This window comes from Rana temporaria, chromosome 5, assembly GCF_905171775.1.
Source record: "Rana temporaria chromosome 5, aRanTem1.1, whole genome shotgun sequence".
Taxonomy (NCBI): domain Eukaryota; kingdom Metazoa; phylum Chordata; class Amphibia; order Anura; family Ranidae; genus Rana; species Rana temporaria.
The window spans coordinates 330,052,328-330,124,416 of NC_053493.1; positions in this window are offsets into that span (position 1 = coordinate 330,052,328).

Here is a 72,089-nt window from a genome sequence, read left to right on the forward strand (position 1 = left end):
TTCTTGCTGATCAAAATCACATAAAGAGAATATCGAAACAACATGCAGCGGCACTTTCGTTCCTAGTATATATTTGCATTCCCTGGAAATTATTTGAAGGCAAGAACGTGACTAATAATAAAGATAATAGCACTCATTTGATGTTTCTATATTAATTATATATATATATATATATATATATATATATATAAAAACAATATATTTTAAATATATATATATATATATATATATATATATATATATATATATATATATATATATATATACAGTGAGGAAAATAAGTATTTGAACACCCTGCTATTTTGCAAGTTCTCCCACTTGGAAATCATGGAGGGGTCTGAAATTGTTATCGTAGGTGCATGTCCACTGTGAGAGACATAATCAAAAAAAAAAAATCCAGAAATCACAATGTATGATTTTTTTAACTATTTATTTGTATGATACAGCTGCAAATAAGTATTTGAACACCTGAGAAAATCAATGTTAATATTTGGTACAGTAGCCTTTGTTTGCAATTACAGAGGTCAAACGTTTCTTGTAGTTTTTCACCAGGTTTGCACACACTGGAGGAGGGATTTTGGCCCACTCCTCCACACAGATCTTCTCTAGATCAGTCAGGTTTCTGGGCTGTCGCTGAGAAACACGGAGTTTGAGCTCCCTCCAAAGATTCTCTATTGGGTTTAGGTCTGGAGACTGGCTAGGCCACGCCAGAACCTTGATATGCTTCTTACAGAGCCACTCCTTGGTTATCCTGGCTGTGTGCTTCGGGTCATTGTCATGTTGGAAGACCCAGCCTCGACCCATCTTCAAAGCTCTAACTGAGGGAAGGAGGTTGTTGCCCAAAATCTCGCAATACATGGCCCCGGTCATCCTCTCCTTAATACAGTGCAGTCGCCCTGTCCCATGTGCAGAAAAACACCCCCAAAGCATGATGCTACCACCCCCATGCTTCACAGTAGGGATGGTGTTCTTGGGATGGTACTCATCATTCTTCTTCCTCCAAACACGGTTAGTGGAATTATGACCAAAATGTTCTATTTTGGTCTCATCTGACCACATGACTTTCTCCCATGACTCCTCTGGATCATCCAAATGGTCATTGGCAAACTTAAGACGGGCCTTGACATGTGCTGGTTTAAGCAGGGGAACCTTCCGTGCCATGCATGATTTCAAACCATGACGTCTTAGTGTATTACCAACAGTAACCTTGGAAACGGTGGTCCCAGCTCTTTTCAGGTCATTGACCAGCTCCTCCCGTGTAGTCCTGGGCTGATTTCTCACCTTTCTTAGGATCATTGAGACCCCACCAGGTGAGATTTTGCATGGAGCCCCAGTCCGAGGGAGATTGACAGTCATGTTTAGCTTCTTCCATTTTCTAATGATTGCTCCAACAGTGGACCTTTTTTCACCAAGCTGCTTGGCAATTTCCCCGTAGCCCTTTCCAGCCTTGTGGAGGTGTACAATTTTGTCTCTAGTGTCTTTGGACAGCTCTTTGGTCTTGGCCATGTTAGTAGTTGGATTCTTACTGATTGTATGGGGTGGACAGGTGTCTTTATGCAGCTAATGACCTCAAACAGGTGCATCTAATTTAGGATAATAAATGGAGTGGAGGTGGACATTTTAAAGGCAGACTAACAGGTCTTTGAGGGTCAGAATTCTAGCTGATAGACAGGTGTTCAAATACTTATTTGCAGCTGTATCATACAAATAAATAGTTAAAAAATCATAAATTGTGATTTCTGGAATTTTTTTTTTTTGATTATGTCTCTCACAGTGGACATGCACCTACGATGACAATTTCAGACCCCTCCATGATTTCCAAGTGGGAGAACTTGCAAAATAGCAGGGTGTTCAAATACTTATTTTCCTCACTGTATACCGTATTTATCAGCATATAACACGCACAGGCGTATAACACGCACCCTAACTTTAAAGCCCTGTACACACTATCGGATATCTGATGGAATCTAATCCGTTGGATTTTTTTTTCGTCGGATATCCGATGAAGCTGACTTTCATCATTCTTGCCTGCACACCATTAGTCAAAAATCCGATCGTGCCAAAACGCGGTGACGTACAACACTACGACGTGCTGAGAAAAATTAAGTTCAATGCTTCCGAGCATGTGTCCACTTGATTCTGAGCATGCATGAATTTTTGACCGATGGACTTCCACGCAGACGATCGTTTTTTTCCATCGGTTTTTTATCCACTTTTAAATTGTAATTACATTTTTTTGTTCTAGTTTTTTTCACCGATGGAAAAAAAAAACGACGGGGCCCACACACGATCGGTTCACCCGTTCTGTGTCCATCGGTCTGTTTTCATCGGACAAACCGATCGTGTGTACAGGGCTTAAGGGAAGTTTCAGGAAACAAACTTTCCACAGCCCCCTGCGTATAACACGCAGGCACAGTTTACCCTCTATTTTCAGGGGAAAAAAGTGAGTGTTATACGCCAATAAATACAGTATATATATATATATAAAAAAAATGATATACCGTATTTATCGGCGTATAACACGCACCCTAACTTTAAGAGGGAAGTTTCAGGAAAAAAACATTCCATAGCCCCCTGCGTATAACACGCAGGCACAGTTTACCCTCTATTTTCAGGGGAAAAAAGTGAGTGTTATACGCCAATAAATACAGTATATATATATATATATATTAAAAAAAATGATATACCGTATTTATCGGCGTATAACTCGCACCCTAACTTTAATGCCCCGTACACACCATCACTTTATGTGATGAAAAAAATGACGTTTTTAAAAACGTCACTTTAATTGACCGTGTGTGGGGGAAAACGTTGTTTTATGCCTTCTAAAAAACGACCAAAAAAAATTGAAGCATGCTTCAATTTTATGTGTCGTTTTTCAAAACGTCGGTTTTTACTTCACAGAAATTGACCGTGTGTAGCAAAAAACGTCGTTTAAAAAGACGTTTTTACACCCGCGCATGCCCAGAAGCTACTTATGAAGCGAGCTTCAATGGAAAAACGTGGTGGAACGTAACCTCGCTTTGCTAGAACATTGTGAGAAAAACGATGGTGTGTAGGCAACTTCGTCTTTAAAAATTGAAGTTTCAAAAACGTCATTTTTTACTTCACAGAAAATGTCGTTTTTTTTCATCACATAAAGTGATGGTGTGTACGGGGCAATAAGAGGGAAGTTTCAGGAAAAAAACATTCCATTGCCCCCTGCGTATAACACGCAGGCACAGTTTACCCTTTATTTTCAGGGGGAAAAAGTGAGTGTTATACGCCAATAAATACAGTATATAATATACATATATATATAAAAGCAGTAAACCTCCCCTAAAAAAACTACTACTCTGTATTTAGTGTGATCCTAGTTTGGACACCATGCAATGTATGGCTTTTTTTTAATATATATGTTTTTAGATAATTTCCATGGCAGACACTGACTTTCATTATGAATCAGGATAAAAAAGAAACCCGAATAATCACTGCCCCTTGCCATTAAGTTATCGGTTTCTGCCATCTGCTCTTCTCTGCAGCCACAAATGATAGGTAATTAACGTAGTGCTTTTGTCTGTGCCTCGGCTGAATGTCTGACATATATAGCATTCACAATGTGCAGTATATGCCCTTATACATGTGCAAACGCATGAACAAGAGAGGAAGGCATCGCTGTTATTATTTTACTGACCTTGCAATCCTCCGTTTATAATTTCGCACGGACAGAATATGTTTACCAAAAATAACGTTCCTTTGAAAGGGAAAACATGATATGGCTTCTGGCTCAAAGTTGGCGAAAAAAAAAAAAAAAGCCAATGATCGCTTTGAAGAATTGCAGATGTACACCTACAAGAAACATTTTCTGTATCAAAGAGGTCAAGGTTAACATGCTATAATCCGAGCAGCCCCCACAAGCTCCCCTTGTAGAGGAAGGAAGGTGAAAATAAGACCACATATTATGTATAAATAACAGTTAAACATATTCAGTGAGGCTTTTGAAGTAGAGACATCATTTTCTACAAGACTGCTTGAAGGATTTGGAGATGGATGTGAAACCCAGAGGTACAAAGAACAGTGACACATTACAAGAAAGCAATTCCACATGGGAAAATGAGTGTACTCAGTGGACGCAATCATTAGATTATTCTCTTTCATTATTAGGAATATTACTGTGACATTTTAGATTGCGCTTTTATTTTTTTGTGCCTATTTCACGTGCAGCAAAATAAAACGCTGATCGCGTTTTTTTTTTCTTCCTAATACCATTTTGTCGAACAAGAAAAGAAAGAAAAAAAAAATGACAAAAGAAAAATCTTTGTCAATTAAAATAAAAAAGACTATTTGCAGCGATCTGTTGTTGGAATACATTTTGTTTTGTACTGTATCAGCATCTTACACTGTGTAAAGGCTATGTCCTAACAGCAAATTAATAGCAGCTTGGGTCAAGCTGAACATTGTGTCCATGGCTCTGTCAATGGCTGCTCCACAATCATGCGTTCCCTTGTGAGCTGATGCATTTCCCAGAAGGCCGATCTGGAGCAGGGCTGATATGAAAGACAGTTTGATATGCCAGAACTGCTGATGATAGTGTCAGTAATGAAGGCGCTTCAACTGAGCATAATGGATACCTACCAAACCTAAAATGAGGCTTTTTATTTTTGAAGAAGAAGAACTAACCACTGTAATGTTTCTCTCTTTTGGCGATATATTTATCTGTGATATAAAGAAGTACGTTAACCACTTAAGCCCCGGACCAATATGCTGCCTAAAGACCCAAGGGGTTTTTACAGTTCGGGACTGCGTCGCTTTAACAGACAATTGCGCGGTCGTACGACGTGGCTCCCAAACAAAATTGGCGTCCTTTTTTCCCCCACAAATAGAGCTTTCTTTTGGTGGTATTTGATCTGCGGTTTTTATTTTTTGCGCTATAAACAAAAATAGAGCGACAATTTTGAAAAAAATTCAATATTTTTTACTTTTTGCTATAATAAATATCCCCCAAAAACATATATTCATTTTTTTTCCCCCTCAGTTTAGGCCGATACGTATTCTTCTACCTATTTTTGGTAAAAAAAATCGCAATAATCGTTTATCGGTTGGTTTGCGCAAAATTTATAGCGTTTACAAAATAGGGGATAGTTTTATTGCATTTTTATTTTTTTTATTTTTTTTACTACTAATGGCGGCGATCAGCGTTTTTCGTGACTGCGACATTATGGCGGACACTTCGGACAATTTTGACACATTTTTGGGACCATTGTCATTTTCACAGCAAAAAAAGGATTTAACCACTTAAAGACCTCAGGTGTTTTTCAGATTTGGTGTTTGCAAGACTAAAACATTTTTTTCTGCTAGAAAATTACTTAAAACCCCCAAACATTCTATATTTTTTTTTTCTAACACCCTAGAGAATAAAATGGCGGTCATTGCAATACTTTTTGTCACACCGTATTTGCGCAGCAGTCTTACAAGCGCACTTTTTTTGGAAAAAATTCACTTTTTTGAATTAAAAAATAAGACAACAATAAATTTGGCCCAATTTTTTTATATATTGTGAAAGATAATGTTATGCCGAGTAAAATGATACCCAACATGTCACGCTTTAAAATTGCGCCCGCTCGTGGCATGGCGTCAAACTTTTACCCTTAAAAATCTAGATAGGCGACGTTTAAAAAATTCTATAAGTTGCATTTTTTGAGCTACAGAGTAGCTCTAGGGCTATAATTATTGCTCTCGCTCTAACGATCGCGGCGATACCTCACTTGTGTGATTTGAACACCGTTTTCATATGCGGGCGCTACTCACGTATGCGTTCGCTTCTGCGCGCGAGCTCGACGGGGCGCTTTAAAAAATTTTTTTTTTTGTTTTCTTATTTAATTTTATTGATTTTATTATTTTTTACACTAAAATATAAAAAAAAAAAAATGATCACTTTTATTCCTATTACAAGGAATGTAAACATCCCTTGTAATAGAAAAAAGCATGACAGGTCCTCTTAAATATGAGATCTGGGGTCAAAAAGACCTCAGATCTCATATTTAGGCTTAAATGCAAAAAAAAAATAAAAAAAGGAAAATTTGTCATTTAAAAAAATGACAGAAAAAAAATTGTCTCTTTAAGAGGCTGGGCGGGACTGACGTTTTGACGTCACTTCCGCCCAGCAGAGCTATGAGGACGGGTGGGGGCCATCTTGCCCTCACTCAAGTCCTCACTCTCCTGGCGGCAGCATCGGATCTCCTCAGCCGCTACCGACGGCTCCGGTAAGCGGCGGAGGGCGCGGAAAAGCGGCGGGAGGGGCCCTCTCCCGCCACCGATAACGGCGATCTCGCGGCGAATCCGCCGCGGAGACCGCCGTTATCGTTTACACGGCCGCCAGCTGAAAACATGGATATCTCAGTTGTGGCAGCAGCTGCTGCCGTTACTGAGATATCCATGTTTAAAAAGAGGACGTATATATACAGTGGGGGGTCCGTAAGTGGTTAAATTGCATTCTTTATTGTGAAAATGACAGTTGCAGTTTGGGAGTTAAACACAGGGGGCGCTGTAACATTTAGTGTTCACTTAGTGTGTGTTTACTACTGTAGGGGGGTGTGGCTGTAGGACTGACATCATCGATCGAGTCTCCCTAATAAAAGGGATCACTCGATCGATGCGCCGCCATAGTGAAGCACGGGGAAGCCGTGTTTACACACGGCTCTCCCCGTTCTTCAGCTCCGGGGAGCGATCGCGACGGGGCGGCTATAAACGAATAGCCGCGCCGTCGTCCCGGATCACTCCCCGAGGCTTACCGACCGCCGCATGTAGCGAGGGGGGGGGTCCCGATCGGACCCCCCACCCACGTCAAGCAGAGGACGTACGGGTACGTGCATGTGCCTGTCCGTGCCATTCTGCTGACGTATATCTACATGAGGAGGTCGGCAAGTGGTTAATAAATATTATTTGTGCTATTTGCATCTCGACCAGCTCGTGGCTGCATAACATAGCCATAGTCAGGCATATTATTTATGGAAATTGGAACTAAGGAAACTCCAGTACAATTATTCATGGCAAGGGGCAGTGATTATTCATTTTTTTTTATTCTAATTCATACTGAAACAGTAAAGCCCTGTACACACGATCGGATTGTCTGCTGATAACCGACCGATGGACTGTTTTCATCAGACAAACCGATCGTGTGTGGGCCCAATCGGTTTTATTTCCATCGGTGTAAATAAATAGAACATGTTTAAAATTTTTCCTATGGATAAAAAACGGATAGAAAAATCTGATCGTCTGTGTGGAAGTCCATCGGAGAAAATTCCACGCATGCTCAGAATCAAGTCGATGCATGCTCGGTAGCATGGAACTTCATTTTTTTCGGCTCGTTGTAGTGTTTTATGTCACTGCGTTTTGGCACGATCGGATTTTTGACTGATGGTGTATAGGCAAGAATGATTAAATCCAGCTTCATCGGATATCTGACGAAAAAAAATCCACCGGATTAGATTCCATCAGATATCCGATCGTGTGTATAGGGCTTAAAGGGTCATTAAAGGAATTTTTTTTTTTTTAGCTAAATAGCTTCCTTTACCTTACTGCAGTCCTGGTTTCATGTCATCATTGTTCGTTTTTGCTCTGATGTTGCTGTAATTGTTCTTTGTTCTGGACACTTCCTGGTTGTCTGTTTCCTGAGGACCACAGTACTGGGAGATTCTAGTTTCATTTTCCAAACCATCACTGCACTATGGCTCTGTACATGCACACAGGCAGGATAACATGCAAAAACGAAACTAAATGCAAAAACGAAAGTAGATGCAAAAACGAAACTGCAGGCACATTATATGATTGTTTTTTATCTATTTTTAATCAATTTTGAAAGGAATCAGTTAACTATTATGTCTCTATACCCTGTAAACAGTCATTTCAGCAAAACATTTTTTTTCCCTTTACAACTCCTTTAAGGTCTCATGCACACTTAACCACTTGACGACCGCCTAACCCACATACTGCAGAATGGCTTGTGTGGGCAAAGTAACGTACCTGTACGTTTCTTTGAAAATCCCGCCCGTGCGGGCGCGTGCATGCCCGCCCCAAGCTCTGTGACCTTGCCCGCGAGACCAGCGGACTTAATGTAAACAAGGCATTTCAATAATCTGCCTAGTGACAGGACAGTGATCTACTGCTTCCTGTCATCGGGAGCAGTGATCAGTGTAGTGTCACAGGTAGGACAGCACCCACACAGTTAGAATCACTCCCTACAACACACTTAACCCCCTTCCTCGTCCCCTAGTGGTTAACCCCCTTCCCTGAGAGTGTCATTTACACAGTAAACAGTGCATTTTTATAGCACTGATCGCTGTATAAATGACAATGGTCCAAAAATAGCATCAAAAGTGTCTGATGTGTCTGGCATAATGTCGCAGTCATGATAAAAATCGCAGATCGCCACCATTACTAATAATACAAATGCCATAAATCTATCCCCTATTTTGTAGACGATATAACTTTTTTTTATCAAAAATATGTAGAAGAATACATATCGGCCTAAACTGAGGAAAAAAATAGATATCTTTTGGTCATGACCGTGCAATTGTCAGTTAAAGCGACGCAGTGCTGAATCACAAAAAGTGCTATGGTCAGGAAGGGGCTAAATTCTTCTGGGGCTGAAGTGGTTAAAGTGGTTGTAAACCTCAGACATGAAATATGAACAAAGCGTATCCCTCTATAGTGTGTACTTGTCTCAATTTAAAGCACTAAGACCCAGATTCTGAAAGGGCTTACGACGGCGCAACGCAATGTACGCCGTCGTAAGTCCTAATCTCGGCCGTCGTATCTATGCGACTGATTCTTAGAATCAGTTACGCATAGATATCCATTAGATCCGACAGGCGTAAGGAACTTACGCTGTCGGATCTTAAATGGAATTTTTTTTTTTGCCGCTAGGTGTCGCCTCCGTCGTTTTCCCCGTCGTGTATGCAAATTATCAAAATACGCGAACGTACGCGCGGTCGACGCAGTGAAGTTACGACGTTTACGTTAGATTTGCGACGTGTAAAGTTGCCCCTGCTATATGGGGGCAACCAATGTTAAGTATGGCCGTCGTTCCCGCGTCGAAATGTAAAAATTTACGTTGTTTGCGTAAGTCGTCCGTGAATGGGGCTGGACGCCATTTACGTTCACGTCGAAACCAATGACGTCCTTGCGACGTCATTTAGCGCAATGCACGTCAGGAAATTTTAGGGACGGCGCATGCGCAGTATGTTCGGCGCGGGAACGCGCCTAATTTAAATGCTCTACACCCCCTACCCGGCTCATTTGAAATACGCAGGCTTGCGCCGGGGGATTTACGCACCGCCGTCGCAACTTTACAGGCAAGTTCTTTGTGAATAAAGCACTTGCCTGTAAAACTTGCGTAACGTAAATGACGTACGTTACGCCGCCGCAGTTTTATGCCCAGATACGAGAATCTGGGCCTAAGTGTCATTTTTGTCTGTCGGGTTGTTCCTCTGCTATCAGTATGAATCACTTCTGACAAGTTTTCCTAACACCAAGAGAAAAATGGTAACAGGGGAGGGACCTTCAGTAGATTGACAGCCTCAGCTCTGTTCCTGTTTGCTGTGTGAAGGGAGTGTGCAATTTCCCTCCAATAAGCTCTCAGGCCTCGTACACACGACAGAGATTCTCGGCAGAATTCGCAGAGAAACTCGGTCAAAACCCGGATTCTGCCGAGAATCTCTGTCGTCTGTACAGTTTTGGCTCGATGGAGCCGCCGAGGAGCTCGACGAGAAAATAGAGAACATGTTCTCTATTTTCTCGTTGGCCGCGTTGTTCTATAGGAGAAGGCGGCCCGCCGAGCTCCTCGGCGACTTCATCCCAAAACGAGACGAGGAACTCGACGTGCCAAGCACGTCGAGTTCCTCTGTCGTGTGTACGGGGCCTGAGAGTTCTCATCACTGAGCTCCGCAGAGTGTCGTTTCAGCTCTCCGCCCCCTTTTTCCCCCTGAACTTTCAGACAAGCTTTATAAATTAAGCACTTTGAATGGATATCGAGAATAGAAGGCTGCAGATAAACAGGTACTTAAATAGGAGGAGTTGTTTAATCTCTCTGTATCATCACCTGAGTATAGTCTCTTGCTGCTTTCACAGGAGTTATTTTTTTGCCTATAGGAGTTTAGAGACAGGAGTGTTTAGAGGCAGAAAAAAAACCATCACGTGTGCATTCAGGAGAGAAGCTTTATAGCATAAAAAATGCTCAAAAATGTGTAAAAAATGCATAAACGTACATCAAGGCTAGGCATCATTAGGCATTTCACAGCATTGCGCCCGCTGTTTACCATTTGGAAAGCCTATTAGAGCCTATGGATCTAATCAGGATGCCTATTAGAGCCCATGGCTCTAATCAGGCGCTTCCAAAAACACCTCCGCCACTGTTATTCAGATGCTCAGCGCCTGTCAAGGGGCCGGACACTTGAATAGGGGGCGTCATCGGTGACCATAGATAGATTCATGCAATGCATGAATCTATGTATGGTGAGAGAGGGGTGACAGGAGAGAGGGGGCTGCACTCCTGCGCCCTTTATGAACGCACCACCACTGCTTACCATAGCATGCTTGGTTATATTGTTTTAAATAAATTACCCCTATGGGGCTTATTCAGTGAGACATAGAACACGAAAGTGAAAAAGTGTAGTAACTTGAGCCCATCTTCAGCTGACCTGAATTCTGTACAGCAGCAGCCTGTCCATACGGGGTGTAGGGGCACTGCCCCACTTAGTAGTATATTTAGGTTTTGTGCTGCCCTAGGCTTGACTAAACTTGTGCGCCCCCTAATTTAAATATGACCCATCCCTTCCTGTCAAGGCCACACCCCTTGCTGTTTAAGACCCGCCCTGAAAATTTTGAGTGGGGACACTAGTTCTGAGGGCAGAAAATATATGGCACAGTGACAAAGGTTTGTGGTCCAGGATGATAGGACAGTCAAAATTGTCAAAGAGGCACCTCCCCTTCCCCACAGTTGCGGAATGCCAGCCGCCCGCATACCGGAAGCAGTGCAGCCGCTTTATTGGGGCGCTAGACTAATTTGCCTCTCTGCCCAGTCCATCCAATACGACTGGCGCTACACAAACAGTGACTCTTTCCGTGCTGCCCCCTGCATGGTGCTGCCCTAGGCCTGGGCCTTGTTGGCCTAGGCCAGGATACAGCGTTGGCCCCACTAATACATGCGCCCGGCCCCTAGCTTACATGCAGGGTGCCAGACGCATGGATTCCAATGCAAGTTTTTTTTTATAGAAGCATATGATCAGAGCCTGAGGCTCTAATTGGCTTAAAAAAAGAATAGGCGACCCCCAAAAATCTAAAATCTACCACCAGCTGCCACTGATTCTGTACGTTAAAAAAACAAAATAGTTGTTATGTGTCATAGCACTTTTTCATATTAATACTGACGAATCCTGTATATGTTTGGGGATATTTTATGAATATAATGGCTAATATGTGGAAATGATTAAATCTTGTAAGAAAACATTTTCACGTTGATTAATGATGAGAGATTTCCCTGCTATTATAATGATTGCTGGTAGCTTTGGGCACCAGGTTATCACCTTTTATCTGGTAACAATCCTGAATTTTTTTCCATGACATTACCTTGCTTGTGTGACTTGCAGGATCATTTAAGCACTCAAGACACTGTAATTTAATCTAAAAGTGGGAATTAATTTTCAGCTTCTATTATAAGTCCTTAATCAACTTTATTTGATCTAAAACCTGCAAAATATTAATTTTCTTCAAATTGTATCTTCATACAGTCGTGAAGTTTTAGGTAAAACATGACTATCAATAAGATAAATGAGAAAAAAAGGAAACAGTGGATGTCATCTGCAAAAATGACTTCTAAATGCACCTTTTCAAAGCTGAACTCCAGCCTTACCTTGAACCTTGCACAGTTGTACAGGCTCCTCTCTTTGAAATAGCTTACTCTGATTTCACTGCACACTGTGAGCTTCTTGCAGTATGCATTAGAAGCTGCTGCATGTCCTCATTTTCTGTCTGGAGGACATTCTGCCTCATCTAACCCTTTCTTTCATAGTATTACTGTCCCTGACCTATTCTTTTCATTTATTTGTTACAGGTACTTATATAGCACACTGTCAATTTATCCACTTCAACCCCGGAAGATTTGGCTGCCCAATGACCAGGCCATTTTTTTGGAGATTCGGGACTGCGTCGCTTTAACTGACAATTGCGCGGTCGTGCGACGTTGCACCCAAACAAAATTGACGTCCTTTTTTCCCACAAATAGAGCTTTCTTTTGGTGGTATTTGATCTCCTCTGTGGTTTTTATTTTGTGCGCTATAAACAAAAATAGAGCGACAGTTTTGAAAAAAAAGCAATATTTTTTACTTTTTGCTATAATACATTTCCCCAAAAAAATATATACATTTTTTTTTCCTCAGTTTAGGCCAATATGTACTCTTCTACATATTTTTGTTTAAAAAAATCGCAATAAGCGTATATTTATTGGTTTGCGCAAAAGTTATAGCGTCTACAAAATAGGGGAAAGTTTTATGGCATTTTTTTTCTAATTAATTTTTTACTAGTAATGGCGGCGATCTGCGATTTTTATCATGACTGCGATATTGTGGCAGACACATTGGACACTTTTGACACTATTTTGGGACCATTGTCATATATACAGCGATCAGTGCTAGGCCCCGTACACACGACCGGATCGATCCGCTGAAACTGGTCCGCCGGACCAGTTCCAGCGGACAGATCTGGTCGTGTGTAGGCCTGAGCGGACAATTGTCACGCGGATCGGACAGTTTCCAGCGGATACAAATTTCTTAGCATGCTAAGAAATCTGTCCGCTGGAAACCTGTCCGTCGGACGTATTCGGTCGTCTGTAAAGACTCACCGGACACGTCCGACCGACCGCCATCCCTTGCATGCGTCGTACTGATTCGACGCATGCGTGGAAGCTTTGAACTTCGAGGGCCGCCCACGTCGTCGTGTATTGTTTTACGCGCGGATTTCTGTCTGATGGTGTGTACAACCATCAGACAGAAATCCGGCAGCGGTCGCAGCGGATCTATCCGCTGAAAACGGTCCGGCGGACCGTTTTCAGCGGATTTTTTCCGGTCGTGTGTACGGGGCCCTAGAAAAATGCGCTGATTACTGTGTAAATGACACTGGCAGGGAAGGGGTTAACCACTAGGAAGCGAGGAAGGGGTTGTGTCCTAGGGAGTGATTCTAACTGTGAGGGGGCTGGGCTACAAGTGACACGTTGACAGTGCTCCCGATGACAGGGAGCAGTAAATCACTGTCCTGTCACTAGGCAGAACAGGGGAATGCCTTGTTTACATAGGCGTCTCCCCGTTCTGCCGCCCTGTGACATGATTGCGGGACACTGGCAGACGTCAAGTCCGCTGGTCACGTGTGCATTGTCACGGATCTCGCGGCGGGCTGGCGCACGCCCGCTAGGCGGCAGATTCAAAGCAACACACAGGTACATTGCTTTGCCTGCCCCTGCCATTCTTCCGACATCTATGTACCTGAGGCAGTCGGCAAGTGGTTATCCAATGCTTTACATATATATTGAAAATTCACATCAGTCCCTGGCCTCAAGGAGCTTACAATCTAAAGATCCTAACTCACATTCATGCATACACATACAATTTAGACAGGAGCCAATTAACCTGCCAGCGTCACTTTGGAGTGTGGGAGGAAACCCATGTAGGTGCAGGGAGAACATGGAAACTCCAGGTAGGCAGTGCCATGGTTTGGATTTGAATTGATGACCCTAGTGCTGCTAGGTGTAAGTGCTAACCACTTATCAATGGTGCTGCCCAGTTTATTTATTGGATTTCAGTTCTTTTATGAAGACTCAGCATCAAATATGGGCATTACCTAGGGCAGACTGCATGGCTCTCAAGAGGCAGCCTATAGCTTGCATCAAGGCTGGGGTCTCTTGAGAGTAGCACTGATGCAGGGGTAGGAAGGTTGTGATGTTTTTAAGAAGCACTCTGCTGGCCCCTTCCACCAGCCATGATCTGCTTTAATTGCATGAAGCCCAGAAACCCAGTGATAACCTCTCTGGGACTAAAATGGGATACGCCATGAAAATAAAAAGGTTTAATTTAAAGATGTTATTAGTATTCTGATGAGTGGGGAGGGAGGAACCAAGAAACTGACAATATAACCAAATTATATGGAACCTTTAACCATTTTCATTGTTTTGGTCAGCATTTGATATGTTTTCATTGTAACTAAAATGTTTTTTATTTTTTATATCATGAACACTGAGTTTTTACATTATAAAGTAATTACAAGATACATTTATAAAAAATAAAAAGATACCCAAAAGGTTAATAAAAATACAAAAGGCAAATTGCAGCATATGATTTTTTAGCACAGAACTATAATAAACGGAACAGTCAAAATGACGAGTATGTAATGCAAAGAAAGGGGTAAGAGGTGAGGAGCGAATGTAACTATTCTGGTGACATTCTATTTCATACATTTCAAAGCCGTTTGAACATAAGGAAAGCAATTATTTAATGGCTACAATGGAAATAAAAAGAAAAAAAAAGAGCAGATTACAGGCTACTATAGGAGAATGGACACATTACTCCATGGGGATACAAAGGTATTATATATATATATATATATATATATCGCTTTAATGCAGGTTTTAAAAATTAACAAAACAAGACAAAAGAAACAATGCAATATAGCCATTTTAAAATACATTTTCTCTTACGTCAGTTTTTCCCGTCGTAAAGTTACGCATGCTATTTCAATGGTGCCCTTTATGAACGCACCACCACTGCTTACCATAGCATGCTTGGTTATATTGTTTTAAATAAATTATCCCTATGGGGCTTATTCAGTGAGACATAGAACACGAAAGTGAAAAAGTGTAGTAACTTGAGCCCATCTTCAGCTGACCTGAATTCTGTACAGCAGCAGCCTGTCCATACGGGGTGTAGGGGCACTGCCCCACTTAGTAGTATATTTAGGTTTTGTGCTGCCCTAGGCTTGACTAAACTCGTACGCCCCCTAATTTAAATATGACCCATCCCTTCCTGTCAAGGCCACACCCCTTGCTGTTTAAGACCCGCCCTGAACATTTTGAGTGGGGACACTAGTTCTGAGGGCAGAAAATATATGGCACAGTGACGAAGGTTTGTGGTCCAGGATGATAGGACAGTCAAAATTGTCAAAGAGGCACCTCCCCCTCCCCACAGTTGCGGAATGCCAGTCGCCCACATACCGGAAGCAGTGCGGCTGCTTTATGGGGGCGCTAGACTAATTTGCCTCTCTGCCCAGTCCATCCAATAAGACTGGCGCTACACTAACAGTGACTCTTTCCGTGCTGCCCCCCTGCATGGTGCTGCCCTAGGCCTGGGCCTTGTTGGCCTAGGCCAGGATACAGCGTTGGCCCCACTAATACATGCGCCCGGCCCCTAGCTTACATGCAGGGTGCCAGACGCATGGATTCCAATGCAAGTTTTTTTTTATAGAAGCAAATGATCAGAGCCTGAGGCTCTTATTGGTTTTAAAAAAGGGTAGGCCACCCCCAAAAATCGAAAATCTACCACCAGCTGCCACTGATTCTGTACGTTAAAAAAACAAAATAGTTGTTATGTGTCATAGCACTTTTTCATATTAATACTGACGAATCCTGTATATGTTTGGGGATATTTTATGAATATAATGGCTAATATGTGGAAATGATTAAATCTTGTAAGAAAACATTTTCACGTTGATTAATGATGAGAGATTTCCCTGCTATTATAATGATTGCTGGTAGCTTTGGGCACCAGGTTATCACCTTTTATCTGGTAACAATCCTGAATTTTTTTCCATGACATTACCTTGCTTGTGTGACTTGCAGGATCATTTAAGCACTCAAGACACTGTAATTTAATCTAAAAGTGGGAATTAATTTTCAGCTTCTATTATAAGTCCTTAATCAACTTTATTTGATCTAAAACCTGCAAAATATTAATTTTCTTCAAATTGTATCTTCATACAGTCGTGAAGTTTTAGGTAAAACATGACTATCAATAAGATAAATGAGAAAAAAAGGAAACAGTGGATGTCATCTGCAAAAATGACTTCTAAATGCACCTTTTCAAAGCTGAACTCCAGCCTTACCTTGAACCTTGCACAGTTGTACAGGCTCCTCTCTTTGAAATAGCTTACTCTGATTTCACTGCACACTGTGAGCTTCTTGCAGTATGCATTAGAAGCTGCTGCATGTCCTCATTTTCTGTCTGGAGGACATTCTGCCTCATCTAACCCTTCCTTTCATAGTATTACTGTCCCTGACCTATTCTTTTCATTTATTTGTTACAGGTACTTATATAGCACACTGTCAATTTATCCACTTCAACCCCGGAAGATTTGGCTGCCCAATGACCAGGCCATTTTTTTGGAGATTCGGGACTTAGTCGCTTTAACTGACAATTGCGCGGTCGTGCGATGTTGCACCCAAACAAAATTGACGTCCTTTTTTCCCACAAATAGAGCTTTCTTTTGGTGGTATTTGATCTCCTCTGTGGTTTTTATTTTGTGCGCTATAAACAAAAATAGAGCGCCGATTTGGAAAAAAAAGCAATATTTTTTACTTTTTGCTATAATAAATTTCCCCAAAAAAATATATAAAAAATTATTTTCCTCAGTTTAGGCCAATATGTACTCTTCTACATACTTTTGTTAAAAAAAATCGCAATAAGCATATATTTATTGGTTTGCGCAAAAGTTATAGCGTCTACAAAAACAGGGGATAGTTTTATAGCATTTTTTTTTCTAATTTATTTTTTACTAGTAATGGTGGCGATCTGCGATTTTGGGACCATTGTCATATATACAGCGATCAGTGCTATAAAAATGCACTGATTACTGTGCGCTTACCAAAAGAGTGGGGGGAGGGGGAAAGATAAGGGGTACAGCAGCTGCACTGAATGGTGTATCAAACCAGGAACGAATGAAGAATAAAGAGGTAGTGCTGCGCTGTGACTGGGGAATAGGATAAACGTGCAGAGGAAGTGTGGCTAAAAACGTATATATGAAAAAAATATATAATCTGGCTACTAAACATAATAGCAATAATACTGGTATACCATAATAAATAGATATCATCAAAGTAAATGTGCTACAGAGCAGCTAAGGCTAGCTGACAAAATGTAGGATAATACAGAGTGACAGTGCTGGTGTCATATAGTGAGATACAGTAGTAACAAATGTACTAATAGACTATAGGGTGTATAACGTGCATAGCACAACACACAACGGTGACTAAAATAAATGTCCATGCAACAAATAACTAATAAGCATAACAACGGGAAAAATCCAAAATGGAAATGCTGGTGTAGATGCCAAAGTGATGAGAAAAAAAGGTGGGTTTCCGGTGTTCTCTTCAGAGTAAGTAAGGATATCCCCTTACCTTACTGCTGTAAGGTAACAGCATATAAACCCAGGTACACTTTTATGGTCGTATCCACATAGGGTGTGAACCGAATGGAATTGCTGTGGTAAAATCAAGCATATAAAAACAGGGCGTTCGCTGACGTCACCTCCGGTACCTCCGGTGGACTCATTGTTACACTCATACGCGCATTCGTCACTTCTTGTGACTTCTTCAGGAGACCTGTGTAAATGACACTGGCAGGGAAGGGGTTAACCAATAGGAAGCGAGGAAGGGGTTAATTGTGTCCTAGGGAGTGATTCTAACTGTGAGGGGGCTGGGCTACAAGTGACACGACGACAGTGCTCCCGATGACAGGGAGCAGTAAATCACTGTCCTGTCACTAGGCAGAACAGGGGAATGCCTTGTTTACATAGGCGTCTCCCCGTTCTGCCGCTCCGTGACACGATTGCGGGACACTGGCCAACGTAAAGTCGGCTGGTCCCGTGGGCATGGTCACGGATCTCGCGGCGGGCGCACACCCGCTAGGCGGCAGATTCAAAGCAACACACAGGTACATTGCTTTTCCTACCCCTGCCATTCTACCGACATCTATGTACCTGAGGCAGTCGGCAAGTGTTTATGCAATGCTTTACATATATATTGAAAATTCACATCAGTCCCTGGCCTCAAGGAGCTTACAATCTAAGGATCCTAACTCACATTCATGCATACACATACAATTTAGACAGGAGCCAATTAACCTGCCAGCGTCACTTTGGAGTGTGGGAGGAAACCCATGTCGGTGCAGGGAGAACATGGAAACTCCAGGTAGGCAGTGCCATGGTTTGGATTTGAATTGATGACCCTAGTGCTGCTAGGCGTGGTGCTGCCCAGTTTATTTATTGGATTTCAGTTCTTTTATGAAGACTCAGCATCAAATATGGGCATTACCTAGGGCAGACTGCATGGCTCTCAAGAGGCAGCCTATAGCTTGCATCAAGGCTGGGGTCTCTTGAGAGTAGCACTGATGCAGGGGTAGGAAGGTTGTGATGTTTTTTAGAAGCACTCTGCTGGCCCCTTCCACCAGCCATGATCTGCTTTAATTGCATGAAGCCCAGAAACCCAGTGATAACCTCTCTGGGACTAAAATGGGATAAGCCATGAAAACAAAAAGGTTTAATTTAAATATGTTATTAGTATTCTGATGAGTGGGGAGGGAGGAACCAAGAAACGGCCAATATTACCAAATTATATGGAACCTTTAACAATTTTCATTGTTTTGGTCAGCATTTGATATGTTTTCATTGTAACTAAAATGTTTTTTATTTTTTATATCATGAACACTGAGTTTTTACATTTTAAAGTAATTACAAGATACATTTATAAAAAATAAAAAGATACCCAAAAGGTTAATAAAAATACAAAATTCAAATTGCAGCATATGATTTTTTAGCACTGAACTATAATAAACGGAACAGTCAAAATGACGAGTATGTAATGCAAAGAAAGGGGTAAGAGGTGAGGAGCGAATGTAACTATTCTGGTGACATACTATTTCATACATTTCAAAGCCGCTTAAACATAAGGAAAGCAATTATTTAATGGCTACAATGGAAATAAAAAGGAAAAAAAAGAGCAGATTACAGGCTACTATAGGAGAATGGACACATTACTCCATGGGGATACAAAGGTATTATATATATATATATATATATCGCTTTAATGCAGGTTTTAAAAATTAACAAAACAAGACAAAAGAAACAATGCAATATAGCCATTTTAAAATACATTTTCATTGTCCATTTTAAAAATCACTCATCTTATATGGGGACCTTAGATGTCCTAGAAGTCATATTAATAGCATATTCATAAAGATGAAATAATTGTTGCTTAACATATTCCCCATGTTTTATAAAATGAAGGATGGACAATGGTGAGATCAAAATTTAATTGGTAAAAAAGAACAAAAAAACCCCCCAAAAAATGGAACAATGTAATCTAAGTGTGAAAAAGTTTTTCCCAAATTCTCCACCAATGCCGCATACACACGATCAGTCAATCCGATGAGAACGGTCTGATGGACCGTTTTCATCAGACCAAACTGATCGTGTGTGGGCCCCATCGGTTATTTATCCATCGGTTAAAAAATGTGAAACTTGTTTTAAAATTATCTGATGGATACCTAACCGATAGAAAAAAACGATCATTTGTAGGTACGCCCATCGGTTAAAAATCCACACATGTTCAGAATCAAGTCGACGCATGCTTGGAAGCATTGAACTTCGTTTTTTTCAGCACGTCGTTGTGTTTTACATCACCGCGTTCTGACACAATCGTTTTTTTTAACTGATGGTGTGTAGGCAAGACTGACCATCAGTCGGCTTCATCGGTTAACTGATGGAAAAATCCATCAGACCGTTCTCATCGGATAGACCGATCGTGTGTACGCGGCATTAGGGAAATACTGACCAATTTAGGGTGGCACAAACCCTTTTTCTTTTTTAAATGTTATACAAAATACAATTTCCCTGATCATATTAATCATTGCCAATACATGTCAACATTAAATTGATATTAAGGAAAAAAGCAAAACATAATTTTCTGGCTTGTGTAAATTTCTCATTAAATACAATTTGGAAAATGTGGTTAATCATTCGACATGATTATTCTGTAACACCCATAAGGCACTTCTCATCATTGTGATGTTGGCCATTACATACTATTGTATAGGGAGATAAAAAAACAAACAAAGGGCCAGCTGGTCAGATGTGGGATCAAAGTGACAGGCTTTCATGTCACATGGACAGCCAATAAAAGAAGCAATATCATCAGCCTTAGGTCACAGGGTGTCATAAATCACTCTCTACACGGGCTGCCAAAGGGAAATGATAGCATATGTGCCACGACTTCGCACTCTCACACTACTGGAAAATTATTGTGACCGCAGAGAGAGAGTGCAGGGATAGCCCTGCATTGTTCAAGAACAACATAACTCATGGTGCCTTATTTACAGCTTATTGGCAAGACTTTAAACAAATAAACTGAACACTTGGCATAAATAAATGAACCATAGAAAAATTCATAGGTCTGTGATATGGTACATATACAGTATATATATATATATATATATATATATATATATATATATATATATATATATATATATATATATATATATATATATGTGTATGTATGTACAGTGCCTTGAGATATAGCCAGGGCTCAAGTCCTGTGGGAACGGAATTCCTGCACTTTTTTCACAGCAGGAACTCAGTTCCCTGTGCAGGACTACTAGAGCAGCCGAGAGCAGCCGAGCCGCCCGAGCCAATCCTTCACTAAGTGGCGATGCCCAGCTCGAGTCACTGTCAGGGGCAGGCGAACCTTAGTAATCCTTTATGTTACCGGCTGCTTCCTGTATATGGATTCATCAGGTAGCGTGCGGTATTCCGTCACTTCCTCGATGCCGCAATGTCTCCTGGGAGCTTTTGTCATTGTTCCCAGGAGACATTGCGGAGGTCTGCCGCGAGTTATCGTGAGATTTAGAAAAATGTTGAGGAAGTGACGGAATACCCGCACGCTACCTGATGAATCCATATACAGAAAGCGGCCAGTAACATAAAGGATTACTAAGGTACAGTGGATCAAAAAAAAAAACATGCGGTTTAGTAATTATGCATATGAGTGTATTCACACACAGTCCCTTTCTCTTTTTCAAAAGTGAGCTATCAGGGGTCTGTTTAGTCCCCTGATATTTCACCAAAGTCCCCCAACAAGACTATTAAAAAATGTAAAAATAAATACATTTGTAAAAAATAAAATAAAAAAAAACGACTGACACCGTCCACTGCCCTTCTAAAGCCTCGTACACACGATCAGCCCATCCGATGAGAACGGTCTAAAGGACCGTTGTCAAAAGTTAACCGATGAAGCTGACTGATGGTCCGTCGTGCGTACACACCATCAGTTCAAAAACCAATCGTGTCAGAACGCGGTGACGTAAAACACAACGACGTGCTGAAAAAAACGAAGTTCAATGCTTCCCAGCATGCGTCAACTTGATTCTGAGCATGCGCAGGTTTTTAACCGATGCTTTTGCATACTAACGATCGGTTTTGATCTATCGGTTAGGCGTCCATCGGTTAAATTTTAAAGCAAGTTCTCATTTTTTTGACCGAAGGTTAAATAACCTATGGGGCCTACACACGATCGGTTTGGACCGATGAAAACGGTCCTTCAGACCGTTGTCCCCTGACGATCCTATCGTGTGTACGAGGCCTAACACTGCCCACTGCCTTACTGACACCATCCATTCTATTCGGCCGCTAGAGAGGGGGGGGGGGTTTAACCCCAGCTAGCGGTCGAAGAGAGGGTAAAATGTGACTGTGTATCGCCGCTGCCGAAGCGCCCCCCCCCCCAAAAAAAAAAATTCTGCGGACACCCATGGCTATATTTAAATGTGATGTTATCTGAGCTGTAGTTAGCTCAGAATGATTATGTTAATTGCTGGTTCCTGTGTCAGTTCAGCTGCACTGTGCATTCTTTCCACTTGGCCCTGGGTGTCGCTATCATTTTGGGTCAAGGTTGAAAATACAATATGCTGGATGTATTGAGTGCTTTCTTCACAGAGACAACCCAGTGGGAGTGTTCCTGTCGCTGGACATTCTGGGAGAGGGTACTTAAGGTACAGGCACAGTTTGGTTGCTCTCTCTGACCTGATGACCCTCCTGGCCTAAGGTGTGTCATGGCAGTTCTTCTGCCTTGGGTCTGCTGGCCCGAGGCTTCGTTACTGAAAGTAGGCCCTAGAATACAGGGGTGGTTCTGTGCTGTCTTGCCTGCGGTGAGAGGCCGAGCAATTGAAGGAACCAGGGGAGGACTTTTCCCAGAGAAGACCGAGCAAAAAGACTGGTATCTCAGGTAGAGCCTGGAAACTCAATTGGAGGATGCATCCCGCTTTACAGTATCACCAGATGGCTGAAAGAAACGTATACGTGTAGCTATTGTTTGACTTTGCAAGGGATTATTCGGTTTAACAGTTCTGTGGCAGAGGACAACAACTTTATTATATTCATCGAGTCTGTGGCAGAGACTTTGACCGAGCGACGTACCGGCTGCTAGGTCAGTGAGAGAGGCCTATTCGGTGGTTGCTAGATCCAGTGTGGAGACTGTTTGTTCTCTGGATGCAAGAGAGCACCCGTGATCGGCAAAGCAAGGTATATGAATCTCCCCTAACCCTCCATCCCTCTACTTGAAGTTGTTAATAAAAGCATTGGAAAAAAAGAGACTGAGTGTTTGGTGCAGACATTTGTGGATAACTCCCCAATGTAACCCCTAGCGCTGATGGTGAACAGTGGGGTAGCGGCAGACCCAAAGACTAACCAGCAGCTCCTACAGGGGTAGTGCTACATATATATATATATATATATATAGTGTATATATATATATATATATATATATATATATATATATATATATATATATATATAGTGCCTTGAAAAAGTATTCATTACTCTTGAAATTTTCCATATTTTGTCATGTTACAACCAAAAACAAATGGATTTTATTGGGATTTTATGTGATAGACCAACACAAAGTGGCACATAGTTGTGAAGTGGAAGGAAAATTAAAATGATACATGGTTTTCAAGTTTTTTTACAAATAAATATCTGAAAAGTGTGACGTGCATTTCTTTTTTTTTTAATATTCAAAGAGCTTTATTGAAGAAAAAAAAAATATGCGATACAGACAAGCATAGCAATAAACTTCTGTGAAAAGTTACAAATGCATTGTGACCCGTGCAACTTGTAACGTATAAGTTACTTGTACATTTAAGAATGCATCATAAATCATTGTGAATGGCACACAGGGGTCCAAGTTTAACTCATAGCATAGATGTAGCTTTCATTTGAGCCAAACCAGTTCAAACAACTATGATATCTATTATTACTCCATCAGTAGGGGTGATCTCTATTTCACTTAGTATATTAAACAGTCTGAGGTATCACCTTCAAGCTTGTCATCCAGAGTTAGCAGAAATAAGGTAGAGGAAGCCAGGAAAGAAGGTTAAAAGAAATTGAAGCAAAGAAGAAAGAAAGAGGTTGGGAGATGATATTTAGAAGAGGGTCGTCCATCCCGTTCTAACAGGAGGGTCTGATCCCTCTGCCCTAGTGTGACCAAGATCCGGCTCGGCCGAATCCACTCCTCAAGCGATATTGTCGGAGTCTGCTCCTGACATAAGTTTATCATATGCGCTAGAATATTTAAAGACAAGCCAGGTGCGCCATGTGTCATGCAGACTTTCAGCCGTGCCTCTGTCCTGTGCCAACGTGTCCTCCATCTCGTACACGTCATGGACTCTATGAAGCCATTCCCGTATGGTCGGGACTCTGGAAGAGCTCCAGGAAAGTGGGATCAGTGATTTGGCCGCGTTCAATAAGTGTTTAGTCAAAGATTTCTTGTAGCGTGTCAGAGAGAAGGAGGACAGGTGTAGCAAGCAACATGCAGCATCTAGGTCTAGCTTAGTGTCTGTGATTTGTTTAATAATATCTCTCACCTCTGTCCAGTAGGTGGCGATCATGGGGCAACTCCACCAGATGTGGAGCAGAGTGCCTTTATCATTTTGGCATCTCCAGCAGGCCTCGGATCTCTGTGGATCCCATCTGTGTAACCTTTCCGGTGTATTGTACCAGCGGGTCAGGAGTTTGAAGCTTGTTTCCTGCAATCTAGAACTGATTGAGCATTTGTGTGCCATAATACATGCATACCTCCATCTTTCCTCCGGGATATCCACTCCCAGGTCCTCCGACCATCTCCCCCTGTGTCCATCCGACTCCCCCCCTCCAGCCCGTTGTAGCCAAGAGTACGCCACGGAAGTCATTTTAGCCTGTGGAGAGTGTGAGCGGCATACTGATTCCATTTCGGTCAGTGGTCTTGTTAGGTTCGCAGAGTCCTTAAGTTTGTGTATGTAGCTGCGCAGTTGGAAATATGTCCAGAGCCTCAATCTGGGGAGATTGTTGTCAGATTTAAGAACCTGCCAGTCTTTGAGCTTATTCCCTTCGAAGCATTCGCCCGCTAGTAGGGGGTCCGACTGAGGAGCTGATCTAAGGGACGCATTGTCCACTCCTGGGGTAAAATCCGGGTTATCAGCTAGTGGTGTGAGAGGGCCCGGTACATCTGAAATGCCCTGTCTTTTAGCTATTGATTGGAATATCTCCAAAGTAGGCCCCGTGATAGGATTTTTACGTAAGGAGGTTGGGTATGCTACCTTTGGTACCCATGGGGAATGTTTAAGGGCCACTGGGCATATCTCTGCTTCCAATCCTACCCAATCTTTCATGGATCCATGACAGTGCCAATCAACTATTCGGGCCAGGTGTGACGCCTGGTAATACATCTTAAAGTCTGGAAAGCTTAGTCCCCCTAATTCCTTAGCTTTCATTAGGCTTGTTAGTTTGATTCTTGGTTTCTTACGATTCCAAAGAAAACGCAGTAGAACTGTGTTTAGGGAGATGAAGAAGCTTCGGGGGACCTTTACAGGGAGTGTGCGTATTAGATAGAGAAATTTAGGTAAAATTACCATTTTGACTATAGATGCCCGCCCTAGCCACGAGAAATTCCCTTGATCCCATTGCTTGAGGTCTGCCTCGCATCCCCTCAGAAGGGGAGGGAAGTTTCTTTCAAATACATTTGAGAGATGGGGTGTAAGCCAGATACCAAGGTATTTGAGAGCGTTGGTCACCCACCGAAATGGCGAATTGGCCTTGGCCAAAGCCAACACCTTCTCTGGTAGAGTAACATTGAGGGCCTCTGATTTTGTGTAATTAATTTTTAAATTAGAGATGTAACCATAGTGCGAAAATTCTGCCAGTAAGCCGGGGAGTGAGAAGTGTGGGTCTGTCAGGAAAAACAAGAGGTCATCAGCATAAGCTGCGACCTTGTATTCGCAGTCCCCCACCCGGAACCCGCTGACAACAGGGTTGAGTTTGATCGTTCGGATAAAGGGCTCGAGAGATAAAATAAATAATAGGGGCGATAGGGGGCAGCCCTGCCGGGTCCCGTTCGTTATTCGTACTTTTTTGGAGAGAGTACCGTTAATACGGAGTTGAGCCGAAGGATTCTGGTATAGAGCAGCAATCCATGCAAGCATGTGGGGTCCCAGACCCACACGTCTGCATACCGCCAGCATGAAATCCCATGCGACTCGGTCGAAGGCCTTCTCCGCGTCTGTAGACAGGAGAAGGCCCTCGATATTCCTGACTCTCGCCGCGTGCAACAGCAGAAGCGCCTTAGAGGTGTTGTCTTTGGCCTCCCTGCCCTGCACGAAGCCAGCCTGCTCTAGCCCAATAATGCCGGGCAATAACGGGCTCAATCTCGTGGCAAGAATCTTGGCAAATAATTTCACGTCCAAGTTGAGAAGCGAAATGGGGCGATAGCTCGCGCAATCTGCGGGGTCTTTACCTTGTTTTGCCAGCACTGTAATGTGTGCCGAGAGTAGGTCCGGTGTCACGGCTCTGGGGGTAGACAATGAGTTTAGTGCATTCCCAAGGGGCCCTGCCAAAAGGTCAGTGAATGTCTTGTAGTACACTGCCGAGTATCCGTCCGGTCCCGGACTTTTACCCGACTTGAGTTGTGTGATGGCCAGTTTAATCTCTTGGGCCGTTATCGGCTCCTCGAGAAGGGTGGCATCCGAGTCTGGCAAGGTAGGCAGTCCACTCTTAATGAGGTAGTCATTTATAATCTGTGTTCTGTCCCCAGTCATGTCTTGTTGTCTATGTTGTGGTGGTAAGTTGTATAGCTTGGTGTAAAACTCATGGAACCTGTCTGCTATCGCCTCTGCTGTTACCACCAAACTGCCGTCCTCCCCCTTGATGCCTGCTATGTTGTTCACAGAGGAACATTCTCTGAGTGCTCTAGCCAAGAACTTGCCAGCCTTGTTACCCGACTCATAGTAGAGTCTCTTCTTAAAGAAAAGCATGCGTTTGGCCGTGGAGTCAAGTACTTGTTGTAAGTTCTTCCGCGCCTCGAGTAGTGAGGCAGCCGAAGATACAGAGAGGGATTGTTTGTGTGAGGTTTCTAAAGTGGCAATTTTAGTGACTAGTTGTTGGATTACTGCTTCCCTTTCTCTTTTTTTCTTTGCACCCAAGCCCATCAGGATCCCCCGAATGGAGCATTTGTGTGCCTCTCAGACAGATAGCGGGTCGGAACCCTCAGTGATATTGAGTCTGAAAAACTCTTTCAGGCCCTCTGTCACCACAGGAAGAGTCGCAGGGTCAGTCAACAGCGAGGCGTTAAGCCTCCAGGAGGGTTTTTTTCTGGAGGGGTCTGTCAGGTTCATGGTTAGTGATATTGGAGCATGATCTGAGAATGTTTGGGTGCCTATGTGCGCTCCGGTTATCATCTCTAGATCGCGTTGTGAAACAAATAGGTAATCTAACCTAGCATATTTAGAGTGCGGGACAGAATAATGTGTATAATCGCGTCCCTCTGGGTTGAGAAAGCACCAGGAATCAACCAAATGTAGGGACTGTAGAAGGAGCTTAAGACGTTTCAGAACTTTGTACTTGATGCACGATTTCCCATTTGATGTGTCGGCAAGGGGACATAGGGGCACATTAAAGTCCCCCCCCATTATAACACAACCTCTGGCAAACCCACTAAGCTCCTTGATGACCTTTTGGCAGAATGTTATGTGGGCCTTGTTAGGAAAGTACACATTCGCCAAGGTCACCTGTGTAGGCCCATATGAACCCTTAATGAAAATATACCGACCCCCCGGATCGCAAAGTTGCTCTGAAACTTCAAATGGGGCGTCTCTGTGTACCATAATCGCCACCCCTTTCGATTTTGCCTCGCTGTTTGTGGAGTGGAATACTCTAGTGTAGGACGGGCTGGAAAGTTTGGGGATGTGGTGCGTCTTGAAATGAGTTTCTTGTAAGAACACAAAATGTGGCTTACCCTTTTTAAGTTCCCTCAGCAGGGATGTGCGACGTTCAGGTATGTTTAAACCCCTCACATTGTGCGACACCACCAGTGGGTGGGTCCCCAGCGATGAGTAGGCCATGATTGGAGCTTCGGACGGAGGAGGAGACGTTCAGAGGGCCGGGCCCGGCCGCTGTGACTGCACACAGGGAGGGGAGAGACAAAAAGAAGGGCAAGTCAAACAACAAAAAAAAAAAAAAGAAAACAAAAAGGAACAGTGACACTAATGCTGCACACAAATGATCAACCACTATGGCACTGTGATGACTCTTATCTCCCAATAGATTAGTGCAATAAAGTAAATTTCTGCTAAAGAAAAAAGAGAAGGACAGAAAAGGGGAGGTAGTATGAAAGATAGGAGAGAACAAGAAGTACAGAAAGAAGAAGCTGTGAGTATCTACGGTGTATCTCCACCAGGGACAAAAATGAACACTATCCCCGGATGGAGAAGACCACCTATGTAGTAAGGTGCAACTAGTGACCCAGCCGGATCACCAGAAGCCTTGTGGGGCAGAAGGGAGGCAGCGACAACAAATGTCAACGCCGAGCCAGCTGCCAAACAGTTATGAAACAAGTAAAATTCAACCAAATGAATACACACACAGCCCTATTAAGTAGGGCTCAATCTATCGTAGTGCGTACTAAGAATACCCAGCCCATCTCCATGTGCTCATGGTGAAATCACCACGGGACATGGGGTATAGACATGTACTTCAGTTTAAGGCTAACTACCGCAATAAACATATATACACTTGCAGGAGCGTGCAGATGATCAGTTTCCCCCCTCTCGGGTACCCCCCCCACCCTCGCCAGGTCCCCACAACAGCCAAGGAAATGACCTCCAGGATCAGCAAACTAAAAGTACCAAGGTGCTTCCGCATCAATAAGGCCCAAGGCAACTTCCCATTATCAGGTGGAAGCCGCGGCCAAATCACCCCAACAATGTCCCGCGGCCACAGGTTGCCGCCGCCGTGTCCCTGCAACAGCTCTCCCATTATGACTAGGTAATGCCCCGCTGGGTGTTATAACCTTACGTGCAAACTACATACAATCCAGTGCCTGGGTCACACATCTGAGTGTATGCCATACAAAGAGCCACGTCCAGGGCAGGGCATAATGCAAAATATAATGCTGCGTCCCCCAGGAGAATCACTCTAACAACCGTGCATGTAGGGAGCAGAACCTTTTATCTCGCCCAACCTCAGCGTGTAAAAGGGAGATAAAGCAGGGTTGTGAGGGGGCCTGGTTCAAAGTCAGCTAAGGAGCAGGTCGGCAGCAGCATTCAACAACAGAGCCGACCCGGGGAGGAGGGGGGAAGGAGCACCGGAGAAATCCAGGAAGGGCCTCAAGGGTGAACCGCAAGTGCGGTTCAGGGAATCATCACATTACCATGCACCAACTCAGATCATGTTCAGCTCCCTCGGACCTTCTGCTTGCCTTCTCGGGGTGCCGGTCTTTGATCCACCGCCTCTGCCATGTTTAGCTCTCTTTGTCAGCCGTGTATCTGGGGTGGAGAGGGGCGAATCCGGAGGGCTTCGTTCTGGTAGAGGGTGTAGGAATTCCGCATACCATTCTGGCAACTCGACCAAGTCCAGACCTAGGGCGTTGCAGAACTCCGGTAAATCAGCGGGCGTGCGGAGCATGTGTTGGTGTCCATTAAAGGTGACCACTAGCGCGAAGGGGAAGCGCCAAGTATAACGCATGTCTTTCTCTCTCAGTTTGTCCAGAAGGGGGCGCAGAGCTCTTCTGTTCCTCAGAGTTATGGGAGATAGATCCTGGAATAGTAAAATGGTCGCTCCATTATAAACTATGTGGTCATTCCTCCTAGCTCTGTGCATAATCTCCTCTTTCAGGCTGAAACTTTCCATACAGCAGATAATGTCTCTCGGGGGGGCCCCGTCAGGTCCTCTGGGTCTGAGAGCTCTGTGGGCACGGACAAAGCCGATCGGTGCGTCCTCTTGTCTCTCTAGTAGGCTGTTAAATACGCTGCTCAATGTCGTTGCTATCTGGTCTGCGTCCACGGATTCCGGGATCCCCCTGACCCGCACATTACACCTCCTTCCTCTATTATCGAGGTCTTCGATGTGTCTGTTCATTTCAATAAAGTGTTGTGCGTGCACCAAGGTTGCTTTCTCTACCTGCAGTATAGCCTTGTCTCTGCGCTTCCCTTGAGACTCTGCCGCGGCCATCTTCTCATTAAGTACTAACATGCTAGTCTTAAGGTCCGTTATGGCGGCTGAGAACGTGGCCTTTATGTCCGCAGCGATCATGGACATGTCAGCGAACGTTAAGGGTTGGTCCGATGCTGACTTACCCCGAGTCAGGCTTTCAGGGGCTGATTGTGAATCATCACTGTAGTCCTCGTCGTGGCTGGTCGGCGCCATCTTGGGCCTAGTTGCAGCGCCGCGTCCTGCGGTCCTGGGTTTGAAAAGTTCCGCTATGTTCTGGGCGGAATAGGACACCGAGGCACGTCTCGGGCGAGATCGCGGTGTGAAGCAGGTCTTTTTGCCAGGCATTGGGATGCTTTGTGCCGGGTATTCAGCTAGATAGGGCTGTGTGTGTGGAGGAGCTCGCTCAATGTGCTGCCATCTCCGTCGCCTGCCAAGCCACGCCCCGTGACGTGCATTTCTATTCAGCCTCCTTTACTCTAATACCCCTGACTAAAATCTAGTGGAACCAATCTCCTTCAAAAGTCACCTAATTAATAAGTAGAGTCCACCTGTGTAATTTAATCTCAGTATAAATACAGCTGTTCTGTGAAGCCCTCAGAGGAACCTTAGTGAACAAGGAACACACCAGACAGGTCAGGGATAAGGTTGTGGAGAAGTTTAACCTGCCTGGCGGTGTTCCCGAGACTGACTCGGGGTTAGATTTTCCTGCTACGATCGGTAACCCCGAGTCAGTCTCGGGCTTGCCTCGCTAGATCCACAGGCACTTTTTACTTACCTTGTCCCTGGATCCAGCGATGCCACCGCGCTGTGTGAGCGAGCGGGACCTCGCTCGATTCACATAGTGCCTCAGTGTGACGCCGATCTCCGTTCCCTGCGACGTTACGACGCACGGGGACGGAGAACGGCGCCAAATTCAAAAACGTAAACAAACATCTTACATACAGTATACTGTAATCTTATAGATTACAGTACTGTATGTAAAAAAACACACCCCCCCTGTCCCTAGTGGTCTGTCCTGTGTCATGCATGTCATTTTATATAATAAAAACGTTTCTTTCTCCCTGCAAACTGTAGATTGTCCATAGCAACCAAAAGTGTCCCTTTATGTCAAAAATAGTTTTAGATCAGCTAAAAAACAGCGATAATAAATTACAATCACTTGCAGAATTGTGCGATAGCGATTTGTGGGGAAATTCGTCATAAAAAAAAAAAAAATAATGACAGCAACAATTCTGCAACTGAGCAAATTTCAGTGATTTTAATTTGATTACATTATTGAATAATTTTTATTATAATTATATTATTATTTGTTATAATTATTTATAATTATTTATTATATTATAATTTATAATTTTGTTTTTAAAAAAATGTCATACCCGGGATGCCTATTAGAATCTTGTTTGGTCAGATTTAAGTGAGTTATTTCTAAAAATTACAGACCTACAATATAAAACGCCAAATTTCCTTGCAAATAATGGTACCGCTTTCAGCATGTTTTTTCTGAAAGAATCATACCGCCAGGGAGGTTAAAGCAGGGTTAGGTTATAAGAAAATATTTCAAGCTTTTAACATCTCACGGAGCAATCCTACCAAGACATGGCTGGGCAAGGAGAGCAGTAATCAGAGAAGCAGCCAAGAGGCCCATGGCAACTCTGGAGGAGCTGCAGAGATCCACAGCTTGGGTGGGAGAATCTATCCACAGGACAACTATTAATCGTGCATGCCACAAATCTGGCCTTTATGAAAGAGTGTCAAGAAGAAAGCCATTTCTGAAAGAAAGCCATAAGTTGTCCCATTTGCAGTTTGTGAGAAGCTGTGTGGGGGACACAGCAAACATGTGAATGAAGGTGCTCTGGTCAGATGAGACCTAAACTTTACTTTTTGGCCTAAAAGAAAAACGCTAAATGTGGCAGAAAACTAACACTGCACAGCACCCTGAACACACTATCCCCACTGTGAAACATGGTGGTGGCAGCATCATATTGTGGGGATGATTTTCTTCAGCAGGGATGGGGAAAGTGATGGGTACGTCACTTTGCCTACAGCGGCTGCCCATCCGCAGTACATTGCGGGTGGGTGGTCACTAAGTGGATATATATATATATAAATAGAATGTAATAGGTTAGAGAGGATGTAGTGTTCGCTTAATTTAGGGAAAACCACATTTAAACCACATTTATTTAAACAGGCCTTAAAAACAAGTAAGGCAACAGAGTGAAAACAAACAGGCCTAGCAACCAGCTAGGTCTGCCAAAATGTAACTACTCTGCAAACCTCACACTAGCACATACCTAACTAGAGGGTGCTACTGTGAAATTGTAAAAAAAAGTATTTGCATTTAACTTTGGAAAACGTTTTACAGTTAGTTAGGAGCCTGATGTTAAACAGAAATGGATGTTGTGTATAAATTGCTTTTATCGCTAAATCAAATATTCCACCAGTAAATAGTCAGTCTCTAGATGACCTATAAAAAATAAACGATTCTGTGATTCAGTATTCTGTCCCTTTTGTGAATAGCTTGGTTTAAATGTTTTCTGTTGTAATCTCTATTGCATGCTAAACAATTTGTGCTGCACATTATACATTTTGAGCTAAGTATAGCACGTGGTCTTTAGGAAAAATGTAAATAACTGCAAATATTTCTCATAGACATGAAGGTTGATAATGTTGCAACTCTAGCAGAACCATCTACTGACAATGTTGGTTAGTTTTGCATTCTGTCTTGACCTCCCTAATGTAATTTGTCTTTATTCAAAGAAAGTCAGGTTAGTAATATTTGCAAAGTATGAAATTACTAAGACACTATTTTTCTGTATAGAACAGACTTTCTGTTAAAAAATCTTATTAATATACAAAGGCTTGTATCATCTGCCTCTTCTCAGCCACTCTTTTACCTAAAATGGCTGCAGTTTAAGACAACGGAAGGTTATATAAAAAAATCATGGTGAATGCAGCAAGCAATACCAAGCTACCTGTGGCTTAGTGGTCTAACAAAAACGGGTTAACATTATGGCAAGACATATTTTTTGTACAGGGACTATTATTATACTTTTGACACAATCCTCCACAGCTGTCAATCACTGAGTCCATCCCGTTAGCATTGCTGCCCCCAGGCATTGAATTTGGTTTACTAAAACAGAAGAAATCAATGGTGTGTAAACCAGCAAATTGCATGCCCACGGAATGTACTTGATGATGAGATTGCTACATGGGCAAAGACTGCGGCCTTTGGTTTGCGATGGATGGTACATTCTTACTTCTCTTCTCTAGCTCTCTCATCACCTGCTCCCATGCTCATCTCCAGGACTTCTTCAGAGCCTCTCCAAGCCTATGGAACTCCTTACCCCAATCTGTTTGTCTTTCTCCTTCTCTATTAGCTTTTAGACGATCCCTGAAAACCTTCCACTTTAGAGAAGCCTATCCTACCCACACCTAACAACTGTATTAAAATTTTTGTTCATCTGATCATCCCCCACAGCTACTACCAGGGCTGATCTGCCCTATAGGCTCACTATGCAAGCCGCTTAGGGCCCCGCAAAGCTGCGGAGGGCCCCCCAAATTACTAGAGGCACCGCCTGGTGAGAAGTCATTTTCGGCCCCTCACCCCGCTTCTCAACTCAATGGCTGCATGGGAGAAGAGGTAAGAAGTCAGCACCCCCCGCTTCTCACTTTAATGTAAGATGCAATTTCCGACAGCAGAACACCCCCACCCCCCGCTTCTTAACTTTAATCTTTAATATTAATGTGACATGTGACTGTCAACTGTCAACTGACTACTATACTAACCTACCTGATCCCTACACTGACCACTATACTAATCTACACTGACCATCAAACGCTGCCACTGTGCCATCAATTGCAGCCTTACAGTGTCCATCAATTGCAGCCTCACTGTGCCCATCAATTGCAGCCTCACTGTGCCCATCAATTGCAGCCTCTGTGCCCATCAAACGCAGCCACTGTGCCCATAAAACACAGCCACTGTGCCCATCAAACGCAGCCACTGTGCCCATAAAATGCAGCCACTGTACCCATCAAACACAGCCGCTGTTCCCATCAAACGCAGCCACTCTACCCATCAAACGCAGCTGCAGTGCCATCAAACGCAGCCTCTGTTCCATCAAATGCTCCCACTGTGCCCCCCCCGCCCGCTGTCTGATAAAGGGGGTGGCTGGAGAGAGGGGGCGGCACCCATCCGCCCTTATGGACACACTGCCACTGCCTCACTGTCAGGAAAGGTTCCATCCGCTGGTGATATTTATTATTATTGTTTAGCTCGCAGTACTGCGGTTCACCAGCAGGTGTCTCCTGGCAGTTTGGAACTGTCAGGAGAACTTCTCCCTGCTGGTGTTATATCATCTTTGAAACGCAGTACTGGTCTCCACCAGCGGATGGATCCTGGCAGTGTGGAGCGTACGGCTCTTGCTGCGCTCAGGTGTGACTTGAAGCTAATCACTGACATCTCTATTTATACTCGGCGAGTACAAGCACACCTCGCCTTGGTATCTATCTCTCTTCCTGACCCTGAGCCTGCAATCCTGACCCTGAGCCTGCTTCTGACCCGACTCAATCCAATCTGATCCTTATCCCAGCCCTTCGTGGACCTGTCCCGTCTGTATCCTGATTTCCTTTGGATCCCTGCCCCGCAGCCTATCAATCCTTGCTCTCCCTATCCGTCTTTCTCCTTGTCCCCCATCCTGCTGATATCCCCTGGTGTATGACCTCGGCCTGGCTTGTTTACGTTTACGGTATCTCCCCCTGCATTTGTATATACTATTTGTTGTGGGTTGTGCACTGGTTGTTTTCACTTGTTTGTCACTAGTGTTGAGCAGAATATGCCATATTCGATTTCGCGATATATCTCGAATATATATTCGAATATTCGAGATATATTCGCTAAATTCGAATATTCGTGATATTTTATCGAAATTAAATGATTGCGATTTTTCGCTATTGCGAATGCGAAAATAATTGCGATTTTTTGATAACTGCGGTAGGAGCACTCTGATTGGCTCAGAATATTCGTGATATTTTATCGAAATATCGCAACATGCGAATGCGATATTTATTGCGCAATTTCGAGAAATGCTGGAGGAGCGCTCTGATTGGCTCAGAATATTCGTGATATTTTATCGAAATATCGCAACATGCGAATGCGATATTTATTGCGCAATTTCGAGAAATGCTGGAGGAGCGCTCTGATTGGCTCAGAATATTCGTGATATTTTATCGAAATATCGCAACATGCGAATGCGATATTTACTGCGCAATTTCGACAAATGCTGTAGGAGCACTCTGATTGGCTCAGAATATTCGTGATATTTTACAATACAAAATAATTGCGAATATTCGGCAAATGCGGAAGGAGCACTCTGATTGGCTCAGAATATTCTTGATATTTTACAATACAAAATAATTGCGAATATTCGGCAAATGCGGAAGGAGCACTCTGATTGGCTCAGAATATTCGTGATATTTTACAATAGAAAATAAAAAGTGTTTTGCATTGGTGGTGATTCTTTACTCTATCCATCTGTCACAGCCGTTTGTCAATCAAACACCTTGAAGATTGAACACGTTCATGCTGCATGCTTTGGACTTTTTTTCACTTCACATATCAAAGACATTTTTATGAAAGATTATTTTTCTATTATTGGGACTATATTTCTTTATATATTTGTTTCACTGTGTATTTCACAAGTTATTTGCGCTTGCTTATTTTATAATTTGCCCACATGTCTTGTCACTAGACATATTTTTTATTCTTGTAGAGCGACTCCATTTTCTGTCTTGTATTAAATTATGTTGTATAACATTTTTGAGTTGCTGCTGTATTCTCCCCTTTTTTTAAGGTATGCGCAATTTTTTCCTTCTTACAAAAAAAAATAATATCAAACATACAAATATTCATAACAGAAACATACACAAAGCCCCCCCCTTTTGCATCAGAGACAATCAGAGTTCTCCTACCACAGTTATCGAAAATTCGCAATCATTTTCGCATTCGCAATAGCGAAAAATCGCAATTTTTTTTTTTTTCAATTTGGCAACATAAAAGGATCGCCTCAGCTTAGCTACTCGGCCCAGGGTCTCTAATCATACCAGCAATGATTTTAGACGTCGATAGGATGTGATCTGTTTTAAAAATCAAATTGAAAAAATGCGAATATTCGGAATTGCGAATATTCACCGCGAAATTCGAAATATATCGCGAATACTCGAATATGCCATATTCGAGCCGAATATTCGCAATACGAATATTCGTGAGCAACACTATTTGTCACCTTTTTAATAAATAACCTTTTTCTTTCACTTATATGCGTTTCTGGTCTCCTCTATGCAGTCACACAGTCTGGTCTACTAGCTTCTCTGACACTCTAGTTAAACAAGACCCCCAACTAGGAGGACTGTGGGGGGGGGGTGTAAGAAGGGGCCCCAATACAGGAATCCCCCTCTTTCCCCTCCAGTTATGATGATTGCAGGGGGTGATATTAGGGGACCCCATCCAGAAAAAAAAGACCCCCAGCTGGGAGGACTGCAGAGGGGTGATTGGGGGACCCTGCTCACCCCCCTCTAATAGAAAAAAAGAGCACTGGCCAGGAAGACTGCAGGCAGCAGCAGCAGCCCCCCCCCAAAGGTGAATAGTGTGTGGTTAGTTACTAGTGACTAGCAGCCAAAGAGAGGGGAGGAGGAGGGGGGTGACTCACAGTAACAGATAAGGAGGAAGAATTTCTGCAGCTCTGGGCTGTCACTGCTGTCTAAGTCTGTATTCTCCATGCTTGCTGTGTGATGAAACTTCTCTCCCTTCACTCTAGTGGGACAGACGATCCCGGGCTCTGCACAAGGGGGAGGGTGGAGGCAGGGAGGAATATGTGCAGGGAGTTGAAGTGCCCCCTTCCCTTATTGGTCAAAGCTGTGAAAGCCATAGTAAGGGAGAGGAGGACTGGTGCTATGGGGCTGAAACTAATTTGATCGGGTCTCGAACAAACAGAAAGTCGGGCAGAGGAATCAAAACTCTAAGCAGTGGCACTAGCGTGGAGGAGGAAGTGAAATCCTCCTCCGCTTTCAATGCTGGGCAGTGACATCACTGGTTGCCAGACGCTAGGCCGCTATAGCAACCAGTGATTATGTGTATAGTCAGGTGGAGGTGGAGGCGGAGCCAGAGCCAGAGCTATGGTTGCTCAGCTCGTCTCTGTCCCATGAATTGAATGAATGTTCCAAGTGTCAGATTAATTCCGGGACACTGTATTGTCCCGTAATGAAGCTGCCCGGGTCCAGGGACAGAGATGTCAATTAAGGGATAATCCCGGGCAATCCGGGACACGTGGGCACCCTAGGGGTTACATCTCTCTACATGTGCACTTTAGGATCTTTAGCAACTCTTCTTCTCATGTCCTCTTCTTTGATTGGGCTATGTTGCACTTTAGCAAAATTCCAGTATCCTAAATTCTAACGTTAGTCCATTTTCATCGCTATCTGCAATTTAACGTATACCTAAAGGCAAATTTTTTATTTCTTATTTTGGAGTAGAGTAGAAAGGGATTAGAACACCTGGCCCTTGTTAAGGAGATTCACCCTCTTTGTTTGTCCTGTTTACCATTAACATTGAAAGTGAAAGTAAAAAAAATCCCAAATTTTGGGCTGTCCCCAGAAAAGTAATAGAGGGAAAATCTTCCAATAGGGACACTGGTTCTGGTGACTTGGGGGTCCCCAAAGAATTCACTTAATTTTACTTGGCTATGTGACAGGAAGTGAAGAGAAATCTCCGCCATGGCACACAGGTGGTGAAAAAAACAAATAGGGGTTAGGGGTCTCCCTTGTTCTATCCAAAATAAAAAATAAAAACGTTTTGCTTATAGTTCTACTTTAAATCCTGATTAAGGGGGGATTTTGTGACCCAAAAAATACTGTTACCTTAGCATATATGATAAACACTACAGAAGCTGCCGTGTTTCCATAGGCATCTCCCCGTTCTGCCTCTCCATGTCATGATCGCGGGCCACCGGTGGACATCTAGTCCGCGGGACCCGCGTGCATCCTCGCGTGCCGCAAGTGGCGTGCATGTGCCTGCTATCCGCTGATGACGGAGTGACGGATGGGTTTGTGTTTTTTTGCACACCCGTGCCACTTTGCCAACGTATATCAGCGTGAGGCGGTTGGCAAGTGGTTAAAGGACAGCACCCTTTCTAAAAGAACCATGGTCATTTGGCTTCTGGTTCAGATATTATCTTTCAAAAACCCACACTCATATTTAAATAAATCTTTAAAGGACTTCCCTAGAGGGTAGTTTAGTCCCATTATGAATGGAACATCTATTTTTTTCCCCCCGATGAACATGTGGTTATCTAACCTTTCCATGTTCTTGGCTCACTGAACTGTCTTACGTGTACTACTTATTCTGCTTTTCAATCTCTCCAAGCTGCTTGCATTAATCCTAAACCTTGCAAACCTCCATGACGGAATCAATCGATCAGCCAAACCGTTTGATGTTATATAAAAGATTGGTCTTGAGGCATATAGATCGTGAGATGATAACTAAAGCTGCTTTGACACTGCCGCTGGGGCTTAATACAAATTTTTTTTTTTTTTTTTTTTTAATCATTGTGATTTAGCTTACAGTTGATTTGGTACTATTATTATTACTCAGTTTCCACCCTTGTATCGCAAGCTGTTATTATAAGCACAGGTTAGATACCAAACCTTCAGACTAAATATTCTCAGACAACATTGAGAATAGCTTAAGTCACTCATTGCAGCCTAGGTGATTTTAAGCTGTGACCATTTAACCTAAATAAGCTGAAATTGAATCTTGTGGTTTCTGGCAATAATGCTGAAAAATGCCTTGACATTTTGTTTAACCCCTCCACTGCTGGTTCCCTAAGCACCAGGGAGCAAATGTGCGTGGATGTCTTAACCAATGGTGGTCTACAAAAAAAAAAAACAGGAATGAGGTTATGCCTCATAGCTGAGAACATAAAATTCAGTAAAATAAATCAAGCATGTGCACAGCTGAGGGGAGCTTTTCTGAAACCAAAAAGGCAGATGTAGTGAAGGATCAGGGATCCTTCCAAGTGGAAGAAAAGCATTTCCCTATGAAAGCAGACATTCTATTTCCTGTTTCCAGCTGTTGCTGAATTATTTATCCAGGTTTGTCTAGCACTTGATGCATTTGCATTACATAAAATCTACTGTAGAGTAAAAAATTCTGACTTGTACCTGTTTTGATAAAATACAATAGTTTCAGCAGGAGAGCAGAAAGAGATTTGTCGTTACCTCAATACAATACAAAATAGTGAAGGGCAAAGCAAAACAAGCATTCTATTGACGTCTTTTTTAATCTATTTGAATGCTTTTCTTATCTGCCCTATTTTTTATTTCTGGTTATGAACGGCTATGCAAAGGGCATCTTACACAGTTTGGCCCAGATTCTGAAAGGGCTTACGACGGCGCAACGCCATGTGCGCCGTCGTAAGTCCTAATCTGGGCCGTCGTATCTATGCGACTGATTCTTAGAATCAGTTACGCATAGATAACCATTAGATCCGACAGGCGTAAGGCTCTTACAATGTCGGATCTTAAATGCAATTTTTTTGTTCGCCGCTAGGTGTCGCCGACGTCGTTTTCCCGATCGAGTATGCAAATTAGTAAAATACGCGAATTCCCGAACGTACGCCCGACCGACGCAGTGAAGTTACGACGTTTACGTAAGATTTGCGATGCGTAAAGTTGCCCCTGGGTCTATGAGGCGCAGTCAATGTTAAGTATGGCCGTCGTTACCCGCGTCGAAATTAAAAAATGTACGTTGTTTGCGTAAGTCGTCCGTAAATGGCGCTGGATGCCATTTACGTTAACGTCGAAACCAATGACGTCATTTAGCGCAATGCGCGTCGGGAAATTTTAGGGACGGCGCATTCGCAGTACGTTCGGCGCGGGAACGCGCCTAATTTAAATGATCCACGCCCCCCTACCCGGATCATTTGAATTAGGACGGCTTGCGCTGGAGGATTTACGCTACGCCGCCGCAACTTTACAGGCAAGTGCTTTGTGAATCAAGCACTTGCCCGTAAAACTTGCGGCGGCGTAACGTAAATGAGATACGTTACGCCGACACATTTTTAAGCCATTCTACGAGAATCTGGTAGTTCATTACATGTTTTTTCTTACTTAAAGGGGTTGTAAAGGTACAATTTTGTTTCCCTAAATAGCTTCCTTTACCTTAGTGCAGTCCTTCACTTATCTCATCCTTCCATTTTGCTTTTAAATGTCCTTTTTTCTTCTGAGAAATCCTCACTTCCTGTTCTTCTGTTTGTAACTCCACACAGTAATGCAAGGCTTTCTCCCTGGTGTGGAGTGTCGTGCTCGCCCCCTCCCTTGGACTACAGGAGAATCAGAACGCCCACTAACACACAGCTCCTTTCTCTATCTGCAACGTAGAGAGCGTCCTGACTCTCCTGTAGTCCAAGGGAGGGGGCGAGCACGACACTCGACACCAGGGAGAAAGCCTTGCATTACTGTGTGGAGTTACAGACAGAAGAACAGGAAGTGAGTATTTCTCAGAAAGAAATAAGGCCATTTAAATACAAAATCGAAGGATGAGGTAAGTGAAGGAGGACTGTACTAAGGTAAAGGAAGCTATTTAGGAAAAAAAATTGTACCTTTACAACCCCTTTAACTGTACATTTTTTTAGTTTTCAAGTTTTAGTAATAAAAAGTTAAATGTTTCACTATCTGCAGTAAACTGTTTTATGATGTTACAGCTTCATTACATTACCCCATTTCAATGATTTAGCCAAATCAGCTTCTCTTGTACCTTTATTGCTAAGGTTTCTCAGCACATACACCTCCATAATCTTCATGGTACGTCTCATTTAGCAGCCTAATCAGTGTGATTGTTCTGACAAATTACTTTTAAAGTGGATTTAAAATAAAAAATGCTGACAGATAGGATTTTTGTGACAGGAGAGACCTTATTCGTTTCTTGGTCCAAAAGCAGAGTTCCACCCAAAAGTGAAACTTCCGCTGATCTGCTTCCTCTCCCCCCTCCGGTGCCACATTTGGCACCTTTCAGGGGGAAGGGGGGAACGTGTACCTGTTTTTGACAGGTACCCTTCCTCACTTTCTGAGAGACAGTTGGATGTTTGGGCCCCCTCCTCTTTCCCTTGTCGCCGGGCCAATTAGAAAACGCCAAAAGGCTTAACTGCCAGCTGCCCTTACGATGAATGGAGGTGGCACCGCCCAACAGCTGATCTGAAAATCAGCCAGGGTGCAGACATTGTGGGCTCCCTGGACAGTTAAGTGTCTATATATTAAAAGTCAGCAGCTATTATTTGTAGCTGCTGACCTAAAAAAAAAATCCCCAGACGGAACACCGCTTAACTTCTTCCACCTGTCTGTAAGCATTAACGTACCCTGACCCATGCTTAGTATACCTTTATGGCACCATGTTGTGCCGTAATGATGTGACTCCTATGTGCATGTGTGGGAGTAACGTCATTGCGGACTGGCTAAGTCCGAACCCGAAAGGAAGATGGGGAAAAGGTGGAAGCACCCATGGCAATTGAGAGTGTTGACACCACAGTGCTGGAAGTGATCACTTGAAAAGTAAGTCTGTCATAATGTGCTAATATGCAATCCTGGGGCCAATTATAATATTTGTATGTGGAGGCTTAATTTTGCTTCAAGTTACGATGAAGTATAGTCTTAGAAAGGGCAAATGGTCTTTAATTCATCATGTATCTCACTACCTAACTTAATTTGCACAAAAATTACAAGTTTGGGCACTTTTGCAAAAAGGTGGAATTAACTTTTAGCGCCCATTTACAACTGTCCATTGTGGTGCTCTTCATTTTCAATGAAATGTGCCTCTAATGCACATGTGTTGCAGCATGTCCCAGCACACAGTAATGTATTACTGTGCAATGTGGTGCACAGCCTGGAAAAAAATGATGCCTGTCTATTTTTTTTTCTGTTGGTTCTGTTGCATTGGCAGACCATTTAAATCAAAGCGGGATTCCACCCGTTTTTTCGTTTATTAAAAGTCAGCAGCTATAAAAAGTGTAGTTGCTGACTTTTAATAAGCACAGACTCACCTGTCCCACAGGCCAGCGATGCGGCTGCCTGGAGCCTCACTCCTCTCCCCCTCCTTTCTGCGGCGCCATCGTAGCAACTGTGGGCACCCGGCTGTGACAGTTAATGGCTTCAAGGCCGGGTGCGCATGGCGCGAGTCTGCTATCGGCCAGGCAATCTTCTGGGACCTGCGACGTGACCCAGAAGATTGTAAGCAGGGAGGGGCCGCCTAGAAGGAGAGGATGAGTCACCCAGGCGGCCGAGAATCGGAAGGAGGAAGTGGGACAGGAAGTCCCTCTAAAAAGAAGGTACCCACTCCCCCCCAAAAAACATTACATGCCAAATGTGGCATGTAAGGAGGCGAGGAGTGCTTAAAGCAGAAGTTCCACTTTTGGGTGAAACTTCGCTTTATTAGGTTGCACCTAACTCAACATACATTAAAAAGCATACATTAACGCAAATCACCAGAGCAGAAGGGTATAAATGGGTCCTTAATCTTGAAATAACCTTTATGTATATCATAAAAAGGAGCTGCTAATAAAGCATTGGGATGTTTTATTTTTTTATGTTAAATAAAAAAAAATTTTTAGGAGTGGGAAGTTGCCTCTTCATAATTTTTTTTTAGCAGCGGTCAGTTATTGATACCCTTAGATATTTTAGCTCTATGGATGCTCACAAAGGTAACATTCATAAAGAGGGTTTCCTTTGGGGACACTCATTTTGGCTTTCTTACACAGGTTATGTCATTGGAAATTTTGCATAAAGATGTCATCATATTTTTCCTATCATGATGTTGTAAGATATGTGCACAGGAAGCCACTAAAGATGGTGCTGTGAAAGCTCTTATTTCACAGAGCTTGCAGTAAGTTTTCCTGATAACAAGGCAAATCAGAAGTCTCCCAGATCTTTTAGTTGAAAAATGTATAAAAACTAAAGCCTAATATAGTTGGCAATATCAACTAATCAAGTGCAAGTTCCTTAATGTCAATTTTAGCCTCTAGCTTTGCTACTTATTAGGTGACTGTTTTGGAGTTGCCGAGTGATCTAATCATTTAAAGACAATATCGAACAATCACATGTTCAATACTGCCCAAAGATATAATAAATAACTAGCAGGTTATAGAGTTGCACATGCCAGTTACTGGCATTAAGGGCACTTTCACACTGGGGCATTGGGGGCGTCAGCGGTAAAGCGGCCTAATTGATATAAATGGATATGCAATAACATAGCAAACACTTTCTGTACTAATTCAAGTTACACATTATACTGTATATGCAAAGACCTATGGGTTTATTCAGTAAGACAGCGTAAACTGAAGCCATATCTCAGCTGACCTGACAGCAGTGAACCAAAATCTGATTAGTCTTATATGATCCTATACTGGGGTATTAAATCTGATAACATGTATCGTATTTTTATAACAAAATAAAAGCTGAAAGTAAGACAACATTACAGCTAAACTGCCAGTAAAATTGACTTTTCAGAGAAAACTGGCAATGCAGCTGTATTCTAACTTTTATAATTCAATATAATAATGCTTTCCAATAAACAGAGAAATAATATTGATTATGAGTAAGGCTTAGTAGTCTCTGAATCAATACTCACAAAACTTTTCACTCTAGTATATAAATTTAGCTATGAATTTATCAGACGACGATGTAAGCAATTATCATTCCCATTACCAAACTGTTCAATATATTTTATTACGGTATTTACTACATCTTCAATTCTGTTGCATGGAATAATAAAAGGTCAGCCAAATGAAAACTGATCTTTAACTTTTGGGGAGTCCTGCTGGACTTTTTGTAGACGTAGAAGTAAACACCTTATTAGTGATTGTAAAGTCTTGTTTAAAAAAAAAAAAAAAAAAACATGTTATACTTACCTCCTCTATGCAGTAGGTTTTGCACAGGGCAGCCTTGATCCTCCTTCTCTCTGGTCCCTCTTCGCTGCTCCTGGCTCCTCCCTCCTGTCAAGTGCCCCTACAGCAAGCAGCTTGCTATGGGGGCACCCAAGGTGCAGCTCCTTGTATCCATTCAGACACGGAACTGGCATTCAGCCCTGCCCTCTCTCTCCTGATTGGCTAACTGTTTTTTATTGACAGCCATGGGAGCCAATGGCGCCGCTGCTGTGTCTCAGTCAATCAGGATGGAGTCCCGGATGGCCGAGGACTTGTTGTTGTGAACAAGCAAGCTATTGCTACCACTGCCTGTATCTGTCTGAACCTTTTGACAATAGAGATGACATCAAGATAAGTTGGAGTTCCAGTGTGCGACCAATTTCTTGTTTTATTGGCCGAGGGACTTGTGGACATCGCTGGACAGAGATGGGGCTCATAGGATGCATTAAAATAAATCTGCCTTTACAACTCCTTTTAACTCCCTTCCAGTGATACAATGGGACTGATTTACTAAAAAGTTCAAAATCTGGTGCAGCTCTGAATGAATGAATGAATGAATGAAAAACTTATAAAGCGCGGCGCATGCGAACTGAATCGCTTCTGGGCGCTAGTTGTTCGTGTCTCATGACATCAAAAGAGCAAAGTTTTGAACCGTCTTCTGAAAGTCAGGTGGTTTTCCTCCAACCGAATGCTGGTTGGTAAAGCGTTCCATAGTCTAGGACCCTGAAAAGCAAACCTTCTTTCTCCTTTGGACTTGTATTTGGTTTTTGGTACCCTGACCAGATTTTGGTCGGTGGATCGCAGAACGCAATTCGAATTGTGAGGTTCTATCTTGTCGCAAAGATATTGCGGAGCCTTCCCATGGATGCACTTATGTGTCAGGCAGAGTGCTTTAAATGCAATTCTGTCTTTTACTGGCAGCCAGTGAAGGGTTCTCAACGAAGGTGAGATTGATTCCCATTTTTTTTTCCCAGTCACCAGTCTGGCGGCCGTATTCTGAACGACTTGCAGACGGGAGATTTGGTACTTTGGGAGTCCGAGGTACAGGGCGTTAGCATAGTCCAGTCTGGAATTCACGATTGTTCCCACCACGACTGCTACGTCTTCTTTGGGGATAAATGGAATAAGTCTGCGTAGTAGGCGCAACAGATGGTGCGCTCCGCTGACTACTGACCCTATTTGTGCGTCCATTGTCATGAAGGTGTCGAAGATGACCCCGAGACTTTTGACTTTGGAGCTAGGGGTGATGATTTGGCCCAGAATGGGCGGGGGTGTCCAGGTTGTTGCCAGTTGACTCTTTCGGCTGGCGTGAAACATAAGGAGTTCTGTTTTTGAACTGTTGAGTTTAAGATAACTCTTTGTCATCCAGTTTTCTATCAAAGAGAGACATTTCTCTAAACTGAGATGATGATCCTTTTTGTTGCAGATGCGAAAATACAGTTGCGTATCGTCTGAATAAGAGTGATAGAGTAGTTCTTGGCTACTGATAATATCAAAGAGAGGGCGAAGATAGATGTTGAAAAGCACCGGTGACAGGGGGGATCCTTGGGGGACTCCACATGACACCGTGCGCTTTTCCGACGTGAAACAACCCAATTTAACTGTTTGTGATCGTTTTCAAGAAAGGAAGAAAACCATGGTAAATCACCTTCTGCGACTTCTGCTACCTTGGCTAGTCGCATCAGTAACAGTTTGTGGTCTACCGTGTCAAAGGCTGCGCTTAGGTCCAGCAGAACCAGGAGACAAGATTCTCCTTCGTCTGCGGCCTCGAGGGCATCGTCCCATATTTTGAGTAAGGCCGTTTCTGTCCCGTGTCCGGGACGGAAGCCTGATTGTAATGGATCCAGTAGATTGTGGGTATCTAGATGCTGTTGCAGCTGTTGTACCACTACTTTCTCCATTATCTTGGAGAGAACATTTAGGCCTGTTATGGGACGGCGGTGAGTTGGGTCCTTGGGATCCAGGTTAGGTTTTTTCAAGATGGGCTGGATTGTGCCCTCTTTCAACAGGGATGGCACTGTGCCTTCCTTAAATGACTGGTTTATAAGCTGTGTGATGGGTGGTGCCAGGATGTCGGCACATTCCTTCAGCAGTTTGGTGGGGATGATATCATTGGGCGATGTGCTGTTCCGCAAAGCACCAATGATATTTTTTGTGGTATCGATGGAGATCGGTTCCAGAGTGAACTTTGTTGATTGTAGAGCGTTTCTGTGGGTGTTTTGTGGTTGATTGACGGTGGGGTTGAGGGGGGTATTGTTTTGCATGATGCTTTCCCGGATTCTTTCAATTTTGTTGATGAAGAAATCCGATAGTTCATTGCAGAACTCTTGGGTGTCTGAGTTGGGGACTTCAAGACATCCTGGATTCATGGTCTGGGTGACCATCTTGAAGAGTTCGCGGGGGCGGTTTAGGGCGCTGTTAATCGCCATAGAAAAATGGTGTTTCTTGGCTTTGAAGATTTCTTTATGATATCGTGTTGTTATTGCCTTGTAGATGATGAGGTTATCCTCTGCAGGACTTCTTTTCCAGGCGGCTTCCGCCCTTCTGCGCTCTTGCTTCAGAAGCGACAGCTGGTTGTTGAACCAGCCGGACTTTCTTTTTCGGATGCAGGCTTTGCGTTTCGGTGCTACTAAATCGGCTGACTGTAGCAGGGCTGCGTTTATGGCATCCAGTGTATCTGCGGCTGTTTGATGTGGATGGATTGTTTTGATTCTGTTTCCCAAGGTAGATTTGAAGAGTTCCGAATGGAGCTTCTTCTGAGATCTAGCCCAGTGTATTGTCACCGGCTTGGGTGCTTTTATCACTGGGGGAATTTTGGAGATTATGAAATTAATTGCATGGTGGTCTGTCCATGGCAATGGTTCATTTTCTAAAATGCTTATTTTCAGATTTTGTCTGAAAATTAGGTCGAGTGTGTGACCTGAAGCATGTGTTGGCCCGCATATAAGTTGCTGTAGCCCTAATCCCTCCAGGTGATCAATGCAGGCGTCCGCAATGGGATCCTGTGCGGAGTTGGCCCACAGATTAAAGTCCCCGAGCAGCAAAAGGTGTTTGCTGTTAAGGGTATAAGTGGATATAAACTCCGTTAATGATGGCAAAAACTGCGATTTTGGCCCAGGTGGCCTATAGCAGAGGAGAATGTGAACAGTCTCCTGGGGGGAAGTTTGAAGTTTCAAGAGTAAGGGTTTCCATGAATGGAAGAGGATTTTGAAGGGCTGGCTTAGTGATTGTAATGCGATTCTTGTGGATCACCGCCAGGCCTCCTCCTCTTTGCCCTATTCTGTTTTCCGTTATAATGCGATAGTTTTCTGGCACCAATTCTCCGAGAATGGTGTTGCAGTCGTCTGAGAGCCAGCTTTCTGTAATAAAGAGGCAGTCTAGATCGTTTTGTAGTAAGAAATCGTGGATTTCTAATCGGTGTTTTACTGCCGATCTTGTGTTGATCAAAGCACATGATATGTGCTCGAGCTGGGTTAAATAGTTAAAATTTTTGATGGTCGATCGTCGATCGAATCTCAAAAGTTGCTCTATTTTTAAGGCCTTTTTGGTGACGGCTGGTAATGCTGTTGCGAATTGTCTCAGACCCCGAATAGAGTCCGCAGAGTATCGCAGATTAGCCATTGTCGCCAGTCACATTGTCGTCAGTCTTTCCTAATTGCGGCGGCCGCGAATGAGGCCTGGTCTGGCGCGGATGCGGGAAGAGCCGCGAGACGCCGGACGTGATGGGTGGAAGACTGTCCAAGTGAGCCGTCACTCGTTGAGTCTTCTCTCCCAGATTGGTCCAGAGGAAGGCGAAAAACCCCAGGCATGCTGTGCCAATCTGCAGCGATCGGGGGAAAAAATTCCTTCCTGACCCCTTAACGGCGATCGGTGCAACCCTGGATCAATTGGCTAGGGGGGTGTGGTGGACCCTGCCTGGCTGCACTATCCCTGGGGAGAGCCGACTCGTTTGAGAGCGTCCTGCTCTCACTATCCCTGGGGTGAGCAGACTAAGATGAGAGCGTCTGCTGCACCGCTGAATCTATAAGCTTGTTCTGGATCAGTGATTGAAAAAAATAATGAAGACTCCTGTCTTACCTCCTGTTTCAAACTCCTGGTTTTTAACTCGCACTTAGAAACCGATCAGCTTCCAGGTTTTTTGTCAAAGCCCAATTGAACAAGCTGAAGTTAGAAGCCGATTGGCTACCATGCATCAGATTTTGCACTCTCAAGTTTTAGTAAATGAACCCCAATGTCTCTGGGGTCCCTTGCTGGGACTGACGGGGTCTTCCTCCTGGTATGGCATCTTCCACTGTCTTTATTGACCAGGTTGTAATGATATAACATCCTAACGTGCTAGCTCCATTTACATTCTCAAGAAGTTTGCAAACAGGAAGATAAGCAACTTTTATTGCAAAGGTACATTTTAATACTACATAAAAGAGCTTCAAAAAGTAGACATGGCCCGAACACCCCCCATGTTCTAACCTAAACATCGAACTCCATTGAAGTCTATGGGAGCCGAACAGGAAAAATCAAAAGTGCCCATTTTGAAGGCTCATATGCAAGTAATTGGTCATAAAAGGGGTATGGTATGTACCAATGCAAAAGTGTTTTTTAAAAACAATTGTTTTTTCAGGAGCAGTGAATTTAAATATGCTTAAAATGCAACAACAAAAAATGAAAAAATCCTTTAAATATAGGTGCCTGGGGGGTCCCCTTAATGTGCCTGTAGCGCATCTGTAGCATGCATAGAACATGCTGCAGCAAAAAAAATATTTCTAAAGAAAATTTTTCGTCAAATCCCATTTAAAGTTACTCACAGTGAAAATTGCAGAGATCTGGCTAATGAAAAAAATAAAGAAAAAATTGGCGTGGGGTCCCCCCCAGTCCAAACCAAAATGGTCTGGTATGGATTTGGGGTCCCCCGCAACATTCATACCAGACCCTTATGTGGGCATGCATCCCTGATGGTCAGGAAAGGGGGTGGGTGCTTTTGGGGAAGGGGGGTTCTGCCCCCCCCCACTCCAAAGCACCTTGTCCGGCAACACATCCTGTTTGCACTCGTACCTCGCTACAAGACACCTTTCCATCCCCAGGCACCGGACCCAGCGGAGATTAGCCCACCCAAACCCACCAACACCGGCATGGTATTGTACAGGCTTTAAATTACTTATCTTTCAAGAAGAACAATAAAACCATTGATTATATTTCAGACAGGAGGCTCATATCTTGCATTAATCTTTCCACTTTAATGCTCATAGCAGAAACATTTTTACATTAAAACAAACTTAAAAACTACGTTTCCCATCAGTCCCAGCGTCCATATGACCCCCACCCTCAGGGGGACTGAGCCTATAACTAGGACTGCCCTACTGTAAATCCTCCTCTTTCTTTCTGCTCATGGCAGAGATAAGTATTATTTCATTTTCTTGATACTGTATGTGCTGTTTAACAGTTTAGATAGGACTGTTTCTATCCTATTACTTTATTTTAATTTATTTTTTATCTTATTTAGTATTATTTTATTTTAAATTTATTTAATTTATTTAATTTTATTTCATATTATTTAATATATTTCATTTAATGGCTTTTCATTTTAATTCTATCTGTATTTTATTTAATGATTACTGATTGCCTGATATTTAGCTGTATTTTATGACCTTCTTCCTCTAAGGTTATTTTTCAGCCCACCGCTGCCTCTGCGGTGCGCGTTCTCCTCTAGGGACAAGGCAGTCTTGCCTCCATTGTCCCCCTCGTCCCCCCTCCTCCCTGTCACTAGCCGAAGTTTTCCCGGGCAATGGAGCAGAGGAAGGGGGGGCGATACCAGGCGCGCTCTCTCCTCAGCGTCGTCCAACCAATCACAGGCTCGCAGCCGAGATCTCGCGAGATCTCGGGCTGCGCTGTCGTGTGTAAACGCCGCTTCCTCACCGCACGCCAGTCTGCTGCTGGGCGGTGAGGAGAGCGGTACTGTTACCATACAATAGTTATTTTTTCTCTCATATCTCTAGAGCGGAGCACTCGATTAGTATTGAGTGGTCTGCTAGGTTACTAGCTCATAATAATTGATCCTTAAAAGTCCTTTATTCTGCCTCTAATTACTAACTTTTAGTAACTCCTACTAGTTTTTCAACTATCTCTAAATTGAAGTTATAGTTAACCCTTACTGTCACTATTCATTATGGCAGAGGAATTTAATATGCCCATGAATGTCCCTACAGACATTAATCCTGAAAACCCGCAGCTTTTAACTGCTGCTCAAATACAAGAGCTTATTAGCAGCTCTATTCAAGCAGCCCTAGCCTCCCATTCCAATACATCCATTACTCATCCTGAGGTTGTAAAAAAGGGTAAGGCCCTTTACAAGCGTAAACATTTACTCGCTTGTCCTGACTCCCCGGCAGGGGAAGTACAATTTATGCCTGACGCAGGACCCCCCACGGCCTGCCGCCCCAACCACCCAGAGGGTGAGCGACCCTTAACGATTAAGGAGTCCTCTCAGAAAAGGTTTAAAGCCACCCACCGGTCTAAACCAGACTCTTTTAATGAAGACTCAGACAATGCCTCTGAGGGATCTCTGATCGCTGCATCAGATGAGTATGACTCCGACATAGGAGACTCTGGACAGGAGTTCACGGAACTTGGGGCTAATTCAGATTTACCAGCTGAGACTATTTTAGACTCGCTAGGCGAGCCATTCTTCAACCCAGAGGGCATTTCTCACCCCAGATCTGGGGACTGGACACCTCTCCCACAAGTGGCCCAGTATGTGGAACACTGGACACGGAAGGGTCTAGATAGGGTCAATAGAAATAAGTTAAGGGCAGAATGTCCGAGACCCGTTATTCCTAAGAAAGTAGCAGTCACACCCGAGATCGACCCGGTGCTGCTAAAATATTTGACCAAATCTGGTAAACAAGCAAAAAAGGGCATTGAACGTTCGTTCAAATCGATCCAGGATCGTATCCTAGACCTTTTAGGCCCCCTAACTAAAATATTAAATCTCTCGGAACAAGCTGCTTCCACTGAGGGCCCTGTAGACTTAGGTCAGTTACGGGGATGGGCTCAGAGAGCCATATGCCTACTAGGCTCAGCCAATACGGCCTGCGCCGTGGAACGTCGCAGGTCAATCCTTATGAAATTGGACCCGCAACTCTCCCATTTGGCGGAGTCAGAGCCGGGTCCCTCTGCAGAAGGTCTCCTCTTCGGAGAGGACCTAATGAAGAATATCAACAGGTTTGTTGGCCTGTTCAACAGCCTTGACAAGGCCCAAACTTCTTTAAAGAAATCAGGCTCAGGGTCCAAGGTTTTTGGTAGGGCCGGCAGAGGGAGAGGCCGATCTGCCGGTCGAAACAATTATTTCAGGGCCTACCCTAGAGCGGCCGCTCAACCTTACGCGCCCATGCACCAGCAATACTCTCTACCAGTGGCGCAACCAGCACCATTTTTTCCTCCCAGAGGACGTCCATGGAGAGGACGCGGGGGCAGAGGCTTTCCCAGATCACGCCCATCCACTGGTAAGTGCACTACAGAATTGCTCTTCTCACATACCGATAGGGGGCAGACTGAGACATTTTATCCACGTCTGGCACACGATTACGGCAGACGCATGGATATTGTCGACAGTAACAGGTTTCAACATAGATTTCACCTTCCATCCAACCATGTCGGTGCTTCCACACCCCATTCACTTTTCCGCACAAAGTATGCGTCTTATAGACGAGGAGATCCAGGATCTGGTTGCAAAGCAAGCCGTAGTAGAAGTAGATCCCTGGTCCCCCGGGTTTGTCAGCAGCCTATTCTTAGTAAAGAAGAAAGGCGGAGGATATCGTCCTATTATAAATCTAAAAGGCTTGAACCAATTCGTGACGTACCGTCACTTCAAGATGGAGGGGATTCATTTACTAAGAGACCTGCTCTCTCAAGGAGATTGGCTGGTCAAAATAGACCTGAAAGATGCTTACTTGACGATCCCCATGCACCAGTCTTCTCAGACCTTTCTACGGTTCCTATGGGGGGGCCGTATGTGGCAATTTACCTGCCTTCCCTTCGGCCTCTCCTCGGCTCCATGGTGCTTCACCAAAGTAATGAAGCCCGTAGTGGCGGCTCTGCGTTGCAGAGGAGTGCGTCTGATAATTTATCTAGACGACCTCCTAATCATGGCTCACTCAAAATCGCAGGCCGAATTACACAAACAATGGACAGTGTCACTGTTACAGGACCTAGGTTTCCTTATCAACCTCAAGAAGTCTGTACTATCCCCATCTCAGGAGATGGAGTTTTTAGGTTTCACGATAGACACCAGACAGGCAGTCTTACGCTTGCCTCAGTCAAAACTGTCCCTGATTCGCAAAGAAATCAGGACAGTTTTGCGCAAGGGACAGATATCGTTGAGAACCCTGGCACGCATTGTCGGACTATTATCTGCCTCTATCCAGGCCATTTTCCCGGCTCCCCTACACTACCGAGCCTTACAACGCCTCAAAACTTTACATTTGAGACGAGGCCTAGGTTATTCGGACAAAGTCCCCCTTTGTGCGGAATCAGAAAAGGAGTTACGTTGGTGGCTCCACCACGCCATAGAATGGAATGGCAAGACTATTTTCAGTTCGCGACCGGATGTCATACTAGAATCCGATGCGAGCCGTCAGGGCTGGGGTGCCCGTTGCGGACAAGCCTCCACAGGGGGGACTTGGTCCACCGACGAGTCATCTCTTCACATCAATGCACTGGAACTCTTGGCGGCATTTTTCGCCGTCAGGAGTTTTCTCTCCAGGAAGTCCAGATGTTGCGTTCTCTTACGCATGGACAACGTGGCGGCGGTGCAATACATCAATCACCTAGGAGGCGCAAAATCCAAGATGTTGGCGGACATCGCTTCCGACTTCTGGAATTTCTGTCTTTCCAAGGACATCATTCCTGTGGCGGAATACATCCCCGGGGTTTCCAATTGTGTGGCAGATTGGAACTCCCGTTATCTGTCGGACGCCAGCGACTGGACGTTGGACAGATCGGTTTTCTTGATAATTCCGGAACTCTGGGGTCCGTTCCACACAGACCTTTTCGCTTCCAGACTCAACCGCCAACTGATTCACTTCTTCAGTTGGAGGCCGGATCCGGAGGCAACAGCAGTGGACGCATTCCTCCAGGTATGGCCGAAGGGGGTACACTATGCGTTTCCCCCCTTCTCATTGATAACCAGACTTCTCCTACACATCATGAATCAGTCTGCGACGGTGGTGTTGATCACTCCCTGGTGGCCGATGCAACCGTGGTTCCCTCTAGTCCTGGGTATGTCGATCGACTACCCCAGACTCCTCCCGCACTCAATTCATCTTTTGACGAACCCGTCCAAAGGTCCACACCCCTTGCTGTTGGAGAACAGACTGCCGCTGCTTGCCTGGTTAGTCTCGGGGTGCCAGAAGCAAGTGCAGACCTTTCTCAATCGGCTAGAGATCTTCTCGCCTTGGCCTGGGCCCCAGGGACTAGATCGGCATACCGATCTGCCTGGGGGTTGTGGGTCCGTTGGTGTGATCAACGACAGGTTGATCCCATTCATGCCCCTGTTTCCTCGGTCGTAAATTTCCTCGCGGAATTTTACGAGCTGGGGAGATCATACAGCTCCCTGAACGTCTATAGATCAGCTATATCGGCTTACCATTGTCCGGTAGATGCAACCCCTATAGGCAAACACCCTCTTGTGTGTCGTTTACTTTGCGGCGTCAAATACAAACGCCCCCCTCGTCCACGATACCATTCTACTTGGGATGTATCCAAAGTACTGCAATTGTTTTCTTCCTGGGAAGACAATGATCATTTAACCTTGAAGAACTTGTCCCTAAAGCTCACCACCCTATTATGTTTAGTTTCTATTAAACGTATATCCGATGTCAGGGCTTTAGACATTTCCAGGCGACAATTCTCGCCGGAGGGGGTCAGGTTCTCGGTGGTTCGCAGGACAAAAACCAATCTACACACGGTTTTTTACCCCTTCTTTCCAGCGTATCCGCGTCTTTGTGTGGTCCGTTGTCTACAGACGTACGAGTCCCTCACTTCTGCGCTTCGCTCTCCAGGTTCCTCCCAGTTGCTGGTTTCCTTTGTGCAACCACATCGGCCGGTATCTTCAGCTACCCTAGCCAGATGGGTACGGTCAGTCATGGAGGTGGCAGGTATAGATACATCTCTTTTTGGTGCTCACTCCACCAGGGGTGCAATGGCCACTAAGGTGTTTACGTCAGGGGGATCATTGTCAGATCTCCTATTGGCGGCCGACTGGTCTTCAGAGTCGACTTTTCGCCAATTTTACTTCAGACCAGAAGATCATGTATCCCTATCTGTCCTCACCACTTAGCTTGTGGGGGTTTTTCTTTTCCTTTCACCTTTCTTAAGGGTTTTTCTGGAATGTATTACATGTATGATAGGTATGTTAGTATTTCAGGAGGTTTGCATATGTACAGCTTTGAACTTGCAAGATATGAGCCTCCTGTCTGAAATATAATTCCAGATTTTCCTAGTAGGTGACGGAAAATATTGATTATATGAAGACAGGAGGCGAGTATCTTCCCTCCCTACCCACCCTATTACGGTTGTTTTTCTTATCTTTTCAGGATACTGAATGTCATCCCAGATTCTGGTGTGCGGTTGTTGAAGCGATTCCTGTGTTCCCCGTTGGGACGAGATCGTCGTTATGTTCTCCCGGTTGGAATCCTGTTGATTAAATGAGTATCTCCAGTTTTACCTACGCTACCATCGACGCAAGTTTGACCGGCTGGTCGAAGAGTCGTGATGATGTTTTCTCCTCGAAGTTGTCCGGTCTTGGGCATTCGCTTACAGAAAGAGGAGGATTTACAGTAGGGCAGTCCTAGTTATAGGCTCAGTCCCCCTGAGGGTGGGGGTCATATGGACGCTGGGACTGATGGGAAACGTAGTTTTTAAGTTTGTTTTAATGTAAAAATGTTTCTGCTATGAGCATTAAAGTGGAAAGATTAATGCAAGATACTCGCCTCCTGTCTTCATATAATCAATATTTTCCGTCACCTACTAGGAAAATCTGGAATTATTTAGCTTCAAAACGTTTCTCACCTTTGCCATATATTGATGGTCCTGTTTACCCACTTTAAGACCAAGCCTGTTTTTCAGACTTGGTGTTTACAAGTTAAAAAAAATGTTTGCTAGAAAATTACTTGGAAACATTATATATTTTTTTCTAACCCTAGAGAATAAAATGTCAGTCATTGCAATCATTTTTGGCACACCATATTTGCGCAGTGATTTTATAAGCGCACTTTTTTGGGGGAAAAATTCACTTTTTTTAATAAAAAAATAAGACAACAGTAAAGTAAAGATAATGTTACTCCAAGTAAATTGATACCCAACATGTCACACTTAAAAATTGCGCCAGCTCGTGGAATGGCGTTTACCCTTAAAAATCTCCATAAGAGACATTTAAAAAATTCTACAGGTTGCATGTTTTAAGTTACAGAGGGAGGTCTAGGGCTTAAAACTATTGCTCTCGCTCCAACGATCGTGGCGATACCTCACATGTGTGGTTTGAACAGCGTTTTCATATGCGTGTGCTACTCATGTATGCGTTCACTTCTGCGCGCAAGCTCGTCGGGACGGGGCGCTTTAAAAAACATTTTTTTGTTTTTTCTTATTTATTTTACTTGATTTTACTGATTTTGAAAGTGTTTTTTTAAAAAAGAGTGGGTCACTTTTATTCCTATTACAAAGAATGTAAACATCCCTTGTAATAGAAAAAAAGCATGACAGGTCCTCTTAAATATGAGATATGGGGGTCAAAAAGACCTCAGATCTCATATTTGTACTTAAATGCAATAAATAATAAAAAAAAATTGTCATTTGAAAAACTTACAACAAAAAAAATGTATGGGCGGAAGGGACGTTTTGACGTTGCTTGCGCCCTGCAGTGATATGGAGATGGGTGGGGGTCATCTTCCACTCACTCATCTCCACACACAGCAAGGGATAGGACCGGATCGCCTCCGCCGCTACCGACGGCTCTGGTAAGCGGCGGAGGGCACCGGAGAGTGGCGGGAGGGGGGCCACCGGGGTTATGGTAGCTAGCTGCTACCATAACAACGGTATTCCTCTTCAAAGTCATCACGTAAAACTGCGGCGGGCGGTCCGTAAGTGGTTAAAGCATACCAATTCAGTGAGCGCTATCCATTTTGTGTTGGTAGGTAAATCAGTCAATTGGTACATATTCATAAAAAAATCAATACTGAATGCATTTGTGCTTTTAGAAGATAATATATATTGGTAACGTTTTTCTGGAACTCTAATGAAAAAATATATCAAAGGGGTTGTAAGGGTAAATGTTTTTTCACCTTAATGCATCCTATGCATTAAGGTGAATAAACATCCGATGGTACCGCCCCCCCCCCCGAGCCCCCGTTTTACTTACCTGATCGTTCGAAATTCCTGGGCGCGTCCATGTGATGTTCTTGGGTTCCCAGCCTGGCCGTTGATTGGCTAGGCTGGGCAGATTGATAGCAGCACAGCCATTGGCTGGCGCTGCTGTCAATCACAGCGCATGACGCAGCGCTGGGGGGTGGGCCCGAGTGATACAGTCGGCGGCTATGGCCGCCGCTGTATCACAGGAACGTGCTCGCAAAAGCTTTCCACTATGCTCGCTCACATGAAGGTAGAAAGCTTTTGCGAGGAGGAGCTGAGACAGCCGCCGAGGGACCCCAGAAGACACGGTTCGGGGACACTCTGTGCAAAACGAGCTGCACAGTGGAGGTAAGTATAACATGTTTGTTATTTAAAAAAAAAAAAACATTTGCCTTTAGTGTTCCTTTAACTTCCATCACTGAGAAACTCCCACTTAAGGGATCATGGACAATTACACTGCTCCATATTTTCCAGTTCACTTGAGATCATTACTCTGTCCTCAGTTCCTTCCCCTAGATGGGCAGATCCCACAACTCCAAGAAAAGGGACTTGTCATCACAGTACTTAAGATATATATAGAGCCATGAGGTGATTTATTTCAACCTGCTGGAATGTCCTCACATCTGAACTGTGGGTTTGATGCAAAGTGACACTTTAACAATATGGAATATTTAAAGGGGTTGTAAAGGTAAATGTTTTTTCACCCTAATGCATCCTATGCATTAAGTTGAAAAAACATCCGACAGCCACGTCCCCCCCCCCCCTGAGCCCACGTTTTACTTACCTCACCCCTCGAAAGTCCAGCGCGTCCCTGTCATCCTGTTCAGGTTCCCAGCCTGGCCGTTTATTGGCTAGGTTGGACGGATTGATAGCAGCACAGCCATTGGCTGGCGCTGCTGTCAATCACATCCAATGATGCGGTGCGCCAGGGGGCGGGGTCGAGTGATACAGTTGACGGCTATGGCCGCCGCTGTATCACAGGAGCACGCTCACAAGAGCTTTCCACCATGCGAAGGGAGCTCGCATGAAGGTAGAAAGCTCTTGCGAGGAGGAGCCGAGACAGCCGCCGAGGGACCCCAGAAGACCGGGTTCTGGGACACCCTGTGCAAAACGAGCTGCACAGTGGAGGTAAGTATAAAATGTTTTACCCCAAAAAAAAATTGACTTTAGTGTTCCTTTAAATCTGACAAGAAGGTGGCTAATGCATATGGGTTTATATAAAACAATGGATATAAAAGAAACTAATACTGTTCTTTAAATCACTGATATCTAAGTTTAGTTAGATGCTATCTCTTTAGATAGTTTTATGTGATGTTATTTTGGCTAACAGAGACATTTAAATACTTAATGAACATATAATAGATAAATGCCCAGCTTGTTTGTGCAGCATATTATCTGTGTTAACAAAATTTACTAAACATTGTGAATAAGAATAGCATTGTTTCTCATTAAGTTAAAGGTACACAACAAGATATAGCATATGGAATAAAATAGCACTAGCTAGCAAAATGCACTTAGCTAACATTCTGAAATACACAGTTGATCCTCTTTGTAGACAGCACAGGGGCATTATCTCCAAGACAAGGATTCAGTGATTGGTGCTGCTCAAATCGTTTTTGACTATGAATTATTTATATATTTAATTTTATATTTTTTATTCAATTGAATAATCCAGCGGAGACCAAATTCTTGTTTCCATTGGGAGCTCAACACAGAAATGCCTTGGAAAACAGATTTCCATAAATTTGAATACATACGCATCTCTATTAAAATTTAACAATGTTATTTCCAACGGCTGCTCAAATGCTTCCAGGTTACAGTAATTAAGTGGAAGTGATAATTGGGATTGTATTGCATTCCTTAGATGTGAGAGCTTCTTTTCTTTATCAAAGGTATTTTTAATTAGGTCTTAATCTCTCCTTGCTGTTTTTTTCTCATTTGCTTTTTTTTTTTTATTTCGATACACGCACACACAAAGAACTTAAACAATCTAAGCAAATAATTCAAGCTGTCATGAAATAAGCAAAGTCCTTTAAAAAATATTGTGTTTTTCATGTCAGGATGCGTTACATGCTACACACACAGTATTTATGCTTGATAGACAATTACAAGCCAGTTATGCATATTTCAAGACTGAATCAGGATGGAATTTTCCTCTGATATTTAGCTGAAAACTGTCATTTAGATTAACATATAGGAGTTTAATGAAACCAGGCTTTGAAAGAAAAGAAAAGAATGTATATTTAAGCAAAAAGCAAGCACTAAGCATTTAAATTTACAGCGAGCATTTAAATAACCTGTCTAAACACTCACAATGTCTTAAAAGCAAAAAACATTTGAATGTTATAAAAAAACCTAAGCCAGGAAAATTTGAACAGGATCACAGTTTAACAGCAACAGTTTGGTCACACACTCTCTAGAATGTATTGCAGAGAAGCAGGATGAGGATGACAGTGGCACAGGCCATTGGGGCCCATTGATGAAAACTACATCAAAGATTTATTTATTCTTCTGTGAGAAGGGGCATTTAAGGGGTGATATGAGGGTTTTCACACTGGAGCGGTGCGCTGGCAGGATGGCAAAAAAAGTCCTGCTAGCCGCATCTTTGCAGCGCTGTAGGAGTGGTGTATACACCACTCCTTAAGCGCCTCTGCCCATTGGAAGCAATGGGCAGCGCCGCTGGCAATGCGCTGCTGCATCAGCGCTTTGTGGGTGGTTTTAACCCTTTTTCAACCGCTAGTGGGGGTTAACAGCACCCCGCTAGCGGCTGAAAATCTCTGCAAAAACAAAGGTATAGCGCTGGTAAAAATGGCGGCGCTTTACTGCTGACACCGCCGATGCCTCAGCGTGACAGTAGCCTTGGTATCACATTGTTCACTTTAAAGCAAACATTGTTCACTTTAAAAAATAAAATACAAATTTAAAGTCAGCAGCTGCTAACACTGTAGCTGCTGACTTTTAATAAGGACACTTACCTGTCCTTATCGCCAGCGCTGTCAGCCCCCACCGAGGCCGATCCCCGATCCTGGCAGCTCCAGGCGCCCCCATCCACAGTAAGGGAAACAGGCAGTGAAGCCTGTGCGGCTTCACTGCCCGTTTCCTACTGCGCATGTGCGAGCAGCGCGGCGCTTTGTGAATGGGCCGGCTGCTTTCTGGTATACACACAGTTCCCAGAATGCAGTGCGGCCCATTCACAAGAAGAAACCGAGTGTAGGAGGAGGAAGAGAATCCACCGCGGAAGATGAAGAGGCAGATTTGGGAATTCCGCATTTTTTTTTAATATTTAATTTTTTTAGATTTTGGGTGGAAAGACTTTTTTCAGGGTGGAACTCCGCTTTAAGGTTACTGCAGATGACAAGGGAGCACCCTTTGCTTCTAGAGTAAAATCAGGTTAACCTCTGCATACAGAAAGGCTTCTTTGCAATAAGAGCTATGAAAATATGGACTAGACTTCCTCAGGAGATAGTTTTAGGCAGCTCACTGGAGTGTTGTTAAAGAATGAAGCTGAATGTGTTTTTAAAAGCAGAGGATTTTACTGTCTACTAATATTAATAAGTAATAACCATAATTTGATGATCCAGACAATAGCCATGAAGGATGGAATTTTTTCCCTGTTGGAGCAAACTGGGCCATGAATGTTTTTTTTTCTGTATCATCTGTGGGTTTAGGGTTCTGTATATGCAGGTTTTCAATGAGTTTATTTGTTTAATTTGCTATTCATGGACCTTATGGACTTGTGTCTTTGTTCAACCTGACTTGTTATGTAACTATGTATGCAACCTGGAGCAAATGTGGAGCTAATACATATCAGACTTTACTATTAAAAATGAAAAACGTAATAAGATTAAGATATAGCCAACATCTGCATTTTTACTGTAGTCACTGTAGTCTAGTTTTCACAAATCAGCAGCACTATCATGTGGTTGCCAAAAGGGAGGTAAGTATTAATTTTAAAAGCTTTGTGAAGTAGGATTGCCGAATGAATGAATGAGTGACTTGTATAGCGCTACACATGCGAACTGAATCGCCTCTAGGCGCTTTTTCCAGCCAGTGTCTGCTTGGCTGGTGTGGTCATTTTACCCCGTAGGATCGTGACACGCTTGGGACACACAGTCGTACAAACACATATATACTGGGCCAATTTGGACAAGATCCAATTTACCTACCAGCATGTCTTTGCATTGCGGGAGGAAACCGGAGCACCCGAAGGAAACCCACGCAAACACAGGGAGAACATGCAAACTCCAGGCAGATGGTGTCGTGGTCGGGATTCAAACCAGCGACCCTTTTGCTGCTAGGTGAAAGTGCTATCCACTACACCACTGTGCTGAACCTTATGCGGATGAGTTTTAACTGGATGGGTGGTTTGTGGCCCTATAGGCTGCTCACCAGTAACTGTGGGGTCATGCTGGCTCCTCTGAGGAGTTTTCTGAACTTTTAAAAGAATGGGAGCGCCACACCAGTTTGTGCAGAATTTTTGTCTGTACAAGCTGGTGTGGAGCTTCGATCTTAAATAATTTTGCAGCACATGACAAAATCCTGTGCAAGTAAAGGTGACCATAAAAAAAAAAAAAAAAAATGTGTTTGCCATTTTTTACAGCTTTTTACCTGCAAACTCCATAAACTTATGGGAAAGTTTCTTCCCTGCAGTTTTATTACAACAGTGAAGACTAAAGCACCTTGCCAATTACAGTACATAATGCACTTTTTCCCGAGCATCTTGCTAATGTATAGTGAGACATAATGTCAGAAAAGTCATTGTGTTTCTGGCAGTTTCAAGGAATGTAGCCACCATGAAGACAATACTAATACAAATAAAGGAAAATCTGACACCCAATTCTAGTAGCACTTATTTTACTATTATTACTTCATTCAATTCTGTTATTAAGATTCCCCCTAACAAGACAAAAATTAAAGAACTTTTCTATGCTTTAAGTGTTATAAGAATGCTTTTAAGCCACAGACTTTAATGTTCAAAAACCATTCTTAACTTTCAGCTTTTCGCTGCACATTTTCTTAGAATCCTTTGAGGTTAAATCAACCTGCTGAAAATGCATTTTGCTTCCTCCTTGCAAAATCCTTGAAAAGTTTCCCCTTTGTTATCAAAATCATTTTAATAGGAAAAAACAAAATCAACACAATTAACATGTTCTTTGAAAATGAAAAATAAAAATATTCTGTCATGGTAATAGTAACTGAACTGGACATTCAACTGACCAAGTTTGGTTTAGCATAACATCGGTTTGGATTGTCAATTTATTTTAATTCAAAGTGGCCTGTTTTTTTTTTTTTTGTATTCTCTTTTTGTTCAAGGAGTTTTAGGTCATCCTCTGACATTATGTTTTGCCGTATGGAAAGAAAAAAAAAAAACAGACTTACAAAAAGTTACATATTAACCATCCAGGGTGTATCTTTTTTAGTTCTGGTTCTCATTCTTTTTTTTACCCAAAATGTTTAACATATATTCTATACAAGAATGTTGTCTTGTATACATGTTCCAGGCATCTATGGAAGATCCCCTGTTTTTTTTTTGGTGTCTCAAATTACTTTACATTAAAGAGTAGCTTTTGCTATTTATACTGTAACTGTTTGCTTATTTACCACGGTAGTCTGCTTATTTAGCATGATTATGAATGATGGTTTATTACTGGTTTACCTCAGTGTATTTTTTAATCCAACCTAAGACTTCATGAAAATGAATAGAAAAATATATACTTTTCCCTAAATGCCATGTTATATACTTTATGAGGGAAAGTAAAATCTATTTCTGCTTGTTGTAATTTCATTGATGGATTGACTGATACCAACTGATTTATTTTACTCTCTAGCAATAGCGCTTTAATGTACCGTATTTACTAGCCATGGAATACAGGATACAGGCTCTTTGATCATTATGACTGAGTTATGTGCAGACACCTTCATGTGATTGGACACTGGCAAAAAAAAGAAGAAGACCGAAGGGACATCCCCCTATATAACCCCTTCCACTGCCAGTTAGCCTCAGTTTTCTGCTAGTGTCTGTGCGTGATGGATCTCTTCTCTCTTCTTAGAAAAGCTTACCATCTCATATGGAGGACTTCTCTCTATCTCTCATTCTCTGGATAAGGATGTTTCTTCTATCAATAGGCTAAATCATAGCCACTGTGGCTTTTTATGCAGGTTCTGGATCGGTAGACTCCATGACAGGGCCTTGGGGGGCAGTAACTAGACCCTGCCTGGTGAAAGATTCGGGCCTGCCTACAAGTTTGCTTTAAACTTAATCCTGCTGTGGGCATTCCACTTGCCACATAGGGTTATCTGCAAGGTGCTTTACAGGTCCAGGGCTGTGGTCTTCCCTTAAGACTGCCGTGGGGTGAGCCCTTTGTGCATGGTGAAGCCACAATGGAGTCGATTCCCCAATTTATCTTGCCTATTGAAAAGGTGAGTATAGGATGAAAGCTCTTTAAACATTCAACCCATGGTGCCCTTGTCCAGATTTTTTCCTTGTGTTGCATTGGGAACCGCTGTCCTTCAGCTGGTCATGGTGAGAAACAGGATACCATAATCTTGGCTCCTTGGATGCACCTTGTATGAATCTTCTGGATGAGATGCAAAATCTCCAGGATGAGCCCTTTATATCCACAGTTGCAGGAATCTCTAGCTTGAATGCTGGTCAGATGAACTCCTTTAGAATAAATGTCTTGAGTGGTTTCCCTTTTGAAGGTGGAAGGAAATCACAGGGGCTAAAAGTGCTCTCTCCTCCCCCAGGAAAAAAATGTGTCACTGCCAATAGATCTTCTAATTCAAAGGTTATGAAGGGTTTATTTTTTAATTCAATCTTCCAATGCCAAGTCCAAGACAGGAAAATACTTTTATAAACAGACATGGCCTTAAAAACCAGCCACGGAAAGTGCCCAGGCCTCCTCACAGTTATGGGGCACCCCCACTCAAAGGGGAGTTAGTCTTTTGACCTTCTTGGCCTTCTGGTCTCAGAAAATCTCAGACACCTTGCTCCTGAGTGTCATTTGCAGGGGCTATAAACTGTCCTTCTTGCTTCATTCTTTCCAGCATGTCTCCTTCCCCTTCACGGTGGGAGGATCTGCTTGCTGGTGTCTGGCAGTTCCTGTCTCAAGTGGTTATTACCCCTTTACAATAGGAGAATGCTTTCAAGGTTTATGTGATTTTTAAGGTTGCACATTCCCATCTTTCTGCCTCATTAACACTATCTGCATTTTGACATAGGCGATCAGCATTATAAGTTTGTCCCCTTTCCCTTTGGCTTGTCCATGGCTCCCCAGGTCTTCACCAAGGTACTTGGTGTGTTTTGGCTCTGCTCCAATGCGGGGGATTCATGTTGTGACATGGTAGAGTGCTCAGGGGATTCATGTCACTCTTCCTAGTATGGTGAATTCCCCCAAACCGCCCCTCCCCCCATTCTAAGAGTTTTGGGAAGTCTTTTCCATCACATTCACAGAAGGTTCTCACGATGAATGCCAGACTGTCAGGCTTGGAGAAGTCCTAAACTTTTAGTAAGGGGACCAGGTCAACTTGGTCATTGGAGAAAATTTGTTTGAAATTTTAATGTTGGACCTTTATTGCAATGTCACTAGAGTCACTAGAAATCATGCTGCTCTAAGAGAAGCAGATTCGACCATCTCTTGGGTAAACTGCATATTTTTGGCTCTGTCTGCCATTCACATCCAAGGCATAGAGCATTGGCAAGCAGACTTTCTCACTCATCAGTTTCTAAGTCTGGGGGAATGTTTTTTCAAGTCCTTTTCTGCAGTTTGAGACATCTGATGTTGACCTGCTGGCATACAGGTTCAACAAAAAAATTGCACAGGTTTGTCTCCAGGTCCAGTGAATGCCCTGCTGATGCTGAGAAATCAGTTCAAAATGATCTATGACTTTTAGATTCTCCATTGCCTACCTTGCAGGATTGACCAGATGGGCATTTCTGTGATCCTCATTGCACTAAATTGGCCCAGGGGATGTGGTATTCAGACATACTCAAGCTTCTGGCAGATGCTCCATGGGTCTTTCTGGATCATCTGAATCTCCTGCTTAGGGGGTCAACATTCCATCCGGATTCTCAGTTGCTGGCTTTAACCGATTCTGTCCTTCCTACAGTGTGGACTGGAACAACATTTGGCCTTGAGTACATTATATCGAAAAGAACAGTAAACGAGCACACAGAACCATCAAGATATACCAAAGTGTCGTCCACATATAAAGAGATGCACTTTTCCAGGTGGTCTGTCAGGTGCTTATATGCAAATATAATGTGGCAGACACATCTGAATTATTGGAAACCCTGGCCTGTGGCCCACTAAAGGGTAATCTAGTCTAAAAAAATAGGGGCCTATACACATACTTATCATGGTTTTTCATAAGAATCTCTAGTGTACAGTGTCAAAGGTCTTCATTATGTCTAAAAACACCACAAAGCCAGGATGTTGCACTTGCCAAGCACTTTAAACATATATGTGTAGCTGCCTAATATTGGCAGATGTGGAGCGCACACGCCCCTAGTGGCCTGCGCGAGAGCCGACGTATAGCTACGGGCTCTCGCGCAGGGGAGCCGACCTACCGCCGTAAAACGACGGCGGCTGGTCGGCAACTAGTTAAACCTCCACTACCTTTAAACTGGTTGCCTAAGAGTTATTGGAAGTATAGTCTTGATGCTTACAATGCAATTTCTTGGCTGGCTAGTGTTCTAAACAGTTGTTCTAAATATTAGTGATGTACAGTATCTCACAAAAGTGAGTACACTCCTCACATTTTTGTAAATATTTTATTATATCTTTTCGTGTGACAACACTGAAATGACACTTTGTAGTCAGTATACAGCTTATATAACAGTGTAAATTTGCTGTCCACTCAAAATAACTCAACACACAGCCATTAACTGCTGGCAACAAAAGTGGGCACACCCCTAAGTGAAAATGTCCAAATTGGGCCCAATTAGCCATTTCCCCTCCTGCCTTTAAAACTCATTTAATGCTTCATAACAGATTGATCTGAATGCTTCCTTGTTTTGGGGGCTAAAGGTTCAGCTGGAGAGAGAACTAATGAAATGAACTGTCTTCTGTTTGGTTAAGTAATGAGAGATCACCTAATATGCATTAAATTGGTAATATGCATGTCAGAGGTACTGTACATGGATTGATGTGAGAAACAGATGTGTACTGGCAGAACTTTAAATAAACCCTTCATTTGCTTCAACCCTGCATAGTTTTAAGCTCAGTGGTGGATGGTGCTCAATATTTTGGGGGGGCATCAAACCAACACCGGAGACAGATGGGTAGGCGGCGATCCCCGCACCCCCCCCCTCTCGCAGGAGACAGATGGAGAGAGGCTTTTTTTTTTTTTCCACTGACACAACATTTTTGCTCCCACTGGTGCCACTCTGAGTGGCACCAAAAGCAATCAAACAGGTCCCTGGTCCCTGGTTGTCATATTGATCCATTGTCTCTATTACTTTTTAAGTCAATGGGTTGATTTACTAAAGGAAAATAGGTTGTTAACTTTGCAAGGAAAATTATTGCAAGGAAATTATCTCTAGAGATAAGAATACCCAATCACGTGCAGGGAAAAAAAATGTTTTTGCTTGGCCATGATTGGACGATGTAAGTCGGCAGAGCTTGATCTCATTCTTTAATCTTTGAGGCAAACTCCCTTGCAACGTACATCTTCCCTTGAAAAGTAAACATCCTCTTTGCCTTTAGTAAATCAACCCCACTGGCTCTATGAACAACCGTACCTACAGATTAGGAGATCTGATTTAACTTTGACTTTCCTAAACTGCATGTTGGTTCCAGGTTAGCCAAGGACAGATAAAGACCGAGGGCCAAATCCTCAAAGCAGATGCGCCGACTTAACCAGAGTTTTCTAAATTTACACGGCGCGTATCTTTGCGCCCGATCCTCAAAACGAGTTACGCCTTAAAATCTGGGTTTTCCGTCCTACCTAAAATAATTACACCTGCGCATCCCCGGATGCAAATTATGCTAGTCACGCCGCTGTTTTTGATAGGCAAAGATGCAAATGAGGGAGATAGGGCGATCCACAAAATTAAGTGTGTGCGCCGTAGATTACGCCCTGTGCGCACCTGTTAGTTTCCCTGCGCAAATTTACACTTTATAAAAGCAGACCTAATTTTACACATGCCGTGTAAGGGTCTGCTCAAGCAACTGAATAGAGGTAGAGCTGACAACACATCTCTGCAGGACAACAATCTGACTGCCAAAATGCCCGGGCCATCAATGGTTGTAACGGCACTCGCCACTTTACAGGCACAAAGAAGGAGGAGGGCACAGAGGAGGAGGGCACAGGAGAGGGTTTACCGCCCACGGTGAGATCTATTTGCCATGCCTGCTTCAGAGGTGTATGGCAACTACAGATTTAACAGGGAAGCCATCCTGGAGCTCACAGAAATCCTGAAGGATGATCTCAACACCCCAACCCAACGATCCCATGCCCTGCCACCTCTCCAAAAAGTAATGTCAACATTACATTTTCTGGCCACTGGGTCTTTCCAGCGCGCATCTGGAGGTCTGTCTGGGATGGTCCAGTCCTCTATGAGCAGGTGTGTCCATCAAGTGGTCCCTGCAATACTGCGGCGCATAGGCAATCAGTTCCAAAAGCCCACCCAGGAGGACCAGCGTCTGCAAACCATGACGGACTTTTATGAAATTGATGGGTTCCCACGGACCATCGGGGCGATAGACTGTACACATGTGGCACTACAGCCCCCCCATGACACTGACTCAAAGGTCCTATTCTTGGCCCAACATGATTTCCCGGCCAATCATAAAATGGTCATCCTCCTCCCCCTCATCCTCCTCCCACTGAACCTCCTCATGAGGGGAGGTGTGGACACTCCCCTCCCATGGGGAATCCTGCCCTTCTTGGGACTCCACATCAGCCTGTCTTGGGGGTGGTGCAGCAGCCTGCCCTGATGGGCCAGCAACCTCCTGCCCTGATGGGGCTGCCACCTCCTGCCCCGATGACCCAGCAACCTCCTGGGCTGATGACCCAGCAACCTCCTGGGCTGATGACCCAGCAACCTCCTGGGCTGATGGGGCTACAATCTCCTGGCCATCTGTGGAGGACACAAAACAATCACAGGTTGGTGGATCCACACACTTGGCACATCTTCCCTTCCCCCACCCACACATGCTAATCAACAGATAGAAAAAACAAAAACTTACCTGTCCTCACAGGAGCATCAGAGTCAAAGCCAGGCAGGCCCACCACCTGCTGTGGGTGGAAACACTGGGCCACTGCCCATTCCTCCTCAGTCAACCTGACTGGGCAGGGTCCCCCTCCTCCAGTGCCCCTCCTATGAGCATGCAGCGTTGCCAGCTTGTTCCGGGCCACGCTCTTCAAATAATTTTTTTTTGTATGCCAGCGATGGTCCTGGTCTCCCCCCCCCCGCCGCATTGATCCGATCGGTGATCTTTTTAAGGATCTCCTTCCTCCTGGCCGGGTGGTGTTCTGGCTCTCAGGGCCATGGAGAAAACGCCCATATTTGATGATGCCCTGAGCAAGAATTCACTTCTCTCCCAGGGTAAAATTCAGCTTCCTGCGCTTGGGGGCCATCACAGACACCACCCAGCAACAAGAAACTCACCCCAAAAAAAAAAGCAACAATACACACACAACAAACAAACAAACAAACAAACTCACTGAAAAAAAAAAAAAAACACAAGCAGACAGCTACTATAAATTAAAAAACAAACAGGCAAAAAAGGGAAAAAACAAACAAAAACAAAGACATAAAACAAAAACACTTATCAAAAACAAACACCAAATATACTCTACAACTCCTCAACAACTTTTCTCACAAACACAACTCACCAACAAACACTGACAAACGTTCTGAGCAGAAGCAACTTGCTCAAGGAAGGGAACACAGGGAAATACTTTTGCAAGGGAAGTGTGTTTGACTGGGGCTATTTACACACAGGGCGATCCTCAAACTAAGTACGCTTGGCCTTTTACCTATCTCACTGATTGCGCTGAGCTCAGTTCTGCACATGCCCAGTGAGAAGCAGATTCGTGCGCGCATGCGCAGTACAGCCGGCCCTTCATTTGCATGGGGTCACGGCTCATTCCAATGAAGCACGCCCACTTCCTTCCCACTTGCAAAAACCCTGCCTTACGCCTCGGAATTTAAGTTACGTAAGCGCAATTTTGTGCGCAAATGCGCTGTGGATACGGCACTTACGACACCAACTTAGGGCGCCGTAACTTAAATGACATAAGTTATGTAAAACTAAATTTGCACAGCTTTTTGAGGATTTGGCCCCGAATCTTCAGAATGTGGTTCAGAATTCATATTTTTCTCAGTACAAATGTGCATGAATATTATTTTACCAATTTAAAAAAACCCTCAGTACAGGTTTAGAGGAATATTTCTTATAATTTATAAAATTTGGCAGAATACTTTCATAGAGGAATTATTTTACAACAATTAGGATGTGAACAACATTTGCTTTAAGCACCTGTCTCACATCTGCAGAATGTGCAGATAATAAGTTACTTAAATGATCATGTATGTAAAAATTGATTGACTCTCATGCTAAATATCGCTTGTATAGCTGCATTGTCAGTTTCCTTATTTTTGCCTGATGAAAATGCATTATTGATTGTGGAAGTCAGCAATGATAAAGCAAAGCAGCAGGGCATGAATAGTGTTGCAGTATAAAGCTGGCAACTAGGGAAAATAGCAATTTCATTCCACTAGCAAGGTCACTTGGAGGACTAGCTGCATAATACAAATAAGATTATTACCCCTTACCAGTCACTATGACATCATTCTTCCTGGAAGCTAGTGATACCAAAATTGACAGCCTTTTTTGTTGGAGGGCAAAATGCCACCATCTGAGATCTTATAGGGCAGGCAAATAATATTTAAATTATTATGTGTGAGTAAATATTAGTCGTTGGGGCAGAATATAAAATGATGCATAGATTACATTTTTTTAAATGCTATTATCATTTTAAAAAATATTTTTCTTTGGGGAGATAGAAAAAAAATGAATTTCAGTAGTATGCAATCCTCTATCCTTTTGACATGAAAGCAGAAGAGATAAATGCATTACATGAAGCTGTACTGAGATAATAGCTATACTTTGAAGGTAAATGATAGTGAAGGTAGATGTTGGATTTGGTTCTTTACGTATTCAAGGCTTAAGTGGACATTTAAAGTATATTCTAGGGTCCCCTTCTACTCCAACCTTGAACGTATATATTGGGCCACCTGGGAAGTGCTATTAAGGTACTTACTATTCTTTGCATTTCGTACTAGACTTTGTCTGGCTTGTATAATATTAGTCCTTATAGAAATGTGAAACACAGTGATGAGTAAGCACAGAGTAGCTCTGTGAAACACATCCACTTCTGTTCTGGTTTTTTTAATGACCAGATTTGCACCCATCTCAGGAGGGATTTTGGTCCACTCTTTTTTACAGATGTTCTCTAAATCCTTAAGGTTTCTTGACTGTCAATTGGCAACTTGAAGTTTCATTTTTTGTAGGATTAAGGTCTGGAGACTGGCCCGGCCACTCCATGACTATAATGTGCTTCTTCTTAAACCACTACTTTGTTGTCTTGGCGGTATGTTTTGGGTCATTGTCATGCTGAAAGACCCATCCATGAACCATCTTCAGTGTTCTGGCTGAGGGAAGAAGGTTCTCATCCAAGATTTTACAAGACATGGCCCTCTCCATTGACCTCCTTAATGCAGCAAAGTCGTTCTTTACCTTTAGCAGAGAAACAGTCCTAAAGCTTTAATGTTTCCACTCTGTAGGGATGGTTTTCTTAGGGTCAAAGTCAGGATTTTTCCTCCTTCAAACACAAAATCTGCAGGGGATCAAATAAATATTTTCCCCACTGTATTATTTTTCTGGTGTCCCGTTGGGCCCCCTTGTTGCTCTGGTGCCTGCCCGGTGGATGATGTGGTGCTAGTTGGCTGAGGTATATCCCACAAGGCAAACAAAGTGTTATATTGTATTTTTTTTCCTTTTGACGGTTTGTCATTCAATTTTATATACTTTAAACCATCAAAATAAATAACCCACATCTTCAATCTCTCCCTCTCTTCTGGCATCTTCCCCAACTCTCTAAAACATGCACTAGTCAGCCCCATACTTAAAGTGGTTGTAAACCCTCAGGGGCAAGTTACAACTACAGGTAAGCCTAGATTAAGGCTTACCTGTAGGTGCTACACTGTCTCGGAGATATTTGCAATTTCCCGGAGCAACGCATTCAACAGCGCATGCGCTATCTTCGGAGTTCGCGGCCCCCGGAAGAAGAGGGGTGAAGAATGGATGCCCGCTCCCAGCATGGAAGATGGTTCTCCTGCAGGGAAGTGTCACATAATGGGCTACTATGGGATGCATAGTAGCCCATTATGCTTTACCTTTGCAGGGACACATAGAGGAAGTAAAGCCCATCGGAGTTTACATCCTCTTTAAAAAGTCTTTACTGGATCCAACAACTATGCCATATCTCCTTGCTCCCCTTTTATCCAAACTCCTTAAATGGCTGGTCTACAACCGACTGATCGACCACTTTGCTGAGAATAGCCTCCTTGATCCCCTTTACTTTGGATTTCATCCTCAACACTCCATAGAAACTGCTCTCCTAAATAAACGATCTCCTAATCGCCAAAACCAATGGACACTATTCTGTATTCCTACTCTTGGACCTTTGTGCTGCCTTTGATAAAACTCCACGCCGTTGGTTTCCATGACTGTACTCTCCGCTGGTTGTCTTCCTACTTGTCCAACTGCACCTTTAGCGTTACTTACATTCTACTTCCTTCTCTCCTCTTCCTTTCTCTGTTGGGGTCCCTCAAGGTTCTGTTCTTGGGCCTCTCCTATTTTCAATCTATAGTGCTTCTTCTATGTTGGAATAAGAGTGATATGTACCTCTTGGGTCTGGCAATCAAAAGGGCAAGACGGGGAAATAGTATTAAACATTTTTCAAAGAGTGGAAATGAAAGATTCCTGGAATTGTTTATAAGAGGTGCTTGTAATCCTGGCCAGTCCATGGCTTTTACTAGAAGAGAGGTCTTAAATAATAATTGTATTATTATATGTATAGATATGTTTTAAGCACTATTGTTTTTCTCTGGAGGATTGCTGTGTTGTGTTGATGCATCGTAATGAAGCTAATTTTGACGAAACGTGTTGATACATGAAAACCTCTTTTACCATCATTGGAATTATCAAGCAAGATCACTATTACCATTGTGTATGTGTATGTGTATATATATATATATATATATATATATATATATATATATATATATACAGTCAATCCGATAAGCACCAATATATCTGTTTTTCCAATATATGAAATTTCTCTGTTTTTAAAATAATATATTGTATAATAACAATGTATGATTTTATATAGAACTGAATGCCTGGCCTATATAGTATTACTTTTTTCTAATTTTGGTTTATCTACATAATACTGATGTTGGCCTTAAGTGTCACATTAATATTTACCTCAACATTTAAAGTGCTATAGTTATTCCAGAGCTGAGTGCAACCAAAAGACAAAAAATTTAAAAAACTTGCATCCTTCGAACCATAAACTCTCAATGAAGGCAATAACCCCCATAAATCCTTCCTGATCCCCTAAAAGAAATTAGATACTAACAGAATCAAAAATTGAAAATTTTATTATTTAGAAATATCAATAGCCAGTTTTATTTTAAACATTTAGTAGCACAGTCAGATTTGTTTAAACTGAGGCCGCGTACACATGGTCGATCCATCCAATGAGAATGGTCCGACGGACCGTATTCATCGGTTCCCTGCTGAAGCAGACCGATGGTCTAATGTGCGTACACACCATCAGTTCAAAACCCGATCGGGTCAGAACGCGGTGACGTAAAACACACGACGTGCTGAAAAAAATGAAGTTCAATTAATTTCAAGCATGCGTCGACTTGATTCTGAGCATGCGCGGGTTTTGAACCGATGCTTTTGTGTACTAACCATCGGTTTTGTCCGATGGTCAGCCGTCCATCGGCTCGATTTTAAAGCAAGTTCTATCATTTTTGTCCGAAGGACAACAGACCGATGGGCCGTACACAAGGTCGGTTTGGACATATGAAACTGGACTTCAAGCCGTTTTCATCGGTTTGGACTGACCATGTGTACGCGGCCTAAGGTGTTGACCAGAACTACCTCCTTTTAATGTCTCTTT